Here is a 72,089-nt window from a genome sequence, read left to right on the forward strand (position 1 = left end):
TGTTTATTTGTTTGGAGTCTTCTTTCATTTGTGGGATCTAGGCAGTCATTTTGACTAAGAGGCTTTGTCCTATAACTATAGTTGATTAGGCTAGTGGCAAACATAAACAGACATTTACAGATGCATGAAAATCATGTTTGTTCTATGTTAGTAAAGCATAACATTTATTTAAATCTTATTAACAATATTATTCTGATTATTTCTGTACATTTATTTATTAATGATAATTTTAAATTAAATTTCTTCACCTGAAAACAATGGCACCAATGTATAAGCCAAATTGTAGGTGTTTCATTGTCTCATTCTTTAAGCATAAGCACCCCTGCATGGGTTGACCACTTCTCATATGGAGCATGTCTGCCACTCTTTATTGCTACTTTTAATTTATATAATCTAATTTTATTGCCATTTATAATTTAGAGCCAAATTATTAATAGAGCCCCCTTAGCAATAAAATCATAAAAACACCTTCCAGAAAAGTCTCTGGCCTGGGTGAGGATGGCATTGCCTTAACACATAATGTATATTATCTAGAAAGCTGTGATATCAGGAATTCAGCAAAAGATCCACTGCTTTCTGAAAAGATTCAGAAGATATTCACAGTTTTAACTGAGGTTATTTAACATTTTCTTATCTCATGGAAGGTATCAACCCACCTATGTCTTTAAGAAAGATCCTTGTAATTAGAAAACATCACCAAAAAAGGAAAAGTAGCCCACTAAAAATCCTGGTGATAAAATTGAGTCTTAACAAGTCTAAAGACCACTTATGAGATGCTTCATAAAGAATATACTATGAACCTATGCACCCCAATGTTCATAGCAGCACGATTTACAATAGCCAAGTGCTGGAAACAGCCTGAGTGCCCGTCAGTAAATGAGTGGATCAAAAAACTGTGCTACATTTGCACAATGGAATACTACACAGCAGAAAGAAAGAAGGAGCTCTTACCCTTTGTGACAGCATGGATGGAAATGGAAAGCATTATGCTAAGTGAAATAAGCCAGGTGTTGAAAGAGAAATATGATCTTATCTATAAGTGGAACCTAATCACCAAAAAAAAAAAAAAAAAGCAAGCAAAATATAACCAAAGACATTGAAACAAAGAACAAACTGACAGTAATCAGAGGGGAGGGAATAGGGGAGTAATGGGGGAAAACAGGGGAAAGGTCATCAACGAATATGTATAAAGGACCTATGGACAAAGCCAAAGTGGGGTAGGATTCTGGGTGGGAGGTGGGTGTGGGTGGAGTGAGGGAAAGTGGTGGCAAGAAAATGGTGACAACTATACTTTAACAATAAGAAAAAAATCACCAAAAAATGAATATACTATGAAGAATATTAGCAGAGTTTACTGAACTAATACAAGTGGTGCCTAACTATATGTGCAAACAAAATAAAGGAGAAAAATAGTTGAATAAATGTAAAACAATTTTTCATTAATACTTAAACACAGAAAATGCCTCTGGAATTGCTTTACAGGTAGTGTTGGCTGCTTTTGTTCTGTGTTACTTGCTAAAATTAAAAAATATATATATATATAATCAACCTGTATTGTTTGGCAGAGCCACCCTTGAACTGAATTTGTTATGGTAGCTAATCAGTATTTGCACAGTTGCCATGAAAAGGTAATTTATTGACAATAAACTTCTCGTTTTATAAATTGAAAGCTTTTAAATTTCAGGAAGTGAACAGGGAATTTACAAAGGTAGAAGTACAGAATGTTAAATGGGTATGATATTTTAAAAGTCTCTTGTGGAATAACTTGTGGATTCTCTGTGAAGAAAGGTCCACATTGAAAAAACAGTCAACCAAATATTCAAACAAAATTCTCCCCACAATCCAGCCCTTAATTGGAATGTCCAAAATGCTTATCCAATGACTTTCCCTTTAGGACACTTTGAAGTATTTTTTAAAAACATTTATGTTCTATTATTTTCATTATTAGCACTAGGCCAGAATGGTGCTTATATATTTAGCATCTTATGTGATATCTAAGGCCAATGGCTCAATACCTCAAGAGCTGGAGACTTTGGTTTCCTAAAAGTCTGTGAAAGTTTTACCACATCTTGTCCTCATAGTTTCTTTTTTCAGGGACAAGTGATTGCATCACATATCAATACAATTATACAGAATTAATTCTCTTTTATTTACTAGTAGAATTAATTTTTTTAAAAGTTTAAATATGTAATCTATTTTAAGGTAAACAGATTCTACTTATGGCTTTCTCCTTAATAGTAATGCTGGATGATTCTGACTTAACTGATCAACTGTCTCAGAATCTACTCTCCCAAATAACCATAATATAAGAGATTTTCTCCTGTCATCCACTTTTGTTCTCAAATCTAATACACTTATATTTATCTAAAATATTGATCCAGTTAAGGTAATATTAAATTTTACTAAAATAATCCTCAAGTTTTTTTTTTTTATCCTCATCTAAAGATATTTTTTTCTTAGCTTTTTAGAGAGGAAAGAAAAGAGTTTATCTGAGCAAGAGAGAAGCACTGATTGGTTGCCTCCCCTAAACACTCAGGGAGGAGATCATACTTGCCTGGACTGAGGATTGAACCTGCTGAACACTGAACCTGCAACCTAGGTATATTTCCTGACCAGGAATCAAACCTGCAACCCTTCGGTTATGAGACAATAATCTAACCAACTGAGCCACACCAGCCAGTGCTCAAATTTTCTTAACAACCTTTCCAAATGGTATCATGAAAAATCATACATATCATTAAAAATGCATTTGTACCAGGTATATATTCAGTAATCATGATAAAAATCTATTTTTTTCTCATTGAAAATACTAACTTGTATATTTTTATGAAATCCATGTCCACTAAGTAGTAGCATGTTACATTACCTTATATTCTATATAAGGGGATCCATCTTTGTGGTCCATTTTTTTGTTGAGATAAATGTAAATGTATATATAAATATAAAAATATCTATAAATCTATATCTATATCTTTGTATGTAACTATATATCTATTATCTATCTAATCAGCATCTTAGATTAGAATTCTCTAAGGTAATTCACAGAATGTTTTGAGAATTGAGAAAATAGTTTTCTGGATATCCCATCTTTTATTTAGTATATCAGTGACCTTATACTAACTTCCTCATCAACATTTGCATTAAAAAGGAGGGTTTTTTCATTTTTATCCCACACAGACCACAGTCTTTTGAAGAGTTAAGTTTGCCCTGAACACTTTCCTTAGGACAGCACTGATCTGCAAGAAAGGAGTGTCTGTCTTCTTCCTGAGTGAAGATTATCCTCAAAGTCACCAGGTTATGTACGATTTCACGAATGCTTCCCTTCATGGGCATGATTGACTACTGTCAGCAAGGGGTAGTAAGAAAGGCATCAAGGGTTACTCTCCTATTACACTTAATTCAGGCTTACAACAAAATCCTTAGCCACAAACATCTGTAGAAACATCTTCATCCTCACATAAACCATTTTCAGAGCTTTGAGATTTTGAGTCCTTGATTAAAATACATTTCTATCTGATGTTCTCTTGAGAAAGAAGTTGCATTAGGAATATTCATGTAAATTGGTAAGTTCTACCAACATCCAGTTGCCCATTAAAACTCACTTTAAATGAGAAGGCAGAGTTCTCCCAACTTCTTATATTCAGTGGTCAGCTGCTGTGATGGTAGAGGCTGTCTTCCCTTTGTTCTTGGAATCATTTCTCTGGGGCTATGTCCAGATAGTGAATGATGCATCTCCTAAAGTTCAAAACACATCTCCTCTTCATGGCAGAGATAGCAACATGTACAGTGAACATAGCTTCTTTTGTTGGGCATACTATAGCAACTCATCCAGTATTAAATTCTGACTGAATACCTTCAAACCACACAGACAGCAAACACTTCCTGATTTTTCCTCATGCTCCTGGAAATTCCCATCTAAATTGGCACTGATTCGTTAATCACTCTCTTTTAAGTATTTTGCTATTATTGCTTCTCTGACGAAATTTTATATTTACTCAACCAAATGCATATTTCTAGTTTTACATTTTTTTGTGTTATAGCCAGGTTCTGTCAGCAATTTAACTTTTATTTTTTAGGAAAGTTGTTCTCACTGCCTATTGTTGTTTTACTAGTATGAAAAGAAAGAAATATTCCCTTTGCCTTCTAGCTGAACTTATTACCCCCCTTAGGGGTTTATATTCTTACCCTTTCTAAAACCTGTCTATATTTGTACTTATACTCGCTGAACATTTTGTATAGCTCATGGTTAAAGAAAACTGGAAGCAATAAATTTCTCATCTTCAAAGGCCCTCAAGTGACTCTCAAATGGCCCTTATATTCCAATTCCTTAGGATGTCTTATAACTACTTTCTGCTACAAAAGATGCTATGGTGATGTTACACATGGAAATGATATGGTTGATTAAAGCAGAGGGTATATACATTTATGAGTCCATTCTTTTGTTCAAGCAATGCCCTCTGGCAATTCTGTATGTTGCCAAGTATTTTATTTATGCTGTATCTAGTGTCTTGGTACTGTGACTGCAGCTCCTCTCCTCAAAATGTGAAATGTCTATTCCCCTTCCTTGTATCTGGGTCTTCCTTGTGACTTGCTTTACCAATAAAATGTAACAGAAATAAGTGTCAAATATGAACATAGGTCTCTTGAGGCCATGTGACCTTCCACTCAGTCTCTCAGAAGTCCTATCCTCTATGAACAAGCCATAATTAACCTGCTGGAGGATAAGAGACCATAGGAAACAGGATGGAGTCAACCCAGTCGAGGTCTCCAAGTCCAGGTTCCAGAGATGTGAGAATCTAGCCCAAATCAGAAAAGCCCCATAACAAACCTACAGATGGTGGTCAATGCATGAGAAAGCCCAGCTGGGACAAGATTTTTCCAGCTTGGCCCTGCATAAATTTCCAATACTAATTCTATCCTACAAAGAATATATATTATAAATTTTATCCTATTTTTGATTCCAGGAATATTGCTAAATTCCATGATTAATTCTGTCAAACTACCTTGGATTTTTTACTTGGTGCACACAATAATGTCAATTACAGACAATGACATTTGTTTTTCTTTCTAATCACCTCATTGATTTTTTGCCTTAAATCATTTGGTAGGACCACCAGTCTAATGTTGAATATAGTTACCAATAGCTGATACCCTTGTTATGTTTCTGATCTCAAGAAGAAAACTTTAAATAATTGAAAGGTTCTAAAGGAATAAATCAATAGAAAATATAGAATATCAAAAATTTTCATTATGGTCCTAGAAATTTCCATTTAGTTTGTACTAATCTAATAATCACTCTTCTTGAGGTATTTAACTGGTTATGATTCTGAAATATATCAGTCAATATTTACTGATCTTATTTAAAAGATTATCCTCAATCATTTTTCAGAAATTTTACTGAAGTACTAATGTGTTCACCACATATTCCTGGTATACTTATTTAGATATTCTTTGTAGACAACAATATGGTTAGTTTGATATTTCTTGTTATTAGTGAATGCATGTCAGTCTTAGCAATAAACGCCCTTTTAAAAATGTGAACAAAATATTCTTCTTCTAGTATTATAATTGATAATAACAACACAAGATTATTTATATAATTAAAAATTAAAAATTACCAGATGAGAGTAGGTAATTTTTCATTTTAAACATCAAACATTTTAATTTTTAAACATCAATCACTTGCCTCACGTAGATGCCCAACTGAGGATCAAACCCACAACATTGTGGTGTACAGGACCGTGCTCCAACCAACTGAACCACCTGGGCAGGTCTGATGATTTTTATTTTTGTTATCTTTATTTTTGATATGTCTTGAAATATATGTACATCACTTTTGTGGTAAGAAAAATGCAGCAAAGTTTATTATAAATTATGGAGAGACCCATGATGATTAACAGAATGTATCCATTAATAATTCCCAGTCAGAAAACATGCAGTTAGTTTAGCCTGGTACCTTATTTTCCCCAGAACTTACTGATGTTTGGTTCACTTAAATTGATCAACAATTTTTATAGTATCAGCATGTACTCTCCAAGAAGTGCTTTTGGAAAAAATTCTGTACTTATTGAACACAGTTTGCTTTAATTTAAAGAGTAAATTTTTAGAATTCCTTTATTACTACAGGTGCTGCCTTATGAAGCACCTCATGCATAATCACATATCCATTGGGCATTTGAGTGGTTAATAGATTAAATATCTCTAATTACACAGGAAATTGAGATGTGTTGACACTTGCTGTTTTGGGGGAGTGACAGCCCTGGGTACCTACAGCATTCTGAAATTCAAAGTACACGTGAATACCAAAAATTCTCTGTGAAAATAATTACTCTGGAAATGACTCACAGAAAAAAATGTTGCATATATTTTGTCAGATCTATTTTATCAACTGTGACATCCATTCCTATACCCCCATCTCTCCATAATCAAGCACAATGAGTTAGCAGCAGAATATTGTGTTAGTTACTACTAAGATCTCTCAAAGTTAGTATGAAGCTTTATAAAAGGCATAAAGCTGGGAAACAAGAGGCCTAGGTCCTGGCATTGGTTATTACATGTTACCCTGTAAATTTAACTTCGCATAAAATTTACTTTCTCATCAGATCATTTAACTAAATTTTCTCTGAGCTCCATTTGAGTCTAAATTTCTGTGATTTTTCTAAAAACTTGTTTGTGGATTTAAAAGAAAATTAGTTTACTAAGCCTTCAAGACATTTCCATTCCTCTTAAACAGCAACTTTGATCATCTGTAAGGTTAGTTTTGATGACATTTTCTTTATTAACTTGCAAGTTTTAACTGTCATCAGGAAAAACATTTTTCCCACAAGAGACTTTGAACACATTAATAAGTGTGAGTTTATAAATATTTTCCAATAATTTAATAGGTTTGGCTACATAGGTTTATATAGGTACCATATTTTATAATACTTTTTATTTATTTATTAATACCAAATATCCTTTTTATTATATTTTTATTAAACTCTTTGTATTGCTATAATATCCCAGTTGTCCCAACTTTCCCCCTTAGCCCTCCTCTGCCCATCCCACCCCCTGCCCCCACAGTCAATTCCCACACTGTTGTCCATGTCTGTGGGTAATTCATGCATGTTCTTTGTATAGTCCCTTCTCCTTCTTTCCAGCATTATTCCCTCACCTCTGTTCACTTCCAGTCTGTTCCATGCTCATGGTTCTGTTTTTTTTTAAATTTAGTTTATTTTGTTCATTTGATTCCTCTTATAGATGAATTCATATGGTATTTGTATTTCACTAACTGGCTTCTTTCACTTAACACAATATTCTCCAGTTCCATCTATGCTGTTGCAAAGGGTATGAGCTCCTTCTTTCTCTCTGCTGCCTAGTATTCCATTGTATAAATGTACCACAGTTTTTTGATCCACTCATTTACTGATGGGCACTTAGGCTGTTTCCAGAACTTGGCTATTATAAATAGAGCTGCTATATAATATAGTACATAATTTCTTTTGAATTGGTGATTTTGGATTCTTAGTGTATATTCCCAGCAGCAGAATCACTGGTTTGAAAAGCATTTCTGTTTTTAGCTTTTTAAGGAGATTCCATATTATATTCCACAGTGGCTGCATGAGCCTGAATTCCCACCAGCAGTGCATTGGGGTTCCCCTTTTTTCTCATCCTTACCAGCACTTGTTGTTTATAGAATTATTAATGATGGCCATTCTGATAGGTGTGAGGTGATATCACATTGTGCTTTTAATTTGCGCCTCACTGATGGCTAGTGTTGTTGAGCATCTTTTCATACTGGGCCATCTATATGTCCTTCTTGGAAAAGTGTCTATCTATATCTTTTGCCTATTTTTCACTTGGATTGTTTGTCTTCCTGGTGTAGAGTCATGTGAGTTCTTTATATATTTTGGAGATCAAATCCTTGTCCAATGTATCACTGACAATTATGTTCTCCCACACAGTCAGTTCTGTTTTCACTTTGATAATGATTTCTTTAACTATGCAGAAACTTTTTAGTTCAATGTACTCCCACTTGTTTATATTTACTTTATTTCCCTTGCCCTAGAAGCTGTATCAGCAAAAACATTGCTGTGTGGGATATCTGAAATTTTCTTGCCTATGTTTTCCTCTAGGACTTTTATGGTGTCATGACTTACATTTAATTCTTTAATCCCTTTTGAGATTATTCTGGTGTATAATCTGATGGTCTAGTTTCTTCTTTCTTTCTTTCTTTCTCTCCCTTCCTTCCTTCCTTCCTTCCTTCCTTCCTTCCTTCCTTCCTTCCTTCCTTCCTTCCTTCCTTCCTTCCTTCCTCCCTTCCTTCCTTTCTTTCTCTCTCTCTCTCTTTCATATACCAGTGCAGTTCTCCCAACACCTTTTATTGACCCATTGTATGATCATGCCCACTTTGTCAAATACTAATTGACCATAGAGACTTGATTTCTGGGTTCTCTTTTCTTTTCCATTTATCTGTATGTCTGCTCTTATGCCAGGACCAAACTGTGTTGATTACAGTGTCCTTGTAGTTTAGTTCGATATTGTATATTGTGATTCCTCCTACTTTGTTCTTCTTTCCAAATATTGCTGAGGCTATTTAGGGTGTTTTTTAGTCCAATATAAATTTTTGAAATAGTTGTTCTAGATCTATGAGCTATGCCATTGGTATTTTAACAGGATTGTGTTGAATCTAGAGATTGCTTTGTGGAGTATGGACATTTTAATGATGTTAATTCTTCCAATCCATTAACAAAGTATATGCTTTCATTTATTTGTAACTTCCTCAATTTATTTTTCCAGTGTCCTATAGTTTTCCGAGTACAGGTTTTTTTACCTCCTTGGTTAAATTTATTACTAGGTATTTTATTTTTGTTGTTGCTACAATCAATGGGATTTTTCCCCCCAGTTTCTCTTTCTGATATTTCATTGTTGGTGTACAAAAATGTTATCAATTTCTGAATAGTGACTTTATATCCCGGTATTTTGTCAATGCATGTATTATGTCATGTAGTTTTGGTGGAGACTATAGGGTATTGCATGTATATTATCATGTTATCTATGAATAATGACAATTTTACTTCCTCTTTTCCAATTTGGATGCTTTTTATTTCTTCTTGTCTGTTCATGGTGGCTACAACTTCCAGTACTATGTTGAATAAGAGGGGTGAAAGTGAATGTAATAAAAAAATGAAGGACAAAAATCACTTGATTGTATCAACAGATGCTGAAAAAGCATTTGATAAAATTCCACACACATTTATGATAAAAACACTCAGCAAAGTGGAAATAGAGGAAGTGTACCTCAACATAATAAAAGTCATCTATGAGAAACTTACAGCCAACATATACACAGTAGGAAAAAGCTAAAAGTTTTCCCCTCAAGATCAGGAACAATATAATACCTTATATTTATAATACCTGTCTATCAATACACACACATTACCTTAAATAATCAGGGAGCATGGGGGTGTCTCCTGCACTGGCTGGGATTGCACAAGGTGAGGTTCTTATACTGAGCATGCCATAAGCTAGAAAGATGAATGGACAAAGCCTGAACATGACAAAAATTATCAAGATTATTGGATAGGAAAAGAAAGCCGTTCTTCCTTATCCCTATAAGAACTATAAACTTGAAGAGAAAGGGGGAATGGTATTTGAAATGGGAGTCCACCATTCTCTCAGGTCATGGCACCTAAACAAACCTCATTTCTTTTACACCAACACCTGTCTGACAAATCTGGCTTTCATTGCAGCAAGCAGTTGAATGTACATTTTTATTTTTGTTTACAATATTTGTCTACTCTGTTGGGACAGTGTGGGCCTCAGTTAGTCCCAAAGGGCCTGGGTTGGGGTCCCAGCTGTGACAGGCCATCCCAGGATCAAGTGGGACTGTGCGGACTTCCCAGCAGCTGCCAAGAATTATCCTTGGTTAATTTCCCTGCATTCCTTCTTAAGACTTCAGCAACCTGGAATTCTTGGCTGGTGAAAAGAAATGGGTTTCTTAGGAGCAATCGGTCCCCAAGACTACTCATTTGAACCAGCATGTGCACTAGGGGTCCTCTGTCCCTGCTTGGTTTTCTTGTGCCACTTGGCCTTTGTGCCACTTGAGTCTGGTTAGAACTATTTGTGGTACCAGTTAAAAGGCGATCCCTGTTGTTTGGGCTTTGTGCCACTCAGGTCCAGTTAGACCCTTTTGTGGTACCAGTTGTGGTACCCTTTTGTGGTACCAGTTGTGGCAGGTATTCCTGCCACGTGGGTTTTGTGAAACTTGGGCTTTGTGCCACTTAGGATCAGTGCCATTTTGGTCCAGTCAAGTCCATTTGCAGTATTAGTTGGAAGGAGATGAGACCCTAGCACTTGCTTGTGAATGCTTATTTGGATTAGTGAAATTATGAATCGAAGTTTTGTTCATAAGTTCTCACTTTGTTTGCGATCTATCATGGTTATGGCTTTGGGTTTGTACTTTTGTGCCATCAGGGGTTGTTCTGTGTTGGCTCCTGAAGAGAGCCCACTGGACCAAATTTTAGCAGATTGGTTAATGTATAGCTATAATACAATGACTATGAAGGAATTGACTGTCAATTGTAACACTGCTTGGCCTATGTATATTTTAGACTATAGGAAAAATGGTCCCTACATGGTTCCCTAAATTACTACATCATCATACAGTTGGGATTTTTTTGCCAATGGTGAGGAAAATGGAACCAAATTCCTTATGTCCAGGCATTTATATCTTAACACAGTAAAGATTTGGCTAATAACGGAAACAAACACACCATACAGAGATAGAAACTGGCTTCAAAACCTCTCCCTGGTAGAAGGCACAGGCAGAAAAAGAAACGAGGGGATGAGTATCTTCAATGCCCCGAATCCAGGGGCACCAGGATTAGCAGCAGCCTTTCTCTGCCACCACTGCTGTTGCTTTGAAATCAAGATCAGAAAGGTGCAACTTCACCTTTTTATAATAAATAAATTGTTTCCTTCTTAAAGACCTGGCAGGGCACTCATTTTAGCCAGACAGCTTTCCTATCTGTAGCAGAACAATTCTCTCTGAGGCAATACCCTAAAGGCGAGATAAACTGGGAAGGTCAGCCTGAGCAGGACTTGGATCTTGATGCTGCTGTTGATACTACAAGAAAAACCTGGACTGGAACTCCTCAAAGAGATTTAAAATTTCCCTTTAGGAAAAGGACAACATCTCCAAGGGTCTCACTTTGGAGCGCGTCTGCAGCACTGCTTCTTGAATATGAAGCCGTCTACCAGCTTCAGCTGTTCAGCAGTGCCATCCTGCAGAAACTGTGTATGCTGCCTTTTGGAGCCAACAATCCTTCTTCCTTGAGTTGAGACTTCCCTCCGTCCTTGACCCTGTTCTTCCTTTAGAAGACAGTAAGAATTTCTGGACCCAAGAATAGGTAAGACAACATCTTGTGACAATAGAAAAACAATGCAGAAGATAAGTCTTCCATCTCTTTTCCCTTGTAAGATTAAAAGCATCCAGAATTTTGAAGAAGAGAATTGTTACAGTAGATAGAGAATGCTGGAAAGGCAGGAGGGTAGGTTCTTACACTGAGTGCACCAAAACCTAGCAAGATAATTAGATATAAAAAAGGCCTTCTCTTCCTATCCATGTAAAAGCCATCGGCATGAACAAGAAGGGGGAAAGTCTTTGAGATACAGTCCACTGTTCTAGTCCGAGGCTCCTGAATAAGCCTTTTTCCTTTTGAACCAGCAGCTGTCTCATGAGTTTGGCTTTTGTTATGGCAAGTAGCCAAACCTGCATTTTGGTTACACATATTCACAGCCCCTTGAAAAAACCTGTGGGAGCCTTAATTTATGAAGCTTCATGACTCTTGTTTCAGCAACTTCTGTCTCACGGGTTAACAGTGCATTTTCTTCATAGTGATTTTTTTTTGCTTTATTAATCAAGACTAGGAAAATTTAGGAAATGTATTTCTCTATGCTTCTCACATTCTTTTTTTATGCTTCTCACATTCTTAATCATTCAAGATAATTTTGAATAATTAAGAACACTATAGTTAATTTAGTTAAAATAAAGTATGCTGAAAGATTTATGTAGAGGTTTTTTTCCCCATGAGATACTCATGGTATACTTACTATAAATAAAATAAATTTCTTGGAAATGTGTGAAAATCTTGTAATTTGTATGTGAGGTAATATTTCATGATTTTTTAATCAAGGGTAGTTAATTCTAAACTAAATGTATTAGTTGATTTCCATAAAGCTTTTAAAATTGATAAGAGAATATTTACTCTTTATTTTCTAAGAAATCATGAATAAGTGGCAATATATTTGAATTCATTAAATTAATAATCCAGAAACAATTAGAAATCACTCAGTACATCTATAAGCATCCAAGTAGAACTCACTTAATGACTTCAATTAAATGGTGGCTAAAGTAATTTCTTAAAAGTTTTCTCATGATAATCACTGTTTATCTCACCTTAAACATGAAAATTTGAGAAATGTGTTTTACTCCTATGTTTAAGTATAAATGTAGGCAAATTCAGGTGAATTTTATCTCAACTTTAATTGAATTCCACTGTCCTGACCAGATATACACTTCTAACTTACGCATATCTCAAACAATCTCATTTATTTTCTTCTATAGTATCAATATATTTTCAATAATTAGTTTTTACTTTTATTGTCACACTTTAGCTTGTGTTGCTTAAGCCATTTTATTCACTTTTACCTTTTATGCATCAGCATGCTTTTACTCACCATAAACAGGAGGTGCATCTATTACTATTTGTCAAAATTATAATAAAAATAACAATAATACTACCAGTTACCATAACTTGTTTAGAAAAGTTTGTAGTTGTTTGTGAGCATTATTATGTTTAAATTGTGAATCTCTTTATGCTGTTATAATTTTGTTTTGTCCAAAATGAAACCTTCCATTAAATATGTAGTAGATGTCAGCATTGGACAAAAATCTCAACTAAGTTCTTTATTCTGGACTTTGGCTTTGTTAATTTGACTTTCTCTTCTTTTGTAGGTATACCTAATTCCTTGTTTCTTGGCTCAGTTATGATTTGGATGGTAGGATGTTAGCACATCTGATGCAAAAAGAGTATTGAAAGGTTTTGTGGGATTGGGTTTTCTCTCTCCTGTTCTTGTACCATCACAATGAGAAAGATGTGCTAGAATTACCTGCTGGTCTCAGAAGAATAAGAGTCAGGTGAAGTAGAAATGTTCCAGGAGAAGTGAGTCAGCTGATTTACTTACATGGGAATAAGCCTGGCCTGGATCAGCCAACTTTCAGCTGATAACCAGACTCATAAGATGTAAACGCACTATACTGTGCCACTCAGGTTTTGTTCTTATTTCTTATGCACTAGTTTTGTTATGATAGCAAAATGACACAAGATCTTTCCAAAATCACCAGTCATCTCTATAATAGCCATGGAAAGACTGTGTCAAAGATATTTTTATTAGATAAACCAATGTCAGCTGGAAAAGTGTTATTTACATACATAAACCTTGTGATGAACTTCTGATTAGGTTTTGGATCTATGCTGTATAATGCATTAATGCCAAGTTATTTTTGTTATCTTTTGTTTTCTACTTCTGTTGCTACTTTAAAATATGTCAATATTAAATAATAAAAACCCTTAAGTACTTATTCTTTATCATTAATATTTGAGTTAAATCACCTTTAATTTCATTAACAGACATTTGGAATCTATTTTCAGTGATTTAGTAGAACAATGCTCTGATCAAACGTACATTCGATGAAGGCTTTGTCAGCCCCCACAGCAAAAATTCCCCCTTCTTTGTGTTTCAATAACATATTCTTCTAGTATAATGCTTAACATGCAATTAAACATAGTTTTAAAAATGCACAAATCTCCTTCTTTGAGGGCACTAATTATATCTTTCTCATTCACAAAGACTGGTGAAGGTGTCAAAGAATGTTTACTTTTAGAATTCTGTAGATAAATTGGAGAAGTATGATCATTAATTTTATGTTTCAACTTGACTAAACCATGCCCAGGTATTTGATCATATATTTTGGATGAGTTTATGAGTAGTTTTAGATGAGATTAACATTTTAATAGGTTGTTATGTTTATGTCAGTATGCTTAGATCTTATAAAGGTCACACCAGACCTCACACAAAATATAACTATATACTTATTTTTATCAATCATAAATAATATTATTTAGTTTTTTAGAAAATTATTATAACATATTTTCATCCTTCTCTCTCCTTTCTTTACATTTTTATTATAAAATTTAAATTAAAACTTAATATAAATTTAATTTAAAATTTGACTTAAAATCATAAATATTTTAACTGACTTAAGTAAAGGAAAATATTTCTGTGTTTTCCTGTTATTCCTTATTCCTGGTGCTTTTTCTTTATTCCTCAGTTATGCATATCTTATGTGTGCATAAAATAATGCAGGTCTGCTAGTGACAAATTTGGGTTTTATTCATTTCAAAATGTTATTTTGCCTGAAATCTTGAAGTATATTTTAATTAATTATGGTATTCTAGGTGAACAGTTTTCTAGGTCATTGTTTTTTCCATTTACAGACAGTTATGAATTTTTATTTCTTACAAAATTTCTATTGAAACTTTTGTTTCATTATTGCTCTTTAGAAGCAATGCATCTTGTCTTTCTGACTTCTTTAGGATTTCTCTTTTTCTTTTGCTTTAAAAAGTTTTTCTAGCCCTGGCTGGTGTAGCTCAGTGGACTGAGCACAGGCCTGTGAACCAAAGGATCACAGTTTGATTCCCAGTCACAGCACATGCCTGGGTTGCAGGCCAGTTCCCAGTAGGGGACGCATGAGAGGCAACCATACATTGATATTTCTCTTCCTCTCTCCTTCCCTTCTCTCCTAAAGATAAATAAATAAGATCTTTAAATATATATTAAAGAATATTTACTTGTTATAAATATGGAAGTAATTACTCCTAATCTATTTTTATTTTGGAAATGAAGCCAGAATTTTTCAATATCTTTCTGTAGGAACAGTAAGTTGACTTGGTCTTTTTACATTGTTTTGGTGTTTTAGGTTTCGTTTGGTTTGCCTCATGTGGTCTCCTTTGGAATGTCAGTTATGTTTTAAAGAAAATGCACAAGGCTCTGTTATCTTACTCTTAAGAGAACTTACTTATTTCTGGGAAGCTGTTAGAGAACTTTTAAATCACACCCAGGTAAGGATGTTTGTTAACTTGTGTTAGTGTGAATTACTTTCAATTGCCCTTCCTCTTAAAGAATAATTCTTCATTTAGACATTCTGTGATTTCAACTTAAAGTCTCTCTCTCTCTATTTTCTTTCTTTTTCTGTTAACTAAATAACCTTCTTTTTGGTGAGACCTGAATTCCACATGTTGCCTCCTCTGCATTTCAAGACTGCTAACATTTTTGTGGTGCACATCACTCACATAGCCACTGCTTTCTGCTTGATGCGTCTCACTCTCTGAACATGCAATTTGAGTCAACAAATCTCTTATGGGCTGCATTGTGTCTCTCAAATTCATATGCCAAAGTCTCAATTCTTAGTACCTCAGAATGTAAACTTACTTGGAGATAAGGCTTTAAAAATTACCTCTTTAAAGAGGTGGTTCTGTTCAAGGGGGGCCCTTGCGAGTAGGGCTCTAAGAGAATGTGTGGAGCACTTACAAGGAGAGGAGGTCCCAGGGAGGAGCAATGACCACGTGAAGAGACAACCAAAAAACAGCCTTCCAAACTTAAAGTGAGAGGGCACAGAGGAATCCAAACTTGCTGGCACCTTAATCTTGAACTTCAAGCTTCCAGATTCATGCAAAAGTAAATTTCTGCTATTTTAACCACCCAGTGTGTTATTTTGTTATGGCAGCTCTAACAAAATAATACATGCTTTAAAAAACATATCTGAAACAGAATCAGTCTCGTGTTACATGGTTTTCTCTTCCCCCTTTGTCTCAGTCTATTTGACAGTTTCAAAGTATAATTTCATTGTTGTTAATGCAGTAAAATTGCAGCAAGATCTAGGATGTAAGTTTCCCTAAGTCTCTGCTCTTCCTGTTAGGGTTTGAAAAGACATTCAAAGGAGAAAAGCTGAAATAACTGTGGGGCTTGGCTTGGTTATCACTCCCCATTTTCAAGTATGTTCTTATTGTTGTCTGTCCTTGTATTTTTCTAAGTTTTATCATTGTTCTTGGTGATAGCGTTGGTCTTTACAAACTGCTCTACCATGCAGTTAAAGTCTCCTTTCAGCTGTTTCAGAATTTAATTTTCTATTGACAGTTTATGAAAACATACACTATTATGGTACAATATATTTTAGGTATAGTGTAAATTGAGATTTGGGTGCTCAATTTTTTCTCCTTCAGAGGCACCCATTCACCCTTTCTCACTGAATATGTATATACCTGCTTCTAAGTTGCCACTGAATTTCCCAAGTATTTTATTTATTCCATCTGCCTTCAGAATGTTTTCTTCCATAAATAAGTTTAAAATGATCTCAAGAGTACTAAAGGTTTGTCTCTTTCTCTATCACAAGATATACATAGATAGATCTATCTCTGTCTTGAATGAGAGGAGTACTCTAGTATCTGGTTTAGTGATTTAAATACTCACTTTAATAATAAAAATACTTAAGCAACATAGCCATTTTAAGTATCCTTGAAAAAACCCACTATTTCATGATAAATATGAGACCATCACTAACCTTTAATGTCTTAGTTGATTTAAGTGTATTCTTACCTGATAATTTTACATTATAGTGATACAAGATACAACTGTATATGTTTGTATCATATACTTCTTATCATCAACTTTAAGTATGATAAGCATTATTTCAAATCACATTTATTAATATTTTGTTGAACTTACTATATATGTTTTGCTTACCTAAACACAACTTAATACAGATAGAAGAAAATTAAAATGTGTTACTGAGAACTTGAAATTTAAGTTCTCACCTTTCTTTAAAGCAGAAGTAAGGCGGATGGTTTTTATGGCTGGAGCCACTCTCTGACTCACCTGAGTTTCAAACTGGGACCCAAATGACCCAAAATGATGATATTGGTAACAACAACTTCATGCTTTATAGGGTTCATGAAGATTTAAAAAAGCACAATCAGTTCTCTTTCATGAGATGTTGAGATCTGTAGGCTTCATTCAGAGGAGTTCTTTGTCCTCACACTGAAAGTTTTAAGGAAGGAGAGAAGGGAAGAAAGCCCATTCCCTTTTAATACAGGGTCTGTGAAAGTGGCTCAGTGAGGCAGAAAGTTCCATTGCAAGTCTGTGATACAGGGCTTCTGATAGGCAACAAAGAGAAACTGAATCTCAAAGGTCTTTTCAAAGAAGTAGATTAAAGAAAAATAACAACAACCCTGAAGGTCCAGGTCAAATCAAGGGTTATATCTGTAAAAAAATAACAAATATGGCTAAGTGAAAAAACCTCCTGTGCTAAATCAGCTTTATTAAATAAGCTGCTGACTCATATTGACTTCCTTTTGTAGCAACCTATCCAAAGTATTTTTACAAATACATATTTCCAAACATTTTTATTCCAAAGCAGGGAAGCCTGATGTTCTCCTTTGACAAAAGCCATCATTTTTCTTTTGTTTTCAACTGGAGACGCGTGGCCCCAATATACATCTCAGTTTTCCTGTGTATGCATGTGTGTCTATAAGTGTCTGTGCACACATATGTATGTTTTATGTTTTGTTATGTGTGCACATATCAGACACATTATATATTTATATGCACAGATGTGACTGGCCTGCAATTTTTAGCCAATAGCATAGTAATTTTAACAATATTCATTATCAACCTATAGAACTCATGGGAACTTACATTTTTAAATCCTTATTTTCCTATTTTCTTGGAAGAAACAAAAAATGAAAATTCCATCATATGAAAATAAATTGCTGACACTCAGAAATTTTTAGACTGAAAGTGAATTCTCTTCTGCCACATTTCTTATTTCTCTTATTGTCTTCCAACTGAGGGATGTCAGCTACCTTTTGCGGCAGAGTTTGGATTACTTAACTGTAAATTAAAAAGGGATTTTTTATGCCACTTTCTATTAAAAGGGAAAAAAGACCAATGATCCATGTATTCCAGATAAACATTAGTAATCATTGTTTTTAGGAAAAGTGAAGAATATTTATATATTTTAATATATAATAAATATTATTGCATAAAATAAAGATGCTTAAAAAGTAAACCTCACTAAAGTACATGCTAGTATTCAGAAAAATCAAATGAATAAAAACAGAAACAAAACTCTAAAGAAATGGCATTGTCACATGTTTAATTTCTATTGATTTGGTAAATATTAGCCCCAAAGACAGGGCACTGATATGTAAATAACCTTTTTGGTTTTGAAATTTGAAAAATTATAATTATCACATAGACTTTATGTAATATAAATGAAATCATATCATTTGGAATGAAATTTATTAAAGTGAATATTTTAGGGAAAGTTACTGGCTAAAAAAGAAAAAAAAGTTATTTAGAGAGTGGACCATTTCACTGAGATGTTAGTAAATCTCAAATTCTCCCCTTATGATCTATGTTTGATTGCCGTCATCTATTTTACATGTATATATGTAAATCCCATACGACATTAGTATTATTTTTATTTAAATAGTCTTTTAACATTTGTTTAAACAATATTTGGAAATGATTTAAGTGTTATGAAAAAGTCATGCATTTACTTCTGCAGTTACTTCTGTAACATTTTATTTCTTTGTGGAGATCCCTTTCCCATCAGGGATACATTTTCCTGTTCCTGAAGGATTTGAACATTTTTTGCAACGTGAGTCAACTGGATTGCTTCAGCTTTTCATGTCTAAATTCACATGAATTGTTTTGGCTTTTAAGTGTCTAAAAATAACAGCCTTTGCATTTGATAATTTCTTTTTTTCTCTCAGTACTTTAAAGAATTTGCTTAACTATCTTTTCACGCCAGTCGTGTGTGATGAGCAAGTTGCTGTCATCTTTTTCTGCACATCATGTGTCTTTCTCCTGTCCCCTGGGCTGCCTTTAAGGCTTTTCTTTTATCATTGGCTATAAGCAATCTAATTATGATTTTTTCATGTTTGTGTACTTGACTTTGAGTAAAATGGATCTGTGAGTTTATTATTTTTTTAAATTTTAAAGATTTTGCTTTTATTACTTATTCATATAAGCAAGAACATTCATTAAAAATGTTCTTCAATTATTGTTTTTATTACTTATTCATATAAGCAAGAACATTCATTAAAAATGTTCATCAATGATTGTTTTTAAAATTTAATGTAAGACAAGACTTCTTTTGGTCTTTCAAAAGCAATAGTTCCCTTAACTTATGCTTTTGAATTTTCATATTTCCATGTTTGTTTGTTTAATTTAAATATTTAATTTCATATGTTTTACATTTTATGCAGTCTTACATCCGGAATCATGCTGGCACCTCTTGCTGCCCACAGGGTAAAAGTTATAGTTTTATTTTTTACAATCAGTGTCATTCTCAGTTCTTAGTAAAAATCTGTTGTTTGGCAGTTATTTATTTAAACTGCCTCTGCTTTACTAAAAAGAGTTATTTTAGGGTATATTTAGCTAAGACTAGGTGGAACATAATTTACTTTTGGAGAACCGAAAGTTGTCCACAGACAGCATAAATGTATAAAGCAATACTGCACCCACAGTGTATTGTTCCTGTGATTCTCCCTGATTTTCTGTATTTGTACTTTCAAAATGTAGTAACACCATTCATAATGTTTAATACCACTTATATAACATTATTGGGAAATATAGCTCCAAAATAGATATAAAAACAGAAGTCCTAATGAGAATGCTGGCAGTAGAAATATGATTCCGAAAATGATGTTCTTTAGTAAGTGACAGTTTCTTTCTCTGTAATTAGTTAGGAATGTATGCCTCTAAAGGAGTCTGGTAGATGTGCTAAAGGGCTACAGTCACTTCCTATATAGTATTCAGCCCCACTAACATTCCAGATCTCTTCTCCACTTTCATTAATAAAAACATTGGTTCTCAGCCTTTCATATCTTTGAGTACCATGTCTAGTTTTCAAGGTCATTGAAAATTTAAATTTTTTAAAAATATTTTATTTATTTATCTTTAGAGGGGAAGGGGAAGGAGAGATGAAGAGAAATATCAATGTATGGTTACCTGTCATGCGTCCCTCCCCGGGAACTGGCCTGCAACCCAGGCGTGTGCCCTGACTGGGAATCGAACCATGATCATCTGTTTCATAGGCCTGCACTCAATCCACTTAGCTACACCAGCCAGGGCAAAAATTTGAATTTTTTGTTTATATATTTTTAGTATAAAATCAGGCATGATCTTAAACCACAATCAAATGGAATAAAGCTTTTGTTATTCAGCAACATTGCATATCCTACCTAAATTAACTGAATGGTTGGAATTGGAAATTCTCTTGAAGAATTGGTAGCAAAAAGTTTTCTTGTTGACTTAAAAAAAGCAAAAAAAAAAATCTAGTAATACAAATACTAGGGGGAAGAGTCTGTAGCTTGAAAGCCAATACATTTGAGTTTCAGCCATTAAAATTTAAATATTATTTCTTAAGACTGTGTTAATCAGTAATGTAAAATCTGATTTTTTGTTTCTATATGCTAATATCAGCATCTTTGATAAAACATAAAATGACTAGGGAAGTTAGTCTCAGGCCAAAAGACAGTCAAGAGAAAAATACCTGCTGTTTCTCTTGGCACGGTTAATATTATAGTCAAGTACCTGCCATCAAGTTTCACAGAGCCTATAAGCAGCAGAATTTCACCAAAAGTCATTCTCATATATAGTTTTTGTTTTGTTTTAAACAAACTGATAGGAAATATTATATTTTATGATGCTAAACAAAGAAGTATTTTTCTTCTTTTTTGGAGGAGTTTTAATATATGAAAATATTTGTCTGAAGTGCCCCAGTATTTCTAGCATAACATAAAAATTTGGTCTGCATGCAGTTTGGAGCAAAAACAAATGTATACTACTCCCTTCTTGCCCAGACAGGGCTGTGTTCTCTATTCTGATGCTCACATCTACCCTCAAATCAACACATACATCATTTCTTATAAAGATATGGTTACACTATAATGGCACTTTTGTTAAAGTGTACATCATATGAATTCATCTCATCAGTCATAGGCAATGGTGCCATGTGTGGGTTGCTACCAAGGATTTTAATGGTTTTATTCTGTTTGCTTATATAGTTCCTGCATTACTGACCAATTTATATTAAGTCACTTAGTTTATTTCCTATTTTGTTTTGAAAGAACAATGCACAAGAGAGAATGGAAGAATTTAGGGAGGCTATCTTTCTACATAGTTTGTGAAATGTAGCAAAAAAAACCCTCTTATTCATTTCTAAATCACAGTAGAGATATTGTCTGCTAAGAATTTACCCTCAGTCTTTCATTGAAATAGAAAACTCTCTTAAAGTCTTTCTCCGTATATTACCCCTACAATTACCTGGAATACTTTTTTTGCCTCTCAGCTCTTATGGGAACTTTGATTCTCATCTTTGTTTCCCCTCCCTCTGAATTCCAAGTAAAATGCTTCTGCTTTGATGAGGACTCCACAAGTAATAGTAATATCCAAACTCCTGAGGACCTCTTAATAGAATGTAAACAGTATTGGGATGTATTATCTGCAATCTCATAAATAATTCTCCCATTTTAGTATCATTATTTCCACTTTTCAGTTGAGAAAATTAAAGTTTAAACTAAGAAAACCTTGCCCAAATTAATACACCATAATTTATATAGATTTCTATTCTGGCTCATAGAACACTTTGATTATATGTTCTAATTCACTTAATGACCTCTGAGCTCCCTGGAATATAAAAAATATGCCTTATTCATATTTCTACCATTATTATGCTTTGTTTACAACCTGAAATTCAGTAAATGTTTAAAACATATGTCGACTATAAGGAACATAAAACAGCTTAATAAATGTGAGTTTTTTAAGTCCTTGTTAGTGTAAAGACATGCTAAAATATCTCACATACATAATGTAAATGAATATACATTATGTTCAGTTTTCTGAATTTTTTTTCAGCTAGAAAAAACAAACACTATTATATTAGACTGAAGAAAACATCAAAGCAGCAAGGGGCCATGCATCTCCCTGGAAGGTTGGTTAAAACTGGACTCTAAAGAGAGTTGAGGTGAGCTTACTGCACAACCCTGTGATTATATTATTGTTTTTATAAAAATTCTATGAAGGAATTTTAGGTCTTTTGGAAAAATGAACAGCACTGAGTTGGGTGATCTGTATTTCTTATGTTCTACTCAAAAATAAAACTACTCCTCAGGGAAAAGTTCATATTAACACTCTGTCACTCTTTGTGATAGCTAGGGTTCTTCTTTTCTATTATCTCAGAGTCCATGTTCAGTCCTGTCTAAATATAACTACGCTGTCTTCAACCACTGCAAATTTGCTTTTCCAATTTTCAAATAATAGTGTAAGAAAATATAGGAATATGAAATAATGTCTTATATAAAATGGTTTATTTGTAAATATTCTATTCTAAGCCAATTAAATGAACAAATCCTAACTGGATGTTTCAACATCTCTAAATTATATTTTGTTACTTAACAATAGAAATAACTTTGTCCTTGAATTATTTTTGTACTGCCTGTAGTGTTCTCTAATTCACTTATTTCACTATAAGTAATAGGAATTATAAAAGATGTTCAATCTCTCACTTTATGAAATAGGCAAATTTAAGGAGAAAATCATATACATGAAATAATTAATAGCAGTTATTATTTGGTATATATGGTAATGATTATTATAATGAGTGACACTGTTGATAAATGTAAAACAAAAAAGAAAATAAAATATTCAGAAGTATTCAGGGTTTTTTAAATTGTTTTTTGTTTTGTAAGTAGTTGGATTTACCAAGTGCTGAGAAATATTTATAATTTTGAATATTTGTGCTTCTTGCAGAAAGCTGTGTGTGTATATATTTCTCTTTATAGCACAGATTATTTTTATTGTGACTCTGGTGAACTCTTGTAATTGCTGAGATGATGAATCACACGTGCTGTAAAGCCTCGTTGCTTTGGCAGCATGAAGCTTTCTAAAGTTTGTCTCCAGTTGAGTACATTATATTTGGAATCTAATCCCTAAGTAACCAGAGATTCTCAAACTTCTTGTGTGTATGATAATCAGTCTAGGAAACTTTTAGAAAAGTACAGATACCTAGGATTTATCTTCAGACATTCTATAAATTTTTGGTTTTGTGTTGCCCTAGAAATGCACATTTTAATTGGTTTTCTGCCACCCAAGGGATCCGGTTGTAAGTGGGATGTAGGAACTTCCTGAGAAGCACTAACTACCAGGTCCTGCCAGGTGAAAATAGGGCTCTTGCTATTTTGTTTGCTGTTGCTTCCTCCAGTACCTTTCAGGGTTTTTTACTTTGTTGTTGTTTGTTTTTTAAAGGAAAAAAAGTGATCGTCTTAGCAATTTTGTTGATCAAACACATGTTTATTAAGTAGTTTAGGACTTCCTATTGTTTCTTTACAAAATTGTAATAATTATTTTGGTAATATGAATTAAATCTCAGGAATGCAGCCATAACAAAGCCAAGAAAGTACATCATGAGAAAAAATGTTAGTAGGGTTGCATAAATGTATCAATAAAGACAGGCATGGGGGTGAGGAGTCATGGGGAAGGTCCGTGTTTCTCGTATCAGGGTTGGATAGAAGACTTCCTTAAGTAGGTGATGCTTCTGTTGAATCTTCAGGGAAAATTGGTCGAAAGTGTTTCTGGCAGAGAAAGGAGCAAGGAGAAGGGCTAGGAGAAGGTACCGTTGTTGCTGTGGAAGAACCACAGGCAGGTAGAGGCAAGGCAGTTTGGTGTGAAGAAGGATGGGATGCGAGGGGGAGTGTGACAGGGACACAGCCAGAGAAAGAGGTGGAAGCAAGACAGCTTGTGCACCTGAGTGGGATATTCTCTGTGTGTATCACACGGTCACACAAATTGTCCTGTGAAATCTACTGTATTTGAATTAGAATTACAGTTCTAGTGAAAAAAGTACCTACAGACTCTGGATTGATGTGCATCCATTTTCTTTACCTAATGCTCCTCTGGAAGGAAGGAAGAAAGAAAGGTAGATGACTAGTGTGGTGGCTAAAAATATATGGATGCTCTTCCTCCTGCCTTCTAAGTTCTTCTGGTTGGACTGATCACCAAATTCACAGAGACAGATTAACAAAGTAAATCAAGGTTTAATATGTGCACTTGGGGAATTTACAGACATGACAATTCCATGAAAATTCTAAGACTGTGAGTCAACATTGTATATATAAGAGATTTTTGGACAAAGGAGAAAGGAGTAAAGGAGGCGTTATATTGAAAGATGAGAATGAGTGATTTACAGGTAGCTGAGAACAGCTGAACCTCAAGGGCAGGCAAAGTCTTGCTAGGCATCTTAGAAACAATGAGACACAGGGAATATCTAGCTAATGGGTTCCTGCCTGAAATCCTCTGTTTATCATACTTAATTCAAATTTGGTTAATATGACATCTTAATATTCCTTATTGAAGCAGGTTTCTCAGATGGAATCTCTTGGACAGGAAAGGGGATGGGGGATAGGGTCAAAATCTCCTTCTCAGTTTTGTTTCTCAATAAATAATTAAAAATCAATACCCCTCAAAGCAGCTTCAGAGTGGTAGAACTTTGGTTCCCTTTACTGGGTTGATTCACTTTGTCACCAGACATCTAGGTTTAAGACACAAGATATTCACTAGGAGCAGGAGATGTGACCTCTAAAATACCATGAACATATTATCTCCAGTTAAGGACCTGTAGTAAAGAGACCCTAGGAGCTATGGATGTATGTTGCAAGGCTCCCTGGAGAAGCTAATAGAGACTGTATAACTCTCAGGGGTACAAACTGGAGGTATTTCAAAATTCATACAGTCCCCCTGCTCTAACCTCACTCACAGACCTCATCTACTATTCTGAGGTAAAGGACACATTTCTGTAAGAAAACAGGACCTGGGAGTCACCCTCCATGTCTCACTTTTCTCTCTACTTCATCTGAACCTATTGATGGTCTCTGTGGAGCAAGTTATTAGTAAAGTGTTATTCTAGGCAAGATATTTAAATTGTAGGAGCCTGACTTGACCATTCAATTATTTGTGTTTTTTGAATGCTTACTAGCAAAATTAATATCAAATAATAAGTAACAACTATTTTGGTGAGAAAAGTGGGGGCATATCTTAGAAAAGTAAATAATTCCATGGGCCTTGTTGAAATTTCCCTTATCATCAAGAAAGGAGCAAGTGCTGGGTGATATTTACTTTTTTGTCATCATAAAAATGGGATAAACTCAAAACACCTTGAAGGATGAGACAATAAAAGATAAAATCATATATCTTCTATTATGGTTATAAATTTTATTTTAAATTAAATAATAACTAGAAAAAAGAAGTAAATATTAAATATTAAAGAAGTAAATATTAATTTTGCAGCTAAGTTTATCTGCAAAAAGTTCCTGGAGAAGTACTTGAGGGTGCTTGAAAGAAAAAGTGGAAAAACTAAGATGAAATTGCTTTTTTAAAGTTGGAGTGGTTTTCTTGGAATTACAAATGCAAATTAGAATACTGAGTTTTAATTCCTAAGTATTTGTGGCATCTCCTACAAGACTGGTCAACTATTATAAATAAATTATGTGGTTTATCCTTCATGTCATGGGGAATGATTCAAAGGAAGAATTACAGAATGGGATGAAATTAAGGCCATTCTGCTTGTAGTGATGTCTGTGAACTTTCTCATATACCTAGCAATTACGGTAGTTTGCTTTCCTAATAGCTATCTTTGATCCTTGTTGCTTCTAATGGGGATAGGATATGTCCAAAGCAGGTAAATAAAATATGAATTGTTTGGCATTATTTAAAAAGTGCAATTAAAGAACAATTAACATTAGTGTATGTGAACTGGGGTCTTTTAATGCCACAGGCAATACAGTATAATGTAGACAAACATTTTTCAGAGCTAAATTGTGAAATTGTTCTGACAAGAAAGAAGGAAAAAAGGGAGTAAAAAATAATTTATTGATGGTGCGTAAATCTGGATAGTTAATATCAACATCTTAAAAATCAATTCTCTGCTTTATTGGAACCTAGTAGAATTCTCTAAATACCGAGGGAATGTGATGGAAAATCTGTCTCCTAGCAAGATGAGAAATATTCAGTTCTGCTCAGAACACAAATAGATCATAGGAAAAGGGAAACAATAAATTAGTAAATAAAATGAAAGAAAAAATATAGGCTAAGGAGAAAACCTGATTTCCCAATCACTTCAGGCTCTTCCTACAGACACCTGTATAGTGAAGGTATAATGTATAGCCTAAAGACATGGGGCAATTAGATAAAATAAAAGGCAAGATCTGTTAAAGTTTACCACTGATACATTGTACTGAAAGAGACAGGCAATGGAGCTCCATTTTTACAAAATTTGTCAAACTGTGCACTGACATTTTCTGTTATGAATATTTCTATACTGAGACATCTATTTATGAAAAAAATGAATCAAGCAGAGAGTTTTCAGATATTACATGCAGCCTGGAGAACAATTTGATTTAAAAGTCTTCTCATTTTATCTATGTGCCAGAGAATTTATTGCTCTAAGGAGACAAGATTTTCTCTTTGTAAAATGAACTAATCAACCTAAATTTTAAACAAATTGAAAGTTTTTATCTAATCATTGGCTGTAATATATACAAATGGACAAATATTATATATTGCATTCAGAAATAACTAAGTGTGCTGGTATAATTATAGGGATTTTATTACTAAAATGTTTTTTTTTAGGTATTCATTTTTTTCCCTTAAGGTAACATGACTTTTCCTTTCTTCCTTCCTTCCTACCTCTTTCTCTCCCCATCTTATTCCCTCTTTTTCTTTCTTAAAACAACATTACCACACTTAAAACAATGTTGTGAAACACTAACATTTAATTGAACATTATTGACTGCTAGAAAAATAAGGTTTAGGGATATAAAATACTGTTTTTAATGTTAACATGGTAAGGAAATATTGAAGTCAAATATAATTTATTATTTTAAAGTAACTGGAAGGCTTATTATCTATTTTTTCAGGGAAGAGATTTCTTGTCATTGACATTTTCATACCATGGAAAATGTGCCTACTGCTTCATAATCTTGTCAAATCTATGAACCCTGAGAAGACATCTAGTAAGAAGGGCTACTGGTGGCTACCTGGGCTCGAATTTTACAAGCAGGCCTAACAGCCATTTCTACGGTGGGACCTCTCATGCAAACTGCACTTCAGGGAGAATCCTACACTAATCTACCTGCCTCTGCACCAAACTGCTTGCCTGTACAGTGTTTCTGCCAGTTGAGCCAGCCCTTACAAAAGAGTTCCTCGAATTCCATTTCAGCCTGTAGGACTGAGGCTTTCTTAACCAATCAGAGCTGTGCAGCTTTGATCAACCAGAGCATCTATATTCTGACCAATAAGAACAGTGCCTTTTAAACCAAACTGTGAAAATTGAGAATCCTCATTTGCATGAGGATGCACCAATCAGGGACCAGAGGCAGGACATCTATCAACGTGAACCAATGCTTCTCTGGCTCTGAAAGTGCACTTTTCCTTTTCCCGAAAGCTGTAGGCTGTGTTTTCCTGGCTGGGCTGAATCACAGATGTCTCACTATAGCCAAGCAGAGCATACCAAATGCAGGTCAAAGCTGACTGGTACAGAGCAGACCAGTGTGACATGAAGCAGACTTGCATAGAGCAGAGCTGTCTGCTCATATCATAATTGAGCTGTTTTGCATAGAATAAATTTTCCTTCTTCACTGCTCCCAAAATTGGGGATTCTTGTTGGTGTTGAATTGATGACAAGACAATTGGTTGACATATCTCATTTCAGCCAAATATTATGTAATATTATTTATAGTTTACCCTTTGATTGTTTCCCAACCCTACACGTTTTAATAAGAAAGTATTAATATGACTTCTGGACAAGATGGAGGCATAGGTAGATACACTGTACCTCCTTACACAACCAAAATAAGGACAACAAAAATTTAGAAACAAACAAAAAAACCAGTACTGACAGAAAATTGAAGTGTGTGAAAGTCCAGCAACCAAAGAGTTAAAGAAGAAACATTCTTCTAGGCCAGTAGGAGGGGTGGAGTCGGGCAGCCGGGTGAACAGGACTCATGGCAAGCAGCACCAATCAGACCCCGGGCACACAAGGTGGCAGCAGGCAGACCCAGCGAGGTGGTGGATTGTGGAGAGATTGTAGATTGTGGTGGATTGTGGATTCTGTTTTGCCCAACAGAAAAGAAGGAAGAAACAAGAATTCAAAAAAATGAGGAGAGGCCTAGGACAAGACATCTTTAAGTGTTTCAATATCTGAATTGTAGGGGTACCAGGAGAAGAAGAAGAGAAGAAGAAGAAGAAGAAGAAGGAGAAGAAGGAGAAGGAGAAGGAGAAGGAGAAGGAGAAGGAGAAGGAGAAGGAGAAGAAGAAGAAGAAGAAGAAGAAGAAGAAAGAAGAAGAAGAGCAACAAGTAGAAAAGTTATTTGAACAAATGATAAAGGAGAACTTACTAAATCTGGCAAAAGAAATAGACTTCCAGGACATCAAGGAAGCTCAGAGAGTCCCAAAGAAGTTGGACCCTAGAAGAAACACACCAAGGCACATCATAATGACATAAGCCAAGATAAAATGAAGGAGAGTATCCCAGAAGCAGCAAGAGATAAAGGGATAGTCACCTACAAAGGAGTTCCCATCAGACTATCAGCTGATTTCTTAAAAGAGACTTTACAGGCAAGAAGGGGCTGCAAAGAAGAATTCCAACTCATGAAATCTGAGGACCTACATCCAAGATTGCTCTATCCAACAAAGCTTTCATTTAGAATGAAAGGGCAGATGGAGTGATTCTCAGATAAGGTCAAGTTCAAAGAGTTCATCATCACCATGCCCTTATTATATGAAATGATGAAGAAACTTATCTAAGAAAAAAAGATAAAAACCATGTACAGTAAAATGACAGCAAACACTCAATTATTAACAACCATACCTAAAACAAAAAGAAAAACAAACTAAGCAAACAACTAGAACAGGAACAGAACCACAGAAATGGAGAGCACATGGCAGGTTAACAACAGAGGAGTGGGGTGGGGAGGTACAGAGAATAAGTAATATAGATGGTAGGTAGAAAATAGACAGGGGGAGGGCAAGAATAGTATGGAAATGTAGAAGCTAAGGAACTTATAAGTATGACACCTGGACATGAACTAAAGGGGGGAATGTGAGTGGGAGAGGTTGTGCAGGGTGGAGGGGAGTGAAGGGGGGACAATGGGACAACTGTAATAGTGTAATCAATAAACTATATTTAAAAAAGAAAGTATTAATATGATATTGATTACTTTGAGAGTATATTTGAGAAACACCTGATATAATGTACATAAAAAAGAAAACAGCTTAAAATATATTGAATATATATATACTCACATACACACATATTTAATGTTACTAAATGTGTGGTCAGTTTCAAAATAAAATCTTCCACAGACCACTACCACTGACATATGAGTTCTTCAGTTGACCAAATGAAAATATTTTTAAAGGATTTTTTGTAGTATGTTTCTCTAATAAATATTTTAAGATACAGTTTTCTGCAGCTTGATCAATGGGTTTTCCTGGATCAGACAAACTAAATTTTAGTGAGGGTGCAAACTAATAATGCTGTTGTAACAGTGTGGGATGGTGAAAGTTCTTCGCTTTTAGTCAACAAACTCCTGTTGCCATGGTCCCTGTCACATTGTATCTATAAATCTTGTGATAATTAGTCATTATTTCTGTCTTATTTCCTTGATGATATGGTTTCAAGCAGGGAGGTTGTTTCAGTAATTCCTAGGCTACACAGTGGTTTCCTTTAATGACTAGCATATCTATGTGAAAGGCTAAGCAGAAGTTGTTAACTGACATGATACAGAAACTGGGAGCACTCAAGCAAGATAGGGTTAGTAAAACTGATTATTTTATTCTCTTACACTCTCACTACTTCAATGTATCAGTATCCTAAGTCTTTTAATGGCATTCCCTTTGTTAAGTTAAAAAAACATATTATTGTGATTCTATTTTGATGAATGCAAACTTTAATACTTCAACTCTATTTTCTTCTAAAAATTTTTGCTGAAAGTTTAAATTCCAATTTTATACATATATATGTAAGAAATTAAGAAAATAAGCAGCTGCATGAAATTGTGATTCTAGTGTTGAAAGTGTCAGATAAATGGGCATGTTTTGATTTTTAGCTACAATTATTATTAGTAGGTTTTAAAAAGTCAGAAAAGTGAATCCCATGATATCCTGACTATGAAATCATTTGATTTGCTCCTTTCTTTTTTAATCTATTTATATCTATCTATCTCTCTATCATCTATCCACCATATATCTAATCTACTTCTGTCTCTATAAGTCTTACTACCTCTGTTCCAATCTCTATATATACTATTGGCTTAAGACTTAGATATGAGCTTTTAAGAATTCAAATCTAAGGAGATTGGTCCTACTCTCAAAGCCCTAGATGACAACATCTTTCTTGTCCCTGATTTATCCTCCACAATTGGAGCTCCTGCTTAAAGTATGTATCTGAACAAATGGGGAGAAGGTTGGGGTGTGTAGATATTTAGTCCAAGCTTTTAAAAGCAGCTTTTGATGTTAATATCTGGTATTAAAAGAATCAATTCTATTATGTTAACACAAATTATATGTAAATGTAGATGTTTAATATGTTGTAGTTACAGAATGCTTAGGTATTCATTTATTCTCCCACAAATAGTTGGTGCTACCCTTATTATAATTTTTATTATATGATAATTATTAATAATAAGCTCCTTTAAAAAACTAGACAATTTAATTTAATGGGCACAGAATATTAAAAATATTTTCTTTGGATATTTAAAAGTTTATAGATTGAGATTGGGTACTGTACTGCTTTATTTGAGTAACTGTATTCACAAAAAAATCACCTGTGCAGTTTTACTGTGATTTCTAAGTCAGAATAAAGTTTTTCAAAAACTCAAATGTGGTCTTGAAGTGAGGACAGGTGCAATGACTGGGACACTCTTTGTAAATATTATGCATTTGACTGAAGGTACAGAGATGCGGGTAGTTATAAAACTTGCTGCTTATAATCACAAAAAATCACAGCATTCTACTGATGTATTCCTTCTACATTTTGTTCCCACAGCACTTTGAGTCCTTTTTGTCACCCACAGTTTATTTGTTTTGGATTATAGTGACCACCATGACTGCTGAGCCTTTTCTTGAAAAATGACTTTTTATTGACTTGCTTAAGTATGACCTTTTATCTTTCTAATAGACAGGAGCCAATAATCCTTATATCTCCTTGATTTGCAATGGCCCAAAGCAGAAGTCAATATTAAATGTGTTGCTAACTCTATTTATCTGAAATCTAATTATAATAAAAGGAAGCTTGATAATCCCTTAAAAATTGTTTTATCTTAGGAAGTAGTTAGCATACTTAGACACAGAAAAAGCCTATATGTAGTTTGAGGATATCTTTTGCATGTATTGTGAAAACAGAATATGTTTTTAATTAAGATTATAAACTAGGGCCATTTAAGATAGAAATCTGGAAATTCTGAAATTTATGAGAAAATCATATACTTCCATATGAGCTATGGATAAGGCCAGCATCTTTATATGGCAATGATAACATAGAAGTACCTGAAAAATTTATTGGTGGTAAAAACATAGTGAATTCAAGAAAAATTGCAGATGTGTTAGTCATCTAGGTGGAGAAGGATCTTGTATTTGAAGGGAGACACAATTAGTTATCCCTAAAAATGGTTCTCCTAGACTGAACCTACTTATGCTTTATATTCACTTGATACACTTTCATAATCGGTCTGTAATTAGCACTCAGGCTCATACAGGGAGACACACGCACAGTGTTTTCAATAATCTACAACCATCCATAATATTTTTAATGAATTTAAACATAGAATGGAGGCTTAATTTTATAATTTCTATAATATACTTATCATGTATTCATAAATTGAGGTTTATGTTTAGAGGATGGGAGCTGAAATAAATTTGGAGAGAGAGGGGAAATAAAAACTCAACAGATTTTTAACTCGACAAATTATGGTATTTTAGTGAATGCTATTGTTAAATACACCTTTTTGGAGTTTTTTCTCCCCCAAATTTAAGATTATGTGTAGTAAACATGTAGTAGCATATTATATTAAACATAAAATATTTTAACATATGTATTATAACTTGACTTTTTTTTCGAGTACTCAATGTGTTAGGCATCTCTATTTGCAATTTTCTGGCATCTCCTCTATAGAGAATTTCCCTCCCAAGTATTCCAAGCATAGTTTATCTGAGACTATCATTTTTTCACTTCTTCATACCTCGTTCCCTTTCTTCTCACCTGTATTCATCAAGCAATATGCAGTGTTACTGAAGAATTGAGGTTAGTGTAAAATAATATTAAAGAATTACAATTAAAAACAAAACTTTCCATTCCAAAAATCTGATCTACTATGGTAGTAGAGAAAGGAAATGCCTTTATTGTTGAATAAACATGAAACCAGAATACAATACTCATTATAGGCAATCTGCTGAGAATACAAAGAGAAAAAAAAGAATTTGCCCCATTATATAGCCAATCAGATGCAATCCACTATAGGTATGTTCTCAAAATAAACAATAACTAATCCTCAAGTAAGAAGACTTGACAGCACTCTTTGTCACCAGTAGTTCATCCTAACTACCTGCTACTTGGGGTGACCATCTGTGTTAATTGGCTGTGTCTACAAGGAAAAGAAACTTCTTGTGTCTTTATGACAGGAAGTAGTTTCACAACTTGGAACAAGGAGAACCACTGGAGTTAGGCTGTGGCCCTGCCACAGACACTGGGAGACAGAGGTCCTAGCTTCCTCGAAATCTGCATTGTGAAGAGATGTACCCAGCTCCCTGAGAAAGACATTCCTGGTTCATAAAGCTGACAGAAGGACAACCTAGTCTTCAAACAACTACCGTATTTTGCTGTGTATAAAGCACTCCCATGCATAATGTGCACCATGTTCTTGGCCCAAACTTTCAGAAAAGAAACCTTTTGTTTGAATTTTTTAATTCAACTTTGCATTTGTTTATATTTAGAAGCAAAACTGATTATCATATTCTAGGGCATTATTTTGCTTACAGATATTCTTATTGCTTTCTAGAGTCACACTTTTAATGCATAAGCAAATATAAAAGAATTAAAACATTTATGTAAATATAAAATCAGTACTACCCATGTATAATGCACATCCTTATTTTTCCCTTAAAATTTGGGTCAAAAAAGTGCACATTATACATGGAAAAATATAGTATGTACAATTCAAAGAGCGGCAAAAGTACTTACAAGTCCTAAAGTGTATGCTCAAAGAAAAAGGAGGAGAAACATTTTTCCTTATTTTTAACAGGAATAAATAAACCTCTATCTTTAATTTGTATTTGTTCTTGCAGTAGAAGCAAAGGACCATCTTGTGATTGAGCTTTCTTAAGAACATTATTAAGTGATGATTTGCTATTATTTCCTTTAAAATTTTTCTGCTGAATATTTTGGTTCCTTCTCATTTGCCTCTTTGCTAGGCAAAGAGAAAAATATTATTGACAGTCTGGTCTGACCTTGCATAGAGACGCCCCTGCCAGCAAGACAGGCTATCAGAACAAACAGACCAGGGTGGGACAGCACCCAGGTAATTAATTGGTCAGGGACAAGATAGTTCCAGGAACCAAAGCTAGAAAGCCATGGGAATGAGTCCCAGGAACTAGAGAGCCAAGGGGTAGAAACACAATAAGAGAAAAGTGGAGCAGTTCAAAGTAGTCAATTACAAGACTATTTCCCCCATAGTGCACGGTTTTTTTGTTGTTGTTTTTCCTTCAAAACCCTGCCCAGAACCACCTGGACAGGAACTGGTCTGAGCAGAGAACTGGCCTCAGCTCCATTGCTTCCTTTCCCTCACTGCTGAGGGACCTGTTTCAATAAACTCCTTGCTTTGCTATTAGCTCACTGTCTTCTCATGGTTCCTCAGCAGCAATGATCTCACAATTATATTTTAATAAGTTAAAAGTCAATTGATACAAATATAATTGTGATCCAAAATTTACCCTTTGCCTTATATTTTATTTCCATTTTAATCAGTTAATGTTTTATTTAAGGCATGCTGAGAAAGTAAACTAATTTTAAAAGTCAAATTGAAATCTCAGTATTACACAGTATTTGACCAGTTACATTAATCACAGTTCATGTTAAAACTCTAGATGCTGTAGAGTACCATTCTGAATAATGACTGTCCTCCAGGGTTATCAATTATTGAAACAGAAGCATTTTTTAGAGGAATAATCCCTAGCGTTTCTAAGTTCATCGATTTCATAGTATGCATTTTATTTTTTTATTTCTTTTTGTTACAAACACCTGTTTATTGCAGACATTACAGGCACAGATACATTACAAAAGCTGTATTGCAGATATTATAGAGGGTGGTTTAAGAGGCAGCAGGCACCTACCTCCCTCCGCCACCCCCTCAGCAACCCAGTTGTCTGTCTCACTGAAATCTGCTCAATATGCTGTTCCATCAAACAGCACATCATCCAGCCCTGCACCCAAACCACACCCAGGACTTGAGCTTGTGCCCTGTGAGGAATTCTAGGATTGGTGGGGGCACCACAGCTATTTTTTAATTTTTTAAAAGATTTTATTTACTTTTAGAGAGATGAGAAGGGAGTGAGAAAAAGGGGGTGAGAAACATCAGTGTGTGGTTGCCTCTCACTCACCTCCAAACCCTGGAGACCTGGCCTGCAACCCAGATATGTGCCCTGACTGGGAATTGAACCATTTACAGGACAGCACTTATCTACTGACCCAAACCAGCCAGGGCTCATAGTATGCATTTTAGTAAGGAAGATGAAGAAGTTAACATTTTTAGATACTTTAAAATAATACTTTATTTATTTTAAGAGAGAGGGGACAGGAAGGAGAAAGAAAGGGAGAGAAACATCAATGTGTGGTTGCCTCTCATGTGTCCCCCACTAGGGACCTGGCCTGCAACCCAGGCATGTGCCCTGACTGGGAATCAAACCAGTGATCCTTTGCTTCACAGGCCCACACTCAATCCACTGAGCTACACCAGCCAGTGCAACATATTTAGATACTTTTTAAGCTTTTGCTCTCCCCTTCCTTGGTTGTCTGGCTGGTCAGTAGCTGGGGTTATAAACAAACAAGCAAACAAACAAATAAATAAAATAGATAATTTAAACAATATTGTCATTGAGTACACATATATGTTGAAATTCTCCTCTCTACAAAATTTATGAGACTTGGGAGCTATTTTCAATTCAGAGCTTGTTTTCTTCTGCCTATAATTAGAGTTACTATTCTTGCAATATTCATATGGTATATGGAACAAAGTTCTGAACTATAAACTGGAGAAAACTTACAATGTCATTATGTATAGATTAAGAGAAATCAACATAAGCCCTGGCTGATGTAGCTCAGTGGATTGAGCACAGGCCTGTGAACCACACGATCGAGGTTCGATTCCCAGTCAGGGCACATGCCTGGGTTGCAGGCCAGTTCCCAGCAGGGGAGTCATGAGAGGCAACCATACACTGATATTTCTCTCCTTCTCTCCTTCCCTTTCTCTCTAAAGATAAATAAATAAAATCTAAAAAAGAAATCAACATAAAATATATCATATACATTAATGCAAGCTATTATGCCACAGGACTAAAATAGATAATCCTGGTATAAAGCTCATTGCCAAGAAATCTGGTGAGATATTCTCAGTTAAAAATAAATACTCAGAATGAAATAGCAAACTATCTGTTAGAATTATACATAATGTCATATTTTAAATATTATACCTTCTGTTCTACTTTCAGGTTATGTAAATAATAAAATAATTTTACAACATAAAAGGAAACATTTTTTAATTTAGTCAATTTTTTAAATTGTGCTTTTCTGGCTCTATTTCAATTAAATCTGTTTTTTCAATGGCAATCACTAATTAATACATTTCAATAGTAATTATATTAAAAACACATAGGCACTCAGTTCTTCAAAACAGTAAATTTATAACTGCCGAGCCTCCTTTCTAAAATTGCATGTGCCCTCCTTTCACCACAGGATCGTTCCTCCTTTTTAGTAGTATTATATTCATTTTTATTATTCCTAAAAACTCAGCATGTGAAGCTCTGATGATGGGACTTTAGTTACAACGTTGAGTAGATTGGGTGAATCAGTTCTTCATTGTGCCTTTCAAGTTACACTGCACGAATGGCTGTTAATCTACTTTACCTTTAGAGTTGACCCTGCTTAAAAGTTGTCTACCAGCTCTGCTGTGCTATCAAATATAGAACTACTGGCTGTGCACTTACGTTAGGGGAAGGAAGAAAAAGAAGATATTGTAAGTGACTCAACTAATATTTTAATTGTGTTACTCATTTCCAACTTAATATTATGTTCAGTAGAAAAAAAAGAATTTTCCTGAAATCTTTTTTATTGGGGTGGGGAGCAGAGAAAGGTTTATTCATTTTGGCCAAATCAGGAGGATGGGAGAACAAGCTCTCTCAAATTTGTCTTCCTCAAAAACCAAAAGCAGGGGTTTCCATGGAGCTAGGGAGTAGGGGAAGAGGTGTTTCAGGCAATTGAGGGAGAAATCCGTTTCTTCAGTCACTGATGAATGTTAGTTTGATTTCTACCTCTCTTCTGAGCCCCAGACCCTTGAAGCCACTTTTCTGAATGCACAGCTTGGATGACTTATAGGGACCTCAGACTCATTGTGTCCAAGACCAAACTCATGCTCTTCTCCCAGGAGCCTGGTTGTCTTTGAGTGTTTCCCCAGTGAATGGCAACCTCATTATTCAATTGTGGCCAGACGTCCAGGTGACAGTACTTAGAGTGCTCTCTTCCTTGCCCCCACATCAAATCCTTCAGACTTTTCCTGCCCATTTTACTTCTTATATAATTCTCAGAAATCCCATTCTCTCCATCTTTACCACCATTAATCAAGTCATCTGTCACATGCATAGCTTTACCTTCTTAATTCCTAGCTGGTGCTCTGTGTCTATTTATTTCCTTCTACTTTCCCTGTCTGTTATGTATAGTGCAGATGGAGTGATCTTCTCTTTTCTTTTTTAGCTTATTTTATTGATTATGTTATTAAAGATGTCTCAATTTTTCCTCCTTGCCCCCCCCCTGCACCCAGTACTTCCCTTCCCTTCAGCAATCCCTCTCTTAGTTCATGTCCATGAGTCAAGTATATACCTTCTTTGGCTTCTACATTTCCTACACTGTTCTTAACCTCCCCCTGTCTATTTTTTAACCTACTGATTATACTTTTTAATCCCTGTACCTTTGCCCCATTTTCTCCATTCTCCTTCCCAGATGATAACCCTATACCTATGATTCTTTTCCTGTTTTGGTTGTTTGCTTAGTTGTTTTGTTTTATTTTTAAATTCAGTTGTTGATAGTTGTAATTTGTTAAACCTCAACAGTGTTACAGTTGTGTGTATACATTACCATAAAATTTTCTTTTTAAGAAGTTCTATGAACTTTCTTGCTTGGAGAATACAGATATTCATGATTCTGATTCTAACAATTATAAGCCTTCTTATATAACTACCATTTTGACAGGTGAGAACAATATTGGACTTTTTGTCTATTTAGCTATGGAATTAATCCCATATGTATTGATTGTTTCTATGCATGTACTTGCTTGATTGTGAATCCCATTCAGTTCAGGTAGCTCTTGTTCTTGGAACACATACTGTCAGCTGTTCTTGGAGATGAGACTCAGAGCACCTGTCTTCTGATAGGCTGGCAGATGAGGGATTATGAGGAAAAGAGTCTTTGCAGACATTAAGAGTAACTTTCCTCTGTACCTTTCATTCCATGTAATTTTTCTCACAAAGTTTTTAATGGTTAAGAGTACATTTGCTTGTTTTCCATCCACTAGTTTAAACTTGTTTCTCAGCAGTAATTCTCTATGATCACAGTATCCAGAAGATTTTTTCTTTCGGTTTCTCCTGTGAAATCCTGTTTACCTACTTTAAGTCTGTCATGATAATATGCATCTGTGGCATGAACTGGTCATGGGCATTCTTGCATTTTTCACAACAAGCATTAAAGTAATTTTATATACTTAATATATCTAGTGTGAATCTCATTATCAAACAAATTAAAGAAAAAGTGCTATCATTGAAGGCTTCTGGCCAAAGGCATAGGTCTATATGCTTTGCTTCCTTGCACAACCAAAAAGGATAACAACCAATTAAAAAAAAAACAACCAGAACAGCAGAAAATCAAACTGTATGGAAGTCTGACAACCAAGGAGTTGAAGAAGAAACATTTATCCAGACTGGCAGGAAGGGCAGAGATGGGCAGCCAGGATGGAGAGGACACACAGCAAGGCAGCAGCTGGAGGAATGGGTGTGGGAGGCATCTGGCAGATGGGGCAGTCACACATTCATATGCAGATAAACTTGGAGGAACATCTGGGGAGCAAGACAGATTGCACAACCCAGGGTTCCAGTGTAGAAAATGAAAGCCTCAAAACCTCTGGCTGTAGAAATCTGTGGGGGTTGTGGTAGCAGGAGAAATTGCCAGTCTCACAGGGGTGTTTGTTGGAGGGGCCCACATGGTTCTAGATCTTACATAAGCCCACCGACCCAGGGATCACACCAGGGCAGCACCTAAGAGGGCACAATTTGCTTGTGGGAAGTGACTGAAGGTGGCCCCACAACTGAGCATGCAGTATTGTTTCCTCTCAGACCCCCCCCCCATACAGCACCACAATGTGAGTAGCCCTGTCCTGGAGAATACCTAAGGCTCTGCCCCTTACTATATAACAGGAGTCCCAAGACAAAGAAATATGGCCATAATAAAAGAACAGATTGAAACTCCAGAAACAATACAACCGAGTGGTAAAAAGATAGCCAACCTATCAGATGCAGAGTTTAAAACACTGGTAATCAGGATGCTCACAGAAATGATTTAGTGCAGCTATTTTTACTATTTCTAAGACATAATAGGCATTCTCCTGAAATATGTAAATTCATGTAAGGGTAAGTTAAACCTGAAGCAGATGAGGAGTATATATATTGTTTTTTCCCTCTTTATTGCAACAACTTTCCACAATTCACGTCATCGGCAATATCATTTGAATTCCTAGCCAAATTGTTTTATCTGACCAAATAATTCTCCATATTGCAACAAGAGTTACAGTTGAAACTTTAAATATGATTGTAGCATTTCATAACTTTGAGCATGTGAATGATTCACATTACTACAGTATAGATTTCAACTTATTAATGTGGTTTACAAGGATTTGAGAATATTTTATCACGTTTCATTCTCTTCTACTCCTCCCCTTCATACTTACAACTTGAACTCTACAACTCTACTTCACTAGACTTTTGTATTTTTTCTAACATTTTATGCTCTTTCACTGCTAGTTGAAAGAGCATATTATTGGTTCATATTATTTGGTTCATATTATTCTCTTATTTAGATAAACATTTTCTTTGATTCACACAGCAATATTTGTATAATTCATGCTTTATTTTTGTTTGTTTCAAATCCAAGCCTAGCTGTTATTTCATTTATGAATCCATCCTTTGTGCTGTAAGCCTTTCTAAGTACCACACTAACACGGCACTTCCACTGCTGTAAATATCGCATTCCTCTATTGTAGTTAATAGTTATCCATCTTTATTCCTCAGTATAGTATTTGTTCACCTAGCCCAGGTAGCGTATATTGATTGCACTATACCGTGTCTTTATTATCTTCATCTTGTAATACTATCATGATCAAGTAATGCTCTTACTCCAGCTGGATGTCCTATAGTTTAACTCAATTCTAATATGACCTACCTTGAAAAAGCATTACATTTTATAGATTAAGGGCTGAGTCCCACAAGACCACACACACTTCAGCCATTGGTCACAAGCCCATGTTGTTGACTCGTGCACTGACTAATTAGCTGTAATTGGTGGTTCCCACGACCTCCTCCTTGGCCTTCAGATGCTTGCTAATTGCAAGTCCAATTGTGACCTGTACTTCTCATTGATCGACTATAAGTTAGAAGATCCCACAAACCCATCTTCGGATTCAGTTAATTTACTAGAACAGTTTAAGAAACTCAGGAAATCCACGTCCTCACTAGATTATTGGATTATTACAAAGAATATTAAAAGACACAACTCAACAACCAGATGAAGAGATACACAGGGCATGGTCCAGAGCAAAGGAGCTTCTGTCTGTGGGGTGTATTAGACTTTGAGGTCCAGTCCATTGAGTTCAGAAGCAGTCTGGTTATCCAACCTGGAAACTCTCTAAACCCTAACCTTTCAGGTTTTTATTAAGGCTTCACTACATTGGCATGCTTGATTAAGTCATTGCCCACTGGTGATTGAATTCAGTTCCCAAGCCCTCTCAACTCCCTGCAGGCTGAGTGGCTGAAAGTGGGTATTCTTCAGTTACATGATTTTTCTGTCAGGGGAACCAACCATCCGTAGGTTACCTAAGATCTTTCCAAAATTCACCTCATTAACATAATAAAAGACACCTTTATTGCTCTCAACTCTTAGGAAATTCTAAAAGTTTTAGGAGATTTGTGCCAGAAATGTGGTCTAAGACCAAATTTATGTTTCTTATTATAAATTATAATATCACACTACCTAAAACAGTTTTAGGTACGTAGTAGTCATGATAAATTTGCTAAATGATTGAACTGAATTGGTGGATAAAATGTGCCATGTTCCTGAAATTTCAGATTGCAGGTTAAGTTATTAATTTTAAGAGAGAGCCACCCCCACTCACACACGTACTAACAATATATTTAATTAAATGTATGGGATGTAATGTACATCAACTAGCCATAGAGGGAATCAATAACTGCTTATGGCTTACAAGGGTTTTACTGTTTATGGTGACATATATATTGCTGCTAGACTTAACAAAGAAGTCAAATATTTATTAAGCCAATGCCTTTTTACATTAAAGTATAGAGCAACCATTTAAATTAAGCAGCACTAAAATTATAGATACTTCCATTTATGGGACTGTTTACCAATACCAAATTTTCATGGTTCTTAAACTCACTAGGAGCAGGACCATGCCCTTGTCCAAGGGTAGAAAACATATAGTAAAGGTATTCTCCTAACAATGTCAGCTCTTTATTACTCCAGGAGCCCATGCTTCTACACAGCCTGCTAGATAATAGGCTTAAGAAAAAAGGAAATAGGGTACATTGGATATGGGGCAATGTTAGGAAAACCCAAAGTAGGCAAATTTCACCATAATCACCCCTGTAATTTAAGTTAAGGCCCAGTTGAAAAGATCTTTGTTCTAGGAACCTTATTGAATACTTGAGCAGAGCCTCTTTTATGGTTCTCTTGTCATGCTGTTTAATCCTCTTCCTTTGTACTTATTGTTACTCCATGAATAACCCAGGTAACTTGGGTAGGTTTGTATTTTGCCCTAAATCTGTCTACCTTTAAAAACAGGAGAGTCCAGTTATGGAAAACACTATGGAATTTTCTCAGAAAACTAAAAATGAATATGCCTTTTGACCCAGCAATTCCACTGCTGGGATTATATCCTAAGAACCCTGAAATACCAATCCAAAAGAACCTATGTGCCCCAATGTTCATAGCAACACAATTTACAATAGCCAAGAGCTGGAAACAACCTAGGTGCCCATCAGTAAATGAGTGGATCAAAAAACTATGGTACATTTACACAATGGAGCAGAAAGAAAGAAGCTCCTACCCTTTGCAACAGAATGGATAGAACTGGAAAGCATTATGCTGGGTGAAATAAGCCAGGTGTTGAAAGACAAATACCATATGATCTCACCTTTAACAGAAAGCTAAACAACATAACAAAAAGCAAGCAAAATAAAAACAAAGACACTAAAATACAGAACAGGGGGACAGGGACCAGAGGGAAGGGAATTTCAGGAGAAAAAGGGAAAGAATTTACAGGGACTAGTATAAAGGACACATGGACAACAACTAAGGGGGGTGGAAATGGGAGGGAGGTGGGGAGCACAGGGGTGGGTAGGCTGGGATGGGAGTAAAAGACAGAAAACTGTACTTAAAAATAATTAAATAAAAAAAATGAAAAAAAGGCAAATAAACACTCTGGGCATTAAAAAAAAGAACAAGAGAGTCTACAGTTAAGAAACACTTCTCAAGAAAAAAAACACAGTTAAAACCAACTAAGATTAAGGTGGCTGGCAAAATGACCTCCAATCAACCTCAAACTTAATTATAACCTAATCTCTACACTAATTGACACATCTACCAGTGCCATGGCAGTTGACAATCACCATGACAATGACCAGAAACATAAAAAAAAATGCATAACTGATTTAAATAAAACCACCGCAGTTCCTAGTCAATTCATGAATATTTTACACAGTCGTTTACATAAAACCTTCCTCATTTCTGCCACTCTATGTGAGTAACTCCTTGATGTTTAATGAAATGAAAAGTTGATCTGAGAGCTAGGCTCCAGCTTTTCCATTCTCTGGCCATCAAAGCTTTCACTGTTAATGTTCACTTTTAGTCTCATAATTGACATCCTGAAAACAAACAGCAAAAGTACCTGCTGGAGGTTCTACAAAAGGGGACTTTTGCCCCTTACGTAACACACTATACTGCATAAGTAGGGTCTATTTAGTGAACAATTTCCCTAATAGATTCTAAGACTCTGAAACCTAGGAACTCATATATAATGTTAGTATTGTCAACCCAGTGCATAGTTTAGCATTTATTGACATGAACTCACTTGAGTTTCTGCATCTTTCTTTCTGACTATGTTCCTTCTTTTTATTTTTTTCAATTGGTATCCTAAGGTTCTGTCTTTTTCTCCAAACTTCACCACCAAAATCTTTTACTTTTCTCTCTAAAAATCAAATATTAGTCACACATTTATTTTTCAGCTGCATTTAAAGTCACTTTTTTATCTGTCTCAAGAATATTTGAAGTTCATACATAATCTTTAATTGGGAGTCGATTTGGTTTCTATTAAAAATGCTTGAAAGCATTTTTTAGGCTACTAAGAAAAATTTCCTTCAATTCTTCACTAGCTAACTCCCATTAATCCTTCAAGAGAGAACTCAAATATTCCTTCTTCAGTATTGTTTTCCTTGCACTTAAGGGTAAGTTAGATTGGCTTAAGTTAGATAAAAGATTTTGTAGCTTTAATTGAAATAGTCATGCAATTACTTTTTGTTCAATGTCTGTCTCCCTCAATATGCTATAAGTTCCTTGTGGAGGTGGGAAGGCATACTCATTTCTTGCAACACTATGTTTAGTAAATAACATGGTTGGCATGCCACAAACATTTTTTCTGAATATTACAAAAAATTAGTATAGCAGAATATCTAGGTCAAAAGTAAATTTAAGGGTTTTGATGGTCAAGATAGCATCCTTTCTCCTCTTATATCATCACATGTAAATAGTCCTATTCTCTGCTCAGCATAAGGTGTTTGATCTTCCTGAGGACAAGCCTTGGGTGGAGATAAATAATTACAGATGGCGCTGGAGCTGGCACAGAAGGCATTGTAACTTGAAGGTAGTAAGTGATACAATTTGAGAGTTAACAACAAATCTAATAAGGATAAATAATTTTGAAAAATTTCAAGAAACATTCACAGATATTTAGTTTACTTATGTTTTTAAGTATATGTGGTCTGAATCTAAAAGATGCAGATAAATATTTTTGTTATTAACAAGTTAAAATTATTTATTCCCAGCTTTTTTAAAGTATTTACTGTTTATGATGTTACAGTTGCTTTCCCTTTTTCCCTTCCCTACCTCCACCCAGCCTCACCCTATTCTCACCCCAACCAATCCACCTGTTGTTGTCTGTGTCCATGAGTTGTGCATAAATGTTCTTTGCTTAATGCCTTCACCATCTTTCATCCCATCCACCCTCTCCTTTCTGGCAGGTGTCAGTCTGTTTTATGTATCCAAGCTTCTGTTACTATTTTAGATTTTTGGTTTATTGTGTTCATTAGATTCCACAAATAAGTGAGCTCATGTGGTATTTTTCTTTCATTGATTGGCTTAATTCACTTAAGCATAACTTTCTCTAGGTCCATCCATGCTGTTGTAAAATGTAAGGATTTCTTCTTTTTTACTATTGCATAGTATTCCATTGTGTAAATATACCACAGCTTTTTCATCCACTCATCTACCAATGGTCACTTAGGCTGTTTCTAAGTCTTTTCTATTGTAAACAGAGCTGCTACAAACATAGGGGTGCATATATATTTTTTGTATTGGTGTTTTGGGATATTTGGGGTAATTCCAATTTCCAGAATTGGAATTGCTGGGTAAAATGGGAGTTCAATTTTTAATTTTTTTAAGAATATTCCATTATTGTTTTCCATGGTGGCTGTACCAGTCTGCACTCCCACCAACAGTGCACTAGGGCTCCTTTTTCTCCCCATCCTCACCAACATGTGTTTATTGATTTATTGATGTTCGTCATTGTGTCAGATATAACATGATATCTCATTGAGGTTTTAATTTGCATTTCTCTAGTGATTAGTGATGTTGAGCATTTTTTCATATGTCTATGGGCACTCTGTATGTCTTCTTTGGAGAAGTGTCTATTCAGACCTTTTCACTATTTCTTAATCAGGTTGTTTGTCTTCCTGGTATTAAGTTGTATTAGTTCTTTCTGTATTTCGGAGATTAAACCGCTGTCAGATATATAGTTTTTGAAAATTTTATCCCATACAGTGGGCTCCCTATTCATTTCGCTAATGGTTTCTTTAGCTGTATAGAAGCCTTTTATTTGATGTAGTCCCATTTATTTATTTTCTGATTTGTTTGCAGTGCGTTAGGAGATATATCTGTAAAACTATTTGTACATTGAATATTTGAGATTTCACTCCGTATGTTTTCTTTTAGAATTTTAATGGTTTTACAACATACATTTAAGTCTTTTATTCACTTTGTTTACTTTTTGTGTATGATATAAGCTGGTGGTCTGGTTTTATTCTTTTGCATGCACTAGTCCAGTTCTCCCAACACCATTTACTGAAGAGACTGTCTTTGCTCCATTGTATTCTCTTTCTACCTTTGTCAAATATCAATTGTTCATACAGCTGTGGGTTTATTCCTAGCCTCTCTGTCCGGTTCCATTGATCTATATATCTGTTCCTGTGCCAGTACCAAGCTATTTTTATTACAGTGGCATTTATAGTATAGTTTGATATCAAGAGTTGTGATACCCCCAGCTTTGTTCTTTTGTAAAATTGCCGAGGCTATTTGGCGTCTTTTTTTGTTCCATATAAATTTTTGGAGTATTTGTTCTAGTTTCGTTAAATATACCATTGGTATTTTAATAGTAATGAATTGAATGTATGAATTGCTTTGGGTAGAATAGCCATTTTAATTCTTTCAATCCATGAACACAGTATAGGCTTCTATTTATTTGTATCTTACTTGATTTTTTTAGTGACCTATAGTTTTTGGAGTACTTGTCTTTTACTTGGTTAAATTTATTCCTAGGTACCCTATATTTGTTGTTGTTGCAAAAGTAATTAGAATTGCTTTCTTAGTTTCTCTTTCTGGTAGCTCATTACTGGTGTATAAAAATGCCATCAATTTCTGGATATTAATTTTGTATCCTGCTACTTTGCCAAACTCATTTATTAGGTCAAGTAGTTTTTTGGTGGCCCCACTAGGGTTTTGTATGTATACTATCATGTTGTTTATGAATAATGACAGCTTTACTTCCTCATTTCCAATTCGTATGACTTTTATTTCTTCTTGTCTGATTGCTGTGGCTAGGACTTTCAGAACCATGTTGAATAAGAGTGGTGAAAGTAGACATCCCTGTTGGATCCTAATCTTTAGGGGAACACTGTTAGTTTTTGCCTGCTGAGAATTATTTTAGCTGTATGTTTTTCACACGTGGCGTTTATTATGTTGAGGAATGATCTCTCTATTCCCACTAGACTAAGAGTTTTTATCATGAATGGGTGTTGGATTTTATCAAATGCTTTTTCTGCATCTAGTGATAGCATCATGTGGTTTTTGTTTTTTGTTTTGTTTGTGTGATAGGTATCTATTATTGATTTGCAAATATTGTGCCAATCATGCATGCCTGGGAAAACTCCCACTTGACTGTGGTCAGCTCTTTCCTGTTGGAAGCTCCGGGCAACTCTGTAACAGAATCAAAGCTTCTGGTGGTCAGCCTCCTCTTTTGGTCACTCTGCCCATCCCTGAGTTTGCCTGGTTTTACTCTAGAGCCTTCTGATGAGGCTCTGTTAGCTGATATGAGGTCTATTGAGATAGGATAAGCAGGTTTCCACTTTATTGGTCCTGTAGTCTGCAGACCACTCAGTGAGGGGAGGGGGAGTAGCCCTTACTCTAAGCCAACCCCTTCAGTCTTTGTCAGAGATTCCAGCTCTTGCTTCCTCAGGGTGGGTACATTCAACTTTCCCCTTTGCAGGAGTGAGTTCAGCAGCTCTGGACTTCAGGGGATAGATCAAAAGAGCCTCCTATTGGAGTTGGGACAAGAGACTACAGGTGAGGGCTAAACTCTCTCATTCCAAGACCTTAGTAAGAGGCTAAGCTCTTTGTCCTGTTCCCAGATGATATCCTCCAAAAGTCTCACACTTTGAAAGTCCATCTTTGTAGTTTCTCTTTCTGCCTCCTGCAGAAATGCACCTAATGGTAGAACCTTGAACCCGGCAGAGCCCATCTGCTGAGTTTTTCCTTTAGAGATAGTGCCTGCAACCATGCAGGAGCAGGACAGGAACTCCTTTCCTTTCCCTGGGGATTGTAAAATGAGAGGGTTTGCTTTACTCCAGATTATCCCATGCATTCAACTCTCATCTAACTCCCAGCCCACAGCCTTTGCAGGAGACACAGTCCAGAAATCTCTGCTCTACACAGCCTCTGGTTTGCTTGTAAGTTAGCTGGGCAGGGCCCAAAGAACCATATTGTACAAATTTCTGATCTCTCTGCCTAGATGGTCTCAGTGGAAAAAGACTCAAAGAACTGGCCAAAAACCAATTTCCCATTTCTCTAGGTTCCCTTTCACAGCAGAAGCAGCAAGGCTAGCTCACAATGGGGGATGGTGGGGGAGAGGGGAGTATGCTGTCTGCATGTGTGGGAGTGGGGAAATTCATATTCTTTCTCAGCCCACTCAGCAAGTTTCCTGTTTTGGCCTTCCCCTTGTGCCTGTCTTGCAATCAGAGATCTTCTTTAATGCCACTGCTATCTGCCACCCTCAGAAGCTCTGTTGCTTTAACATTGTTTTTCTCTTAGTCTGAGTTTATATGTAGTGAACTCTTCTATCTGGTGCCCCAAACATGGTTGCACTTCATGCTGAACTTGTGATCTCTGATTTTCACAGGTGTGGTGGAACCTCACTGTATCTTGCTACCAGAGACCCCAAATATTGTTACTCTGGAAAATATGTTAATTCTATTGTTCTGTTTCTATTTAACCACCTTCCTTGGTTTACATTTTTAAATTACTCAGACAAGAAAAAGACAAGTTGAGACTCATTAAATAGCATCATAAAGTGTCGCCAAAAATGGTGTTATCATAGCTTATTTAGATGGTTGCAACAATATCCACCTAAAACATATACCACCTATGCTAAATGTTCCATTTATATTCTTACTCTTCACTTTGTTGATTTTTATTACAGTCCCTTCAAGTTTTTATAAGAACTCTTAGGGAAAATAAATAATGATACATTTCCTGAGTGTACCAATTTAAGCAGTATTTTTTTAAACTGTGGGGTTTGAGAGAGTTTTTACCTCATCATAGAGATGGATGTGTCTTAACAGGAATACATTAACAGTGTTCATATGAGATTTTTAAATTGGCTTTCCTTTTTATGTAACTGAGTTATTTGATCTAGCTTTTATGTGAAACTATGTGAATGTATTTATACTTTTTTGAAATATGATACATTATGTATGTTCAGAAGATAGCCAACCATGTAATATAAAAATTGGAGACATTTATGGAAGAAGATACAAGATACAAGAAACATTGCACATAGGACATTGCAAATAGGCCACATCAGTCCCCTTCAAATTAGGCAACATGGGACCTTACACAGTTCTCCCGATTGCCATCAGCTGCCCCATCATATTTTTCTGAATCTCATTGGTGTTCTGGAATATCTTCTCCCTCAAAGGTGATTTTCATTTTGGGAAGAGCCAGAGTTGCACTGTGCCAAATCTAGGCTGTAGCAAGACTGAAGAGAAGCAAGACTGAAGAAACATCAAATCACTTGGATGATTTGATGTTTTGCCAAAAATTCTTTGCACAACACATGATGCAAGACTAGGCCTGTCGTTGTGGCGAGCTGTCAATCACCAGTGGCCCATAGCTGCAGGCTTCTGAGTCCTTCACTTCAAGCAGGCTCATCAAGAATAAAAGAGAAAGGACCCAAATAAACACAATCAGAAATGAAAGAGAAGACATTACGACTGACACCACAGAAATACAAAGGATTGTAAGCAATTACTATAAAGAACTGTATGCCAAGAAATTTGAAAACCTAGGAAAAATGGACAAATTTCTAGGAAAGTATAATCTTCTACAACTCAATGAAGAAGAACCAGAAAGACTGAATAGACCAATAAGAGCAGAAGAAATTGAAGCAGCAATCAAAAAACTCCCATCACACAAAAACCCTGGACCAGATGGTTTCACAGGAGAATTCTACAAAGCATTTAAGGAAGAGCTAACCCCTATCCTCCACAGACTATTCCAAAAAATTCAAAATGATGGAAGACTCCCAAACTCTTCTTATGAAGCCAACATCATCCTAATCCCCAAACCAGATAAAGACACAACAAAGAAAAAAAACTTCAGGCCAATATCACTGATGAACATAGATGCTAAAATCCTCAACAAAATATTGACAAACCACTTCTGACAATACATTAAAAAGATCACACACCATGACCAAGTGGGATTCATCCCAGGGATGCAAGGATGGTTCAATATTCACAAATAAGTAAATGTAATACATCACATAAACAAAAGCAAAGAGAAAAGACACATGATCATATTAATAGATGTGGAAAAAGCATTTGAAGGTATAGGACCCATTTATGATAGAAACACTCAGAAAAGTGGGAATAGAGGGAGCATTCCTCAACATAATAAAGGCCATATATGAGACACCTACAGCAAACATCATACTCCATGGGTAAATCTAAAATCTTTTCCATTAAGATCAGGAACAAGACAAGGTTGTCCACTTTCATCACTTCTATTCAATATAGTATTGGAAGTCCTAGCCACAGCAATCAGACAAGAAAAGAAAATAAAAGGCATCCAAATAGGAAAAGAAGGAAACAAAACTGTCATTGTTTGCAGATGACACGGTAGTGTACATAGAAAACCCTATAGACTCCACTCCAAAACTGCTCAACCTAATAAATAAATTCAGCAAAATAGCAAGGTACAAAGTCAATATTCAGAAATCAGGGCACTTTGGTATACCAACAATGAAACAGCAGAAGGAGAAATCAAGAAAAAAAAATCCCATTCAATATAGCAAAAAGAAAAATAAAATAAACCTAACCAAAGAGGTAAAAAACCTGTAATCAGAACACTACACAACACTGAAGAAAGAACTCAAGGAAGATACAAACAAATTAAAACATATACCTTGTTCATGAATCAGAAGAATTAACATCATCAAAATGTTCATACTACACAAAGCAATTTGCAGATTCAATGCAATACTTATTAAAGTACCAATGGCATATTTCACAGACATAGAAAAAACACTTCAAAAATTTATATGCAACCATAGATGACCCTGAATAGCTGCTGCAATTTTGAGAAAGAAGAGCAAAGTAGGAGGGATCACAATACCTGATACCAAACTATATTACAAGGCCACTGTAATCAAAACAGCCTGGTATTGGCATAAGAACAGGCACATAGACTAATGGAACAAAACAGAGAGCCCAGAAATAAATCCAAGTCTCTACAGTCAATTAATATTTGACAAAGGGGGAAGCAATATAAAATGGAGTAAAGATAGCCTCTTCAACAGATGTCGTTGGGAGAACTGGACAGCTATGTGCAAAAAAATAAAACTCCAGAACCAACTTATACCATACACCAAAATAAATTCAAGGTGGATAAAAGACTTAAATAAAAGCCATAACACCATTTAAAGTCCTAGAGGAGAACATTGGCAAGAAAATCTCAGATATTTCATGCAGCAGCATTTTTACTGATATATCCAGAGCAAGGCACATAAAGGAAAGAATATACAAGTAGGATCTCATCAAAATAAAAACCTTCTGCATGGCTGAAGAAAACAGTATTAAAATAAAAAGAGAACCAAATGTATGGGAAAACATATTTGCCAATGATACCTCAGACAAAGGTTTAATCTCCAAAATATACAAAGAACTTACACGACTCCACTCTAAGAAGACAACCAACCCAATTAAAAAATGGGAAAATGACTTGAACAGACACTTCCCCAAGGAGGACATACAGAAGATCCAGAGACACATGAAGAAATGCTCAATATTGCTAGCTATCAGATAGATGCAAATTAGAACCACAATGAGATACCACTTTACACCAGCCAGGATGGCCATCATAAACAAAGCAACCAATAACAAATGTTGGAGAGGTTGTGGGAAAAGGGGTTGAGGGAAAAGGGGACCTTAGTTCACTGTTGTTGGGACTGCAGACTGGTACAACCATTATGGAAAATGGTATGGAATTTTCTCAGAAAAATAAAAATCAACCTGCCTTTTGATCCAGCAATTCCACTGCTAGGATTATACACTAAGAACCCTGAAATACCAATCCAAAAGAACCTATGCACCCCAGTGTTCATAGCAGCACAATTTACAATAGCCAAGTGCTGGAAACAATCTAGGTGCCCGTCAGTAAATTAATGGATTAAAGAACTACGGTACATTTACACAATGGAATTCTATGCAGCAGAAAGAAAGAAGGAGCTCCCACCCTTTGCAACAGCATGGATGGAACTGGAAATCATTATGCTGAGTGAAATAAGCCAGGTGGTGAAAGACAAATACCACATGGTCTCACCTTTAACAGGAACCTAAACAACAAAACAATCAAAAAGCCAAATAGAACCAAAAACATTGAAATAGAGAACAGGTTGACAGTGTCCAGAGGGGAGAAGGGAGGTAATTTCAGGAAAAAAGGGAAAGGGTTTACAGGAACAAGTATAAAAGACACATGGACAAAAACTAGGGGGAGTGGAAATGAGAAGGAAGGGGGAGGGCTGGGTGGTGGGCTGGGATGGGAGTAAAAGACAGAAAACTGTACTTGAACAACAACTAAAATTTAAAAAAGAAGCAACAAACTTCAAATAAAAGGCATGAGTCAGACTGGTAGAAGAGAATAATAATATCAGGTAAAGATATTAATTTACAATAACATTATATCCTAGGTAGCAGCTTGATATATGATGATACAGAATAACTTAAATGATAAAATGAACACAAGCAAGTCTTTAAAGTATCAGTGAATTATAAGAAATGTTTCACATTTACATTTATAATTTTTCTAGAATCTTTCTTAATTTATCAGAGAAAAACAAAGTTAAAAAGCATATTTTCTTTTTCTAAACCACTCTTATGTGAATGTATGTCTCTGTAGAAATATACTTGTGAATGCTTTAAACTATTTTTATTAATCCATTTATGCAGAAGTCAGATTCTATTATAATCAAAGTTAATTATTATGCTATGGTAATTAGCAGTAGCAAAGAGTGTATTAAAAATATTGAAAGGGCTTTCAGAAACATACATTATATTCATTAGTTTTTTAACCTATGATTTTGAAAAAGTTTCTAAATTTTAAAACAGAATAATATAACAAGTGCACACATATTTATAACTTTTCAGTAATTATTCTGTACTATATTTAAAACATATTTATGACATAATGATTCTACTTTTAAATGAGCTTTCATATTATTATTGCTGCTAAAATTGATATTTTAAAAAATATTCAATGCTAATTGCTAATTTTTATTTTATAAAAAATATCAGATATTTCATCATTTTTGACTTATACTTCAACTTAATATAAAATACTTAATCAGTGCTCAAATTTACTCAGTTGATGTGTAATGTGTGCATGTGTGCTTTGTATTAGACATTTATGTTATTTATTTATTCATTGTTAACTTATTTAATTCGGGATTCCATAAACTTTAAACTTGGCAATTGGTTGATGTATCTCTCAAATTTCTTTTACCTACCTATTCTTCTTTGATATTTCTTATACCTGTTGGTCAACTTGAATATTATTTTTTATAACATCATCATGCTGTAATTTGTCTTCTTATATCCTCAATACCTTATATATATTATATACATTTTTATAAACATTTCACATGTAAGTAGGTATTTCACATGTTTTCTCTTACAAATCAAGACTTAAATCTGCTATATTGCCTGAAAATTGCTACTGAGACATTGAAATTTTTTTCAATTTTTAGTCAAGAATAACTTTCTGTGCTTGTAATTCTATCAGGTCTGCATAGTAATTGATGTAGTCTCTTTTTGAAATAATAAATCTATCATTAACTTTATTGTTTTATTGTTTTAAAATGATGACATTCTAATTTTATATTTCCTACTTAATTGATGAACTTGAATCATTGTATAAGGAGAAATTTCTCATCAAAAATTTGGTTATGTTGGCAAAAGATAAATACTATATGATCTCACTTGTAAGTGGAACCTAATCAACAAAACAAACAAGCAAGGAAAACAGAACCAGAGACATGGAAATAAACAAACTGACAATGACCAGAGGGGAGGAGAGAGGAGGATAATGAAGAGGAGAAGGAAGGGGAGGGGTCAAGTCCAGGAACATGTATAAAGGACCCAGGGACAAGGACAACCTGATTGTGGGAGGTGGGGGGTGGGCAGGGCAGGGGGGAGAAATGGGGGGAAAATGGGGACAACTGTAACTGAACAGCAATAATTTTTTAATAAATGAATAAAATGGAACAAAGGTCAATACTGCCACCAAAAATATAACTGTGTGCTCACTATTAAAAAATATAACAGCATATTTTATAGTGGGCTACAGATACTAAATTATTTGAATCTTCATTCAGATGTTCTAATTTATACTCTCTGTGCCAAAAAAACAGATGAGTACAAAATTTTTTCATTATTTTAAAGCACAGTACATAGAAGAAAAATGGGATAAAATCTCAATTTTATAATTTATAAGGTTTTTAAAATGAGCTTTCTAAAAACAATTTTAGATTTACAGAAAATTTGTGATGATAGTACATTTCCATTAAACTCAAACCAAGCTCTCTGCTTTATTTAACATTAATATAGTATATTAGTTAAAATCAACTAATATTTATATATTACTATAAGCTAAATTGTATACTTCATTCAGCTTTCCTTAGTTTTTACTCTCTCTCTCTCTCTCTCTCTCTCTCTCTCTCTCTCTATATATATATATATATATATATTTCTCTTTAGAATTTCATCCAAAATACCATGTTACATTTAATCATGTCATCTTAGGTTTAACTTGCTTGTGACAATTTCTCAGTTTGAATTGCCTTTGAGCCTCTGCCAAAGACCAGTGGATTACATTTGTGTGGGTCTATTTCTGGGTTCTATTCTTTTCCTTAGATATATACATGTTGATTCTTTCACAAACATGTTGTCTTGATTGCTGCAACTTTCTAATAAATCTTGAAATACAGTAGTGAGTCGTCCACCTCTTCAGTCATGTTACCTTTTCTAGAACTTTCAGAAGAAAAGCTTTAAATGACAGACTAAGAGTGATATTGGGACACTACATACATCAGCAATGAATGCAAAGTGACCTATGTGGATAATCCACACATGCTGTACACTTTCAGATAGGATTCTGAGAGTACTGAGGTCTCATGGTCCTTGGGTAGGTCAAGTATATGTATAACTATTGCTTAAGTAATTTGAACACAACTTTACCCTTATCGTGTCATTGCCATTAAGAAAATAATACCTGTGTATTTTTGATATTCTCATTGTGGTTTTGTAAAATTGCTTTCGACATTGTGACATGAGTAAACAAGAAAAGCTTGGATTAATGAAATCAGTTTAAACTCTAAATGCAAGAAAATCCTGTATATTCTTATATGAAAACAAGATAATATTCTATACACTTTATTAGCAAATATACTTTATTTGGGGTTTTCACCAGGGGGTGGTAATATCAAAAGTACTTTTCAAAACATTAGTCCAGCATAGGAACTGACCAAACTAAAATACATCTAAATACTTAGACTGCCGCTATTGATTCATGCTTTCCTAGCTCTCTCTGTTGTCACGAACTGTGACAGTGGGAGAGATTCTAATTCCCTTTCAACTATTCAAAGAAGTGATGTTACCAGTAACTCAATTGGCTTTCAGTGCTAAACCAAATAGAGTTTCTCCTGAAATCTGATCTTACATATCCCTGATCTTTAAAATGGTTTTTCTAAGTACTTTAGTTATAGATTTTCAGAAGGCGGAACAGACAGATGTATTTTGTGTTCATTGAGTTTGTTTTTATTAGATAAGAACTTAAAAGGAATTTATGTCAAAGGAAAAATGATTTACTTCATATTATGTGATTGTTTCATCCATTATAAAATTAGCTTACAGTAATTTAGGTCTTGAAAGCATCTTTTAAAAAATCTTGGTAAGGTGACAAGACTACTTCAACAGTTTTGTGTCTTTAAGAATTACAGTGATTCGTTATTTTCCTCTGCATAGTCAGGCAATTTTAAAAAAAGCAAAATACCTAATGATAAATTCAACTGGATGGAGAGGAATAATACCCTGAATCTCAATCGATAAAAGTAGTCCCGGGTCTGTTGAAATTTAAGCTGATTGAAAGTATAAATCTAAATTTCTCATATTTATCTCAGGGACAGTGTGGCACTGTTAGAAGAGAATTCTTGGTCAGGTCAGAACAAATCAGAATTTATTGAGTATTTACAACAATGCAAATTACTGTGATATATCTAATAATAGATTCTATAGACATTACAAGAAATCAAATAATGACTGTAGAGATATCACAATCACAATGAAACTTATATAGATATGAACAGTTTTATTCTAATAAATGACTATGTATCTTATTTAAACATAAAAAAAGATTTTTGAAGTTTTGCTACCATTTAATTACAAACAAAATTTAGTTAAAAAATATAAACTAATAAGGACATTGCATGTCTGTAAGTCTAAGAGGCTTTGCTCTTTTCTTTAGATGTTTTGATGTGCTGCATAATATATTTAAGGCTGAGACTGATAGAAAAGAACTAAGATGAAATTCTCCATCTAAGTATTTCAAACACTGAAACACAATTGTGTGAAAAAAATAAAAACAAAATGTTTTGAGATACAAAGTTGACTGGAAGATGGCTATAGGATGTCTCCCTATAATGGACTGCTTTAGTTTACCCATATAACTTTTCTATTTGCTTATTAAAACCTCAAAATAAAGCTAACATTATTTTTGCAACTGATAATAAAAAGTCCTATAAAAAGATTACCTATCCAACAAAAATAACCATATAGATATTTAAATCATTGTGTAATCAATCCCCCAAATACGTAAACTCAGTCAACTTAGTACAATATTTTTGCAGTTCAATGAATTAAGTATTTTGCCTGATTATTTGTTTTCGTGTGAACTCTCACCAGTAATCCTCACTTGAAAAAAATCAGTTTAGCCATTTTTTCATAACTGATTAATGTGACACAGTATATTTGGAAATAAAATCACCTTTTTTCCTTTCCTGAAAGCCTATTTGCTGTGAACCTGATGGGAGAAAAGCAGACAATAGGATATAGGTTAATTAATTCTTTATGTGATTAAAGTAAAACAACACAGAGGTGTAAGAATATGCACCACTATTCTTACTGATTACCATAAAAGGCCTTTTTACTTTTCAGTAACACCTTGGAAATTCACATCTGGAAATTGTAAATTGGCATAGATTCTATTACAGTAACTTTCATTGTGTAGGGAATACATTTCATCAATGACAGTTCACTTCAGAGCATTAAACGTACTTTAACTTGCCAGAATAAGAAAATAATTTTTGTTCATTGTGTTCTTTATGTGCTTTAAGAAATATTTTCTTTCCCCCAATTTTTATCTAATGGTTTGATATTTGGCATTTTTATGCTTAACAGTTATACAGTGAATAGAGAAGAATTTATAATAACCCCTAGGATCAAGATATTGAGCATGAAAATTTTAATAGACACCAAGAATTCTGGTTACTTAGGTGCAATAGATTTCACAATTTTCCTGCCTGCCCTGTTACCTTTCTAAACTTAAATTATATTATACTCCAATATTCAAAACATATGTATTTCCTTAGTGATTGTTATAACTAGTAGTATGTATTGGACACTTATTCTCTTCGAGGTATTTACAATTTTGTTCATGTGACACAGACATCGCATATATGTGTCTTCTCCACGTAGGGGGTTGCTGGTCTTTGGATTTCAAATTGAATTTTAGAAAATAGGAAGTGTGAGCTCCCTAAAGCTGGTCAAAAGATGTTACTTGAATTAGTACAGTAGGAAACAGAAGAACAGATGTTCTTGCCCTCAAGAAATTTAAGAATTAAGTAGTAGCATTAGGCGATGTTGGGCTACATGCTACAGGATGATGGGCCCAGCTCCAGGCCAAATGCTATGTGTATTTGATATTTCGGGTTTGAACACAGGCAATTGCCAAACTTTTACATTGCAGGCCTCATGGGGGGAAAGCTGCTCTCCCAGCACCAGACTTAGGGCATAGGCTGTTCCTTGCAGTCTCTGAAGGGAGCTGCAGGCAAGGACTCAGGTCCCCCTGGTGGCCATGCTCATGAATGACTGCCTTCCTAGCCCAGGGGTCTTCATTTGGGGATGTCTTGATGGGGGCCTTCCTCAGGTGCCTCTACCTTGGCCTCCTTGTGGTTGGGTGTGAAGGCAGAGAAAGTTGAGAACACTTTTTCCTCCTCTCAATTGTCAGTACTTTTCCACTTGTAGCCCTTTCCATTCTCCTTACCCTAAGCTACCAGGGTCCATCAAACTGTGGTGTCCTTTTGTTTTGAGCTCCCTCTGCAGTGAGACCATCTCCACTGACACCTTTTCATGAGGGAAAATGGATCAGGGGAGTGAGCACTGTCTCTGGTTTAGCCTACCCACCACGGTAAGTATTGAAAGCTTGATTGCTCCTTTCATTTCGATTTCTTGTCTTAATGAATTTGGACTAGCTGTGCTTGCTTGAGTTCAGTGGAACTGTTGACCCAGGGAAGAGTATACATGATAAATATCTCTGTATGGTTTCTCTGTATAGAAAATGGCGGAAGTAGAAAGGATGCCTATTAAGGATGTCTATGTGTAGATCATGGGAAAAGTTATGAACGAAAGCTTGGAGATCCTCAAAGACATCAGGAAAGCCGCAAGGGTTTAAAAAAAATCTCATTCAAAAGAAAGTTTTCATTTGGGGTTTACAGCAATAAATTTGTCCAGATAACCCAAGTGACAGCATTTTATATTTAAACTAGAATTCCAGAAAGTGTAATTAAAAAAATTCTGTACAGATGATAATAAAATAATATATTTAAGCAGATAAGTAATGCAATAAAAACTTGTATTTTAATGAGGAAGTGGATTTATAAGTGTTTTATCTTGGGCCAGCCTAGCCTGACTTTATTGTCTATATGTTCTTGGAACACATTGCGCAAGATATTGGAATACCTTTGAGTAGTTCATGATCTAGGGGTGATCTGTGTTTCAGCAAAAACTAAGAAGTTATCCTACCATGTAACTTAATAGAAACCCTTTTGGCAATACTATGAGGGAAATAGATGTACAGTTCACTAACTCGGGAGACACTGGGGAAGACCTAACACAGTGGGTGCTTCATAAGCTGAAATTTAAACATGTCTAGTATCAGAGGAACAGAGTGGCTACTTATGAACAGATCCCATAAACCAGACTTTATGGGATCTTTATTTTATCCTCCTTCTAGATGTTTATGATTAACTTTCCAATATGTGAGTATTATTATTTCACAACCACTTTAACAGTCAATTTTTTAATGAAACAGCTTTGTCAAGCATTTACAAATTACTCAATTTATTTATCATAAGAACAAACAATTTTTTCAACTCATTTGGTTAATTTAAGTATATTTTAAATTAATCATGCAATCATCATAATAATTACAAGTGACATAAATAGAATTTGAAAACCAATAGCCTCAATGATACAACTTAAAATGCAGAAAAATATATGTATACACTAGAGTATGTTTTACCTAGATATGAGCATTTAGCATACTGTGAATACTGCTCCCTGGGAATTTTCCAAAAAGAGGTTATCAGTTAATTTGGGTACATGGCTTAGATGCTTTCCTTATGAGTTTTTACTATTATTACTATCATTTTCCAAACTTTCATTTATTTAACTTTGAACACATTGCCCCCTCTGCTTAAATACCTACTCATCCATCATCTGGGGAAATTACCACTTATTTCTCAAGACTCCATAAGAGGTAGCAATTTCCATGGAAATTATTTTCAAATTATTTCTCACTATGGAGAGTTAGGCAGCCCTAAATCTGTGCTCAAGTGTCTCCATCTATAAATCCCTATTGTTAACCTTTTTACATAAACATCAGTCATAACTAACAAGTACTGAGCACCTTATTATATGCTAGACTTGTTTTCAGCAATTTGCAGGTCTTAATTTATTTAATCCTCTTAACACCCTATGAGGTAGGCACTAGTAGTCTCCTCCATTTCATAAATGCCAAGGAAGCATATAGAGTTTGTGTAATTTGTATAAAGCTACATGGTTGGTAGGCTAAAAGTGTCAGGATTCAAATTGAAACGCTTTGTGTTCAGAGGTCATGTTTTTAGGGACACACTTATTGTTTCTCAATCACAGGATATTACATTTTAGTTGTTGTGACTCAAGTGATTAGTTCTTGCTACCAGAATTATATTTTTATCTTTCCTTAATATAAATATTATATTACATATAGGATAGTGTCTGGCACATAATATTATGATCATACTATTTTTAAATAAATAAATGACATTTCAAATGGAACTACTTTTTAGCTATTCGAAATGTAAAGAGCTGTCTTTATCTTTTTATAGTTAAAATAGAGGGAATGCTGCATGTTCCTCATATTCTAGGTCATATGTTATTTTTTTAAGATCCATAAAGCTTATTTTTCACCTCATAATAGTGCCAACATTGTTTGTTTTTTATTGCACATTCTTGTTACATGAATACATCATGGAAACTGAAAACTGATATATCATTGAATGAATCCAGATCATATTATTTTTCTTTTCTGCCATCCTATCCATAGAGTTGAAAAAATTGGTTGTTGGAGTTTATAAAATTTCCACTGAATAGATAGGTTAGGGCCACTCCATAGAATCAATGTCACACAAACCATGTTGGCTGATGGATTTTTTTTACATCAAACCGTCACCTTGTCTCTGCTGTTACATTACATTTGCTCCCTCAACAGTGACTCAAGTTTTTTTTTATCTTCTATGCATTGTGTCTCACTATAAAATAACCCAGCATATTTTTGGCCACCCATTTAACTGTTTCTTGACATCTAAAGGCTTTAGATTTTTCATCTCAAATTTGAAGATAAAAATTGTCTAGTGTTATTTTTTTTATGGCGGCACACATTTAAAAACACTTATCTACATACATAGGAATCTCACTGTGACTGTGATACAGGGTGCAGCCAGGGGGCCCCCCCAAAAAAGATTTAGAAAGGTGTCCAGAATTCAAAGTGTATAGGAATATTGGAGAGACATATAAGATGTCCTCACCGCCCCCCCCCCCCCAGGGGGGAAGGGATGAATGGAGCCAGGCCATTGAGAGCTATTTTGCATAGCAACAGTTTTGGAGCTAACCTCTGGAGGAATGGTTATTTAACATATCTAAAACCTTTAACTGGTTTCATAGATATGTTAAATAGCAGTGGCCAAGTTTGGAGCCAGGAAGAAGGAGGCAGAAGGGAGAAGGTTGTGGCAGGGACTCAAGATGGGAACTAGGGGCTGCGCTCCTGAGTGAGAAGGCCTGGGGGAGAGAGCCACGCGGCTTCAGCAGAGTGAGGACCCCCTCTAGGTGAGGTGAAAGAGGGAGCCACGTGGTTTTGGCAGGGTGTGGACCCCCTCTTTCCCAGGTGAAAGGGAAAAACCACGCAGCTTTGCCAGAATGGAGATCCCTGCAGCCAGGTGAAGAAGACAGCCACATGCTTTTGGTGGAGTGCAGGACTCCTGCAGCTTTGGTAGAAGAGGCCCACGCGGCTTTGGGGTGCCCCCTTTGGCTGTGGGGCCTGAAAAGCAAGAGAGACTTTGACTGGAACTGGGTACAAAGGACTCTTGCCAGTGGACCATGAGAGGGTACCACAGTACTTTGGATTAACTGGAGATCCTGTACAGTGACACAGCTGACGGTGCCAGCGGCCTGCAACACAGACGTGTGCTCTTTTCCTGATTTACGGTACCCGGAGTTGGGACAGTGGGAGAAGGGAACGCTGTGTGGGTGTAGGTGTATACCCTAAAGGACTTTGATATTTTAGTGGAGGCATTAGGCCTGAATAGCATTAAATAAACATTTTGTTTCCTTTTCACAAATCTCTGGCATTAAGAGATGTCTTTCCAATTGGCGGCGGACAGAAGGGCCCAGTAGATTTTAGTATTCTGTTTTTGGGAGGGGCCCCTGTTGTATAGCAGTTTTGGGCATCCCTAGGTGGGCCAAATATTATATTGCCCCTCCCTCGGACCTCCTCTTGTTCGGTAACAACTGGAAATTATTTTAGAAGTCAGGATGGACTTTTTGGTGTAACACGTTGCTTTTTTCTCATTTATTTCTTTATGCCAGTTACCACCCAGCCTAACAATGACAATGTACCAAGACAAACCACAGTCTCCACAGTTAGAATGTTTTTGCATTTAGGTAAGAAAAACATGCATCTCAAGGATGAAGGGATTTGCCTGGAAAGAGAGTGTGAAACTCATTTTGGAGAGTGGGAACTATGATTTCAATTACAGAGAGAAAACAAAGGAAAGAAATGACCTGGAAATTGATTGGTGTTGCATCTCTGCAGGTGGTTGTGGCTTTTTTGTGTGTTTCACATGCACAAGTGTGTATGTGTGTGTACACCCGTGTTCGCATTTGTATTTTGGGAATGATGTTGAAAGATATAAAAAAGTTTTAAAAAGATAAAATTAAATTAATAAAGATGTAAAACAATAAGAAGAAAGTTTATATTTTATACCAAATCCACTAAAGAATTTTCAATGGGACATAAATACAAGCAGACATCTATTTTTGATTTTGTAACTGTGTAGAAAAAGGAAAGAAAAGAGGTGGAAGGAACAATTATGTTATTTTTGTAACAATTGAGATGGGAGATAACTGAATTCTGTCCTGGGGTTGTAACTGTAAGGGTAAGTAGACGGCTTGGGTTGAAAGGATTTGAAGAGAGAATACCATTTACTAATACCAATTACTAAATTGAATTGGGGAAGGAGTTCAGGATGGTTCCTCAGGATCTTTCCTATTCATGGAGAGTGATGAAGACAAATGTTTAATGTTTAATTGCATTGGTAAGCAGATATTGGGGTGGAGAGTTTTGGGGGGTATGAAGAATTCGGTGTCCTTATAATATAAGGGGGAGAGATACAGGGGGAGAGAGGCAGAGGCCCCTGGAGTTCAGGGGAAAATTTGGACCGACAGTGAACATTTGCAAATCATCACTTGGTCATTGAAGTCACAGGTGCCAGGCTGATCATAAAGACAAGTCTCAGAGTTGTAAATGACCAATCAAGTAGGTGAAAAATACATCAGAATACAATATACCCTCTGCATTCTGAACTTCTCGCTGCTCTTCACAATGCTTTCACTCATACCTCCTCACTGTTGAGAATACTAATCCTCATACCCGGAACAGTTTGTGCTTCTTTCTCTCTCTGTCTGACATACCCCTCCCCAGCATTAACCAATTGAACCTGGTAAGTTAGGTGCAAGAAATCTGAAAGTGGGAGGAACTAAGATGGCAAAGTTTTCTTTGCTTGTTCTTTTTAAACAAAATGCACACACTGAAAGATGAATACAGCTAGGGGGACGTAACTAAGGACCTTGGTTTCACTAGCATCCCATACTAACCAACGTGCCAGAAGAGTTGTATAATTGGTATTTTTATCCCAGGAATCAGTAAATGTATTTTAGTATGACCATTTTTTCACTTGCTTCCTTTTTTCTTAATTCCTCATATAGATTAATTAAGAGGTTATGGTTACTCTCTGCTATCTCAGGTAAAATAATGAAATCTGGTTTTTGTTTTTGTTATTCATTTGTATGTTACTTATATGGAAGAAAACCACGAAATAGCATCATTAGCATAACATTAATATCAAACATTTATTCCTTCAGTAGGAATATTTGAAGCAACAAAAAACCTTTTTTAAAATAATTTTTCCACTTGATGGGTTTTCAGCATTCTGTTACTGCTCATTGAAATGATGGAACAAGTTTAAAATATCAAGGTAAATTAAACTTGACTAAATTTCATAAACACAACATTTATTTCTACTCAATGATTTGATTTTTATTTTATTGTTTTTAATTTTTAAATAGCTAGATTGATTACATATTTTTCTATGTAAAATGTCTTATAAAACACTATTCTTCCTAATAACTTTAGCTATAGTCAACCTTTTTTGTGTAAATAAGAAATGTTATTCAGGTTTTAATTATCTATATCTCTAAACATAAGATTATTTGGAAAAATGTAAATGTGAGGCATTTTAACAAATGAAATAGTGACACATAGTTATCAACTCAAATAACAACCTGAAAACTATTATATATACAAAAATGTTGTATATATAATTTTCCTTTTGCAGGCTGATAAGACATTGTAAATTAGATATATTATACTGAAAATAAAATGTAACCTCAAGTTCAAAATTATAGATTTCTTTTAAATGAGATTTTTGAAGTTGTTGTGGCAACAATTTATATTAAATAGGCATATTCATTTCCTAGGCTGTGATAACAAGTACCATAAACTGGGTAACTTAAACAAGAAGAAACATATTGTTTTACAGTTCTGAAGAATAGAAGTAGTTCATGGTTGAGTTATCAGCAAGGCCAACACCTTCCTGAAGGCTTCAGGGGGAGATCTTTCTTTGCCCATTTCTAGCTTCTGGTGGTTACTGGCCTTTCTGGCTCTCATTATCTAGTACATGTAGGCCTGCAATCTCTGTCTTGTCATGGCTTTCTCCCCTCAGTCTTCACACTGATTTCTTATTATCAGTGTCTATGTGTCTCTTCTTTTCTTATGTAGAGAAGCTGGTCATACCTGAGAGTCCTGCCACTCCAGTATGAATTTATCTTCACCTAACAAGTTACAACTTCAAAGACTCTATTTTCAAAGAAGATTTTAGAACCTGAGGGGTTAGTAAAAAATTGAATTTTGGGGGGGAGGAAAGGGGGTAAGGGACACTATTCAACCCAATACAGAGTGTAATAAATAAGCAATTTAAACATATATTTTGTATTTTTTTAACCTCAGGCTCAAAGTTTAGACAGTTTATCAAATGCTTTTGGAGAAATTTTTTTAGTCTAGAGAAAAATAACAAAATTGAACATTACTTGGCCAAAACTAAAAATAATATGCATATTTACTCACTTGTGTAACTGTTTCGTGGATTCAGAGTGATCAACCAACTTAGTCTGTGAGGATAGTTCCCCAAACCGTATCATCGTTTATAAGTGCTGTGCTAACATTTATGATTTTGAAAAATTGTTAAAATTCAAATATATAGGTAAATATACTGGTTACAGATAATATAACACAGCACATATGTTTGAAATTCTTTGTGTATTCTCATTAAGTTATGCGGAAGGTAAGGATTTACCTAAAATATCTGTAAAAGCTTAAGTGGCCAAATAGGGCTTTTACTACAGAGAGCAAGTCACCAAGAATGTCAGTCTCAGATCTTGGGGAAAACAAAAAGAAAGCTACAAGTGAGTCATTTGCGGAGAGTTTAATAAAGGAATCACTGACAAAGATAGGCATAGGTGTAGGGTAGTGGTTAGCTATAGTGCAGAGCCCCAGAGCTAGTAACAGTGATGGTGAGGTTCTCTCCCTTCCCCAGGCCCAGAGGGAGGGGATGAAGTCACATGAAACCAGAGACATGGACTAAAGGAAGAAGGCCACCTTACAGAAACTAGAATGCTAGCTCATGAATTCAACCAAGTGAAGCCAATCTTGCAGGGAGGAAGCAGGAGTAACAACTGTCTTCTCTCCATTTACTCCTTCAACATTCTTGACAAGTCCTCCCATTGTCAGGTTTCAACCAGAAGCCAGACACAGGAAGATCCGTGTATATGTCCCCACAGACTGGCTTCTCAGAGCACAGATCTGGGTAGAAAAAGATGTGCTGTGGATTTGAAAGTCCATTTCAATTCTATTCTACACCTATCCCAGGTCATTGCTTACAGTGCCTGATAAAAGACAAAGAATTATACTATTTAAACTCATTTTTAATATTATTTAGCCTTAATGGTAATTTCGCTTTTTATTTTACATCTGTATGAAGAGTTAAACAGGATCCTACAGTTAAAATGGTGACAAGAGGTAGGGAATCACAGTGTCATTGGTTTCCTGTTACTTGGAGAAGCAAGCACCCTGCATTTGATAGCCACATTACACTGTGTTTGTGGAGTGGGCAGCAGATTTATTCTACCATGCTTTGCAGCAATTTGCTGCCACTTGATAAGTAACTCCATATGAACTGAAGCCGAAACACTAAATCATTGTGTCTCCTTCACGCCAAGCACTGATTCATCGCAGTGTCTTACCCTACAATTCATTGCTACTCAATTCTAGAAAATATACTTGTTTTCCCCAATCACAATGATCTCTTCAATTTATTCTTTCCCTGGCTGAATTTGACTGTGTTAGTATTTTAGTATCACTACGTGTCGGCTAACTTATTTTCAATCAGATATCTTACTTACAATCATAACAGGGTTTGAAGGAACCTTAAAGGTCACATAATCTCACTGTGTGTCACCTGAACACTGTCCCCAAATGATAGTCATATATCTGGCTTCTGCTCGAATAATTCCAATGACAGGAAACTGACTACTTGAGATGCAGCCTTTACTATGCTTGGGTAGCTTTCATTGCTAAAAGTTCTTCTTTATGTTGAGTGGAAATTTATTAACTCTATTTTCCAATCTTGATCATATTGTTCTATTCTCTAGAACAATAAATTTCACTTTATAGTCTTTTGTTAACTCAAATATTCACTACTGCAAGATTTTTAGCACAGTACACACTATTTAATTAAGGCATATATCTCATAATGACCATACAGAACAAATTTATTATGATCCTTGTTTTCAGAAGCAGTGAGTTCTATTACATTTTAATTCTAAATAGAAATTCAAGTTAAATTTCAAATGAGAATCTTAAAAGTATAGAACTCAAAGGGCTGTGTAAAACTGTTTACTGAGGTCCTGATGTCCTGATTCTTTATCAGAGTTCATAGCAGAAGCAGGTAATAAGTAGAAATTTTAGAAAAAAGTATTTTCATTTGTATATAGATGACAGTGCTAGGCAGAGCTCTGAATCCTAAAACCCAAACTTAAACTCAGTGTAGAAAATACCTGAATTGTGAATGAAATTTCTTTTTTTCTTTTTTAAAAAATGTAAGTGGTAAGTTTAAAAAAAAAAGATTTTCATTCACCTTTAGAGAGGGGAAAGGAGGGAGAAAGAGAGGGAAACATCAGTACGTGACTGCCCTTGGCATGACCCCTACTGGCACCTGGTCTGCAACCCAGGCATGTGCACTAGACTGGAAATTGAACAAGCAACCCTTTGATTTGCGGGGTGGCACTCAATCCACTGATCCACACAAGCTAGGGCTGAGTGAAATTTTTACTACTGCTTTTTTTGTAGTAGTAAATCACGGTGTCACGGTGACACAGCTGATGGTGCCAGAGACCTGCAACACAGATGTGTGCTCTTCTCCTGATTTACTGTACCCGGAGTTGGGACAGTGGGAGAAGGGAGCGCTGTGTGGGTGTAGGTGTACAACCTAAAGGACTTTGATATTTTAGTGGAGGCATTAGGCCTGAATAGCATTAAATAAACATTTTGTTTCCTTTTCACAAATCTCTGGCATTGAGAGATGTCTTTCCAATTGGCGGCAGACAGAAGAACCCAGTAGATTTTAGTATTTTGTTTCTGGGAGGGGCCCCTGTTGTATAGCAGTTTTGGGCATCCCTAGGTGGGCTGAATATTATATTGCCCCTCCCTCGGACCTCTTGTTCGGTAACACCATGGCTTACCTCTTTTTTCTGAATGATATGCTTACCATGAATGTTTCCAAAGAAAATCGACCAAAGTAACAAACTAATTCATGCATAACCATAAGAAAATCATTGAGTATTTATTATTATATAAGTTGCTTACAGTTAAATGGGCTTCTAATCTAAGAAATGCATAAAATAATAAATGAATAATTAGCCAAAATATAATAAGTTTAAAAGTAATTAGACTTAATAATATATCACCATTACTTATATTCATAACTATGATGCCATCTTCACTGATTGCCTCTGTAACTGGGTGTTGTTAATAAAGTACAACACCTTCAGAAAGCATAGGACAAAAATTTGCAAAGGTAAAATAACATAACTGCTTTCTTGGGATAAACACTTAACAAGTATTCAGAAATAATTTAAATGAATACAGTTGTTTTAAGTCAATTTCTTGTTACCTGTACTTAACACTACAGTGTGAAATGCACAATGATTTCCCACAAAACCCTTGTATAATTAGTTTTCAGTACAGTTTTGGGTAATGGGTGAATATTTTTTCCTTTGAGCAGCACAGCTGTGCACTTTAGGTGATGTCAACATATTTATGGAACTGTTGCATTATTTGTTCAATGCACTTGGTCAACTGCATTGCACAAATGAGGTGAAAACAGCAGGACATTATTTATGTTGCACGGGGGTTTTGAAGGTGACACCACAATCTTTCTAATGGTTATTAATTTAGCAACACAAATGCAAATTTTTCCTACTATGCTGATAGTAACAACATCCAATTTCTTTTTTAAAAAGGAAAAAATGTACTTGGCATGTCTGAACCTTTATTTGCATTATTTGTTTGCATTTTAATAACAGGTAAACATAACAAAGAAGGAAGAACATAACAAAATCTACCCCTCAGCTTCCTGCCTGAAGCTTATTTGATTAATGTGTTTCAAAACATTTTAAAGACCAATGTGAACTCAAAATCATTTCCACCCAAAACTGAATTGAACTGGAACAATGCTGGGGTTGGAAATTGAACAAGGCTTCTTAAGCTTTGTTAGTAAGTTGTTATTAACTGAGAAACTTTGGGGATCTGTCATAAAAGAAGAGCTTCCTATCTGAGCTCTGCTATCTAAATCTCAATATGTTAAACTGTTCTTATTTTCCCATATTTACAAACCATCGGCTTTAGCTTCCAACTTCCTGATTTGACAGCAGTACCCCAAAGCCCAGATGAGCAGCCCAGATGTGATTACACAGCATCTGATGCTGAGGTACTTGCTCACTTACACATTAAAGCAATAATCTAGTTTCCTCCTGTCCCAGTTTGTTCTTCCCCGGATTTAAGTTCTTGGGAGTTGCAGACTGATGGTAAAGCACAAGTAGGACAGGGAGAAAGGGAAGTCATATTTATTACACAGCTAATTGGACACTGTGCTAGTTCTTATCCAATTTCCTTTCTGCTTTAATGACTCTATATTTCTCTACCGATGTGTTCAGTTTCCTGATGAGGCCTTCTAGTGATTGTGCAATCTTGATTCCTGGTTTCTGTCTGGTCTTTTTTCTTACAGTTTATATTTGCTTTCTTTACTGGTGAAAAAAAAGGTTCATGAGTTTAAAAATTTTATTAAACTCATCTTTCTGAAAGTCTAAGAGGCCAGTTTAAATTACTGCCCCTTTTCTGAGTTTTATTCTGGCCCCACTTACCTTCCAAAATGGAAGAATACCTCTCAAGCAAAAGAACACGTTACTTAAGAAATTTGTTTCTTAATCTTTCTCTTTTTAAATCTTGGAGAAACAAGAATACATTGAAGAACTCTGAGCATTACTATTCTGTCCCTTCTAAGGCACAAATGAAAGAGATTAGACTTATGTTTACTAGATATATGGGGAGGGGCAAAAGTAGGCTTACAGTTGGAAGTATGCAAAACAGAGTTTATTCTTGTATTATTTATTAATCATGTTACTAACTTTTCCATACAAAAAACCTGTAAATCTACTTTTTCCGCATTCTGTATAATTATTTAATCCCTATTGTGCCTCAAAAAATTGAAAAAGAAAAAGCTAACATTTTTCCCAGTCCCAGGTTATTGGAAGAGAAAAGGTTGAGCTTTGTTCTAATGAACCTTGATGTGGTGTAACTGCTTTCCTATGATCCGGTATTCCTTGCCCAGTATAGTCCAGGACTTGCCTATCCCAGAATTTGAAGACAAAAAGTGTAGGAAACTGTACTGTGTGGCATGGGCCCAGCTCCCACTTGGAGATGCATAAGACCCATGCCCATGGATAAGTTCTCCCGTGGGAAATCAGGCCTGCAATGTGCCTAAGCCACTTTGAGACTTGCTTTTGATGAAACTCCCTCACCCCAAATTGCAGCAAACGTTTACTGCAAAGTAATTTTCTAAAATCCATGCTAAAACTCCCGAGTATGGAGTGTAACCAGTTCAACTACTTTTCCCTTTTCATTTGCTAATAACCTTTTTCTGTGATGTGATTAGTGGCATTGGCTCCTTTGTTTTCTGTAAAAGGTAACCACCTAAATCGAACCTGTGCCTAGTAAATAAGGACCATCAGGTAATGTGCCTAGAAACCCAATAAAGGCCTGTCAAGGCAGGCTGAGGCTTTTGCTCCCCTTGAGAGAAAAGCCATGCTGTCCCTCTTCCTCCACAGGACTTGGTGGTCCATGAGAATGTCTTGTATCTCATCCATAATGCGGCAGACCCCAGGAGCTGTGGTCTTGCATCAAAAAAGATAAGAGTAAGACATACCTTCATACTCAAAATAGCACCACAGGTTAAGCAAGTATTATTGAAATTCCATACTTGGAAAAACAAAGACTCATGCAACTTAAGTGTTCGTTTATTCAGTCAGAAAGAGTGGCAAGATTTGATCTCAGGTTTTGTTTAATCCAAAGATGTGGACTTTGAATAATAAATGTCTCTGTATCAGAAGAGATCCATAGAACAAGCCTATCTGAGTCTAATTTGCATGAAATAGGCAACATGTGTAAGAGTTACAGCCAAGGGGTTTTATATTTTGTGCTTATCTAACATTGTATGTGATAGATGGCAATTGGTTAACATAAGTTTGATTTATCTTTTTTTCCAAAGAAGTGAACTATAAAACATGATTTCACGGAATAAAATAAGGTTGTTTTAAGGTTAAAGTTCAATGAATTTTGACAAATGTATGTACTTTAAAAATATCACCTCGATCAACATCTGGGATATTCCTATGATTCTATAAAATAAAGTTCCTTCATTCCCTGACACAGTCAGTCCACACTGACGTCCCATCTAGGCAACTCGTTTCTGGTCTCTTTCAGAGACACTGACCAGTGCGCTCAGTCTAGACATTCATGTAAATGGGAACATAGAGTGTACACCTGGTTGGTGCCTGGATGTACCTGGTTTATTTTGCTCATTATATTTTGAGATTCATCTTTGTTGTATATATCAGAAGTTAATAATTTTTATTGCAGAATGCTATTCCATTGTATACATGTACCTAAATTTATTTATTCATTCAGCAGTACCCATCTGTGGCTTTATCTTATCTTTGCCACGTAATGAGGTAACTTACTCCAGGTTCCAGGGATTGGGTTATGGATATCTCCCAGGGGCTATTCTTCTACCTACCACCTATAGTATAGCTGTTTGATAAATCTTGAAACAGCGGAAACTTTCTTCCAACTTTGTCCTTTTTGGCTTCTTTCTTTGTTTTCTTTATTTTTTACATTTCTAGAAACACTGTAGAATTATCTTGTTGATTAAAAAAAATAAAACCTGCTGGGATTTTTATTTTGATTGTAATTTTTTAAATTTTTGTAAATCTTTTGAATTGTTAGAGGAAATTGGCAGTTATTTTAAAACATAGCACAGCATCCAGGGAATGACTTGTTTATGGCCTGTTTTCTTCCTTTGCTTCTTGCTTGTCCCTGTGCGCCAGAGATAACGATTGCCCCTGTGTGCTAAAGAGAATATTTTGCTTTTTGCTTCTGTAAGCTGCTTCTTGCCTTCCCACCAGAAGTAACAGTCTAAGTGACAGACTTCCCCCTCACCCTATATAAGCAATTGCTCCCTGCTGATAGGGGCCCAGAATTTGGAGACTGCCTCCTCTGGGTCTGCATGCGTAATAAAGTTTCCACTTTGCTTCCTCCAGTGTTCAGGCTGAGTCTTTCCCATAACAGAATAATTTTTTATTTTATGTTATTTTTTATTTTTGTATAGAGAAGAAAAGGGAGGCAGAATGAGAGAGAGAGAAACATCAATGTGCCAGAGAAACATTGATCAGCTGCCTTTTGCATAGCCCCAACCAGATCAGCCAACAATCCAGGCATGTGCCCTGAGTGGGAATTCAACCAGAGACCTTTTGGCTTGCAGGACAGTGCCCAATCCACACCAGTTAGGGCTGAGTAATGTCTTAGTGTTTAATTTTACCTCTCTTTTCATTAGTAGCTATATTTCTATTTTTCATTTTCAGGTTTTAAGCAAAGTTTAAAAAATATATTTTAATTTATCCCACTGTATATTCAAATAATACTATGCTACTTCGCCCAAAATCTAAAATAAATTACAATTAGATTGTTTTATTTTTCTTTTGTATTGAGTTGTGTGACTTCTTTATATATTTTGGATATTCATCCTCTACCAGATATATGATTTGCAAACATATTTCTTCCCCTTTGTAGGTTGCCTTTTAATTTTGTTGAGAGTTTCCTTTGCTGTGCAGCTTTTTATTTTGATATAGTCTCGATCATTTTTGGTTTTGTTGCCTTTGCATTTAGTGCCAAATCCAGAAAATCATTACCAACATCAATATTAAGGAACCTGTCTGCAATGTTTTCTTCCAGCAGTTTTATGGCTTCGGGTCTTACATTCTACTTTTTAATCCATTTTGATCTATTTAATTCACTTAATCCATTTTGAGTTGATTTTTGTGTATGGTGTAAGCAAAAGGCCCAGCTTCATTCTTTTGCTGGCCGTTGTCCCTTTCTCTCAATGCCACTTAATGAAGAGACTGTTCCCCATTGTATATTCTTAGCACCTTTGTTATACATAATTGACCACATGTGTGTGGGTTTATGTCTGGGTTCTCTATTCTGTTATACAAAATAATAATAAAATGAAAAATAAAAATACTAAAAATGCATTTCTGTTCCTTCTCCTGCCCTCTGTGCAATTAAGGTCATGTGATTTTTAAAAAAATTACATGTTATAAATTTCACTAAACATTATAATGGCTTTGCTTTAAAGGGTAAAATGTTTTTCTTTTAATAAAGGATAGTAGACATACAATATTATGTTAGTTTCAGATGTACAACAGTGGTTCACCATTTAAATACCTTGTAATGTGATGACCATGATTTGTCTAGTAATCAGGTGTCACTGTAAAAAGTTATAAATTATTATATTCCCTGTGTTATATTCCCTGCTATATTCCCTGTGTTATGCATTTCATCCATACGACTTACTTATTTTGTAACTGGAAGTGTATACTTCTTATTCCCCTTCACCTTTTCACCCATCCCTCCATTACCTTCCACTTTGGCAGCCAGCAGTTTGTGCTCTGAATCTATGAGTCTATTTCTGTGTTTATGTTTGTTTTGTTTTTTTTTTTAGGTTTCACATGTAAGTGGAATCATA

Source organism: Artibeus jamaicensis, unplaced genomic scaffold (assembly GCF_021234435.1).
Source record: "Artibeus jamaicensis isolate MK-2021 breed Jamaican fruit bat unplaced genomic scaffold, CSHL_Jam_final contig_3206, whole genome shotgun sequence".
In the NCBI taxonomy this organism is placed as follows: domain Eukaryota; kingdom Metazoa; phylum Chordata; class Mammalia; order Chiroptera; family Phyllostomidae; genus Artibeus; species Artibeus jamaicensis.